Here is a 52227-nt window from a genome sequence, read left to right on the forward strand (position 1 = left end):
TTGGAATAATACTATATTTCTTTTTTAACTCTCATATGAAAAGTGATCATATACGGCAGGCAGAATTGGAAGCAGACATAATTCCTCTAACAGCCCGCAAAGAATGCATGAATGACTGGTCAAGTCATGCTGGCTGAAAGAATAATATTTTTAGACCTTATCAGATGCAGACTGTGTGATGTCTTCGCCGATTGTTGAATTTGACACCAGATATGCCATGATTTCGATGGAGGACGTTGAGAGGACGGCCCTCCGTTAAAGCAAAACAGCTGTGCAAATGTAAAAAAAAGCCTTCTTAGAGAAAGTGCGACCACACTCCTCTCTGCTCTTTAAGGGAACAATTTGCTTTTCTATCTTTCAGTGGGGACACGTTTTGTGGCTTTCAAATCTTGGATAATGCATATCATTTTGCATCAAACTGATTCGGATCATCTGGTGCAGTGACCCAAGATTCTATCTTTGATCGAACTGCGTTAACAGATGGACTCGCCATAGGGACATAATTGCCGGTTCGAGGATCTGGTTTTCTGAAAAAAGTGGGACGGATACAATAAAGAAAGGGTTTTCTTCTAAGAATTGCTCGCAGTCGAAGTAAAGTTTGGTTCATATAAAACCTAATTTTGGCAAAATTAAGTTGGGGGAAAAATTACACCCAAAGTTCTAAATGTTTGGCCAATGTCCAATCAAATTCTAAACACTTGAATTTTGGCAATCAAGTCTTGAATGTTTTGAATGTGATGTAATCGAGTCCCTCCGACGATCGTTTAGGCGAATCTACTCATGTGGTACGCCGAAATCTGACATGGCGTTTTCTAAATATTTTTACCATGTATGGAACTAACATCGCTTTGAAGGTTTAGGGCGATTGGCCCTCGAGGCGGGTAGGCCGGGGCTTGGGAGCCCTCACATGGTGATGGCCCCACAGCTAGCCACCACCGCGCCAGTGCCGACCGACCCTTGTTTGACGACTTGAGGGTGGCAATATCGGCCCAAACCCTCTCTCTCTCTCTCTCTCTCTCTCTCTCTCTCTCTCTCTCTCTCTCTCTCTCTCTCTCTCTCTCTCTCTCTCTCTAGTCTTTTATTTTTTTAAATTTTTTTTTTGGCTTAATTAGCTTTTCTCCATGTTATCGGCTTTTCGTTAATTCTTTTAATAGTTTTTCTGACGCGGCACACATATGCAAGAATTAATTGAAAAGCATCATGCCGAAGTGTGGTGTACCACGTAAGTAAATTTTGCCGAGAGCGCTCATCCGAAGTACTAAATTGCACTCAATAAAAAACGTTCATTAAGACTTGATTCACATCGGGCCAAACTTGCATAATTTTCCCGTAGATGTATTTCTTATACACATCATGTGTACTCCGCATATTGATGTACACAAATTCCATTTGGATTATCATGGTGTCTATCCTAAGTTTAAAAGAATCTTTACACATTCATCGTCGGACAAATGACATGTATTTTTATGGATTATATATTAAGTAAATTAATAAAGAGCTGCACCTAACCAATCTCTTGTCATCAGCCCTAATTTATTTTTTCAATTAAGTAGTGAGTGGAGCAACCGTGTCTTGACGGGGAAGTGTGAACGGGGATGCGTTTTCACATACTCGAAAAGAACCTTTTCAAAACCTCGTGGTGGACAAGGAAACGAGTCATAAAGCGACACCAGAAACCCTAATTTTATCTTCTTGGCTCCCCTTTTCTTCGTTTAATTGGCCACAGAGGTTCCCTCTGCTTTAGCATGGCCCTCTCGCGCGGGGACACGTGGACCAGTCGAATCGAAAAGCAGAATGATTTTTCAGATCTAGGGCTTTGAACTTTTTCCCACGTTGTTCTCACTTGTGTGCATAGAAATGTGTATCACGACTCGTCATCGTCTCAGGTTTCAAAAAAAGCAAATAATGTAGGGAACCCACTTTAATTATTTTTTTTATTGTTGGTCCTTTTTCCTAAGAATATACTCCATATTATTTATAAAAAAGAAATTGGAAAGAGGATAAGGGAAAGGATGGTTCAGGTAAATTACCTAGAAAAGGGGTAATGATGCAAGCAGATGCTGTCAAAATCAAGATGGTGATGTTTTTAAAGCTTAACGAGGAAGGACAGCAGACAGACCAACCGACTAAGATGGTCAGATTGTATTCTAGGGTAATCTCTGACCGGTGTCCCTCTCTTCACAAAAGCTCAAATCAGGGAAACCAATTAACTCCGTTATTGTTCTGTACATCTGTACAATGAATCTGGAAATCATCCCCTGTGCACAGAAAAGCGGAACCCTTTCCCATTGGAAACAGCTACTAAATCTTGTTACCCCGAACGATACTGTGTTAAGGCGTGCGCGCCAGAGTGCTAAGCAAATGAGGTCCCTTATTGGTGGTATGGTGTAATGCAAATCGATAAACATATTCTAATTGGCCTATTATTAATTGATTTAAATTTTTTGAGTAAAGATGGATCCAATAAAGCACATTGACGACTTCAAATTTGGAATTTGGACTTCCTCTCCATGATTTCCTTGGATGAAAGTATCAGATTTCTACGCCACATCTCGAACAAAAAATATTACGTTAGTAATAAGTCCGTCAACTAGAAAAGATATATCCTCACATATCACCAAATATTTTCTCCTTCTTGATATGGTATATCGATACATTCCATGCTGACTTTAAAAGTTTGGTCTTTAAAGTCTTGACTCTTCATAGCCGGCAAACCCTGATGTAACTCTCCATCACATTCGCCTTTAGACCACCTATCTTACTTGTAAAGCGAAAGAGTTCACATAATATTCCTGAAAATACAATTGAGTCCTAATCAAACCTTTTTCATTCAGTCTACTTATCTTCTAAACTTTTTTTTAGAAAGTATAATCGAGTCTTTCCTACCCTTACCGCTATTGGAAATTGCCCTTGTGATGACGATGAACTACTTACATGGCGATTTTAAATTGTACCATTCGATAAAAAATTAGGATGCAATTAAATTTCCCGCGACGTTTAATGTTACTATTCAATCATATCGAAAGGTTTGATAGTCAATTGGTCCATCTCATGAAACCCAAGGAGTAATACATGCCATTTCGTATTATTGGTGTTTATCTGCGTAGACTTCTGTGTTTAGGTATTAATTTCTTTCTTGTTTTGCGATATGATGACACGATATGTTGGTTTTTTTCTAGTGCCGACACAAATTTCCTTAGAAGGGCCACGTTCTTCCTTCATTTCCGATTCCTTCTAACCACACTTCTAATTGGTGGGTTACAAACATAGACATTATTGGTTTTTAATTTTAGTTAAACTTGCAGACGTGCGATGTTCGTAACTTGTAACTTACCAATTAGAGACATGGATGGGAGAAATCTGATCCAGCCAATAATGGAGATAAATACTGCCCTCCTTCCAAAACTATAGCATTCAAACAAAAGCATCATAAATGACAAAAACCGGTCTCAAGAATAGAGAAGCGAAAATTATGACCAAAAAAAAATCTTTAAACGGATTAAAACATCCATATGAGAGAGAATTTAGGTCCTTTCTCCAATGCTTCACGCTAGCTAGGTTGACTTTGTGTTCACAAATAAATGTGGATGATTTCACCGACCTCATGCAATTTATAGGTGAATGTTACCGAATCGGATTTGATTGAACTAAACACGATAGAATAATATAATTTCTCCTTTTTTATGCTTACAAGTTACAATAATATGTTCAGAGCTCTTTGAGCATCAAACTAATACATATTTTAACGCTAATTCCGGTCCCACAAACATTAAATTGAAGGAATGTGAAAGTTTTAGTGATATCTAAGTAGTTGTTCACTTGTTATGACTCAAAAATTAAAATTAGAAGTTAAAAATCCAATATGGGCTAAGTTATATATGCTTGTCGTACGTGGATCTCTAGTCAAAGCCCATTGTTGAGTCAGTTCGTGGGCTTCCATTCAAGGCAAAGTGGACAAGAAGATCACAAGAGCGTCCATGTGAATGTATCGTGTTTTTTTTTTTTGAAATAAGAAAAAAAATGCAACATGTCAACTAGGCTTAAAGTGTACTTTTTCGTGTCAAATTCAGATTGTGAACCTAAGTCAATTCATATTCATCATAGTAAAACATTAAGTTTTTATTAAAGTAAGCTAAAATATGACGAGTTTTAAATTCATATTTTTTCTTACCAAAATTAGGCTTTGTCGAAACTCTACTTTCATAAACGTGCTAGAATAGATCACTATCATTCAGAGAAACACTTTTGTGACCTAAAATACAAAAATTTCCAATTCTGATGTTGTATTATATGCATATCTTTTCGGGGTCCCTTCTATGCGGCCCCATAAGAGAAAAATGAGACTAGATCCTGCCAAATTGATCGTAATCTTCATTTGAAATTCGTTGTTTTCCTCATTAATAGTAATTTACCTGCTACAAGTCATAAGTGTTATGAAGGTTTGGGGGCATGAGGGCTTGTGGCCCTCGCCTAGCCGAACTATAAGGGCTGGGAGAGGGTGTCATGACCCTTGCACAGATCCACAGAGAAACAATAAAAAAGAAAGAAGAAAAGGAAAGGAAAAAAGAAAAAAAATTAGAAAATTTTAAAATAAATAGCGAAAATAGTCAACTTTAGTGATTTCTGATCAAAATTGGCCGGATGAATTATATTGAATAATCATCAAAAGTTTTATTGCTAAATTGGCAAAATTGAAAAGTTTAGAATTGAATTGGCCGTTGTACAAAATTTTAAAGACTTTTTCAACATAGAAGGAAAAAAACATGCCCACTTGTGAGAGTAGGCAAAAAGTGATACTCTCTCTAGAAGTATTGTGACTTTGAGGATAGGTTATGAAGTATTAGATCATGAGGTGCAACAGATATTTTTGAACATTGCATGTTTTTTATTGGATCATCTAAACAAAATCTCCGACTTACATGTGGGATGCCTGTGATTTTTTCTCGGAAAGTGGGATTGAAGTATTGTCTCTTATCTCTCTAATTAATAATTTAAGGAGAGATAAAATTGACTCGGATGAGAGAGTGATGATTAGGCAATCTTCAAGCTGATGTGGCATGGAAAAGTCTAGTTTTGGAAATTATTTTGAGAGAAATCTATTTCGAAAGTGTTTTTTTTTTTGGAGGATTATGTTTTGAAAAACAAGGTCGATTGTGGATCGAAATATAATAATAAATTTTCCTTGAATGTCTTAATAAAGTGTCTAGGAGACATTTTATTACCAAAGTCCTATCACTCCTATATAATCCGACTATTGATACTTTCTTGTCATTGACTCATGTACATTAGGAACATCAGTATTAACCCTCCTTTTCAGTAGATGGGCTTTCACCATCCAAGCTACTAACCAGTTGGCCTCTCCTATGGAGTGGGACTATTTGAAGTTTTTGATGTTGGGCCAGCAGAGCTCTCTGCATTCAGTGATAATCTGGGAGGAAGCATAAACGACAAGCTGTCAGATTCCAACGTGCAGAAGGTCCCGTTCAGTTCGTGGGCTGAAGTAGTTGACCGTCTCCGAGCACGCTGGGGCTTCCGCCGGCGCAAAGCCGTGGTAACCCGTCACCGGTCTCGCAAATCCATCGACGAATTTCCCTGGAAAATCACGGCACACGCACCGCTGTAGCGCCGGCAGTGGACCCATTAAGACGGTGAGTTTTCTGGCTTCGATCCTGGGTGTTTTTCCATTTTGTTCCATCTAATATTTAGCTTCCGTGCATCGCCATCTCCGCTTCGGCAACTGACCTGGGGTCGGGGGCTCTGTTTCCTCAAGACAAAATTGTTGCGGGCTTTCTGCGAAATTTAGTGTAGTCCTAAACGATACTCGTTGGTTTTCTTTTCTGTTTTCTCATTAATAGAAAAAGCAAGTCAAGTCCAAGTCGTGCTCGCTTTCAGTCAAAATCCCTTCGTAGGTTCTGCGCACCTTCTGAATAATGCCGCGGAAATTGCGTGTGCAATTATCGCCGTGGAAGGGTCTTGGACCGTTAGACGGCAAGAACTCATCATTGTTCAAGCACGCGCAGTAGAAAGTGTTGTGTGTTGGTAATCGATCCTCGAAGGCTGAGAATCGGTGGAGATCACAGCAGCGGGTGGATTTTCTTGTTTGAGCACTCCTCAGGTAATCAACGACTCCTTGCTCTTCTCTTCTCTTCTCTGCTTCCTGCTTTGGTTGCTCTATTTTCTTCTGATGGGTTGTATCAAGAGTCTTTATTTTTGTTCAAATGTAGCTCCGAATAGAGTTGAGAGACATTTCTGCAAATACCAGATCTGGGATTTCATATTCCTCTTCTTTTGAGGCTCTGCTCCATCAATCTCTTTTACTGCCCTTGTATTAGTACAATCCTCTCGAGATGAAAAGAAGAGTACCCACTGATCCAGATGATCCGATACATGGGGAGTCTTCCTCATCGACCTCTCCACATGTAGGTGATTGTGAATGCAGAACCAAAAAGCCAAAAGGAAATGACCACGAAGTATTCTTGAGCTTTAGAGGGAAAGACACTCGCAAAGGCTTCAGCGATCATCTCTATACTAGCCTTGTCAATTCAGGGATTCATGTGTTTAGAGATGACAATGAGCTCCATGTTGGTGAGGAGATTGGTCCGGAGCTTCTTTGTAGTATTACGCAGTCTAAAATCGCGATCCCAATTATCTCAGAGAACTACGCTTCTAGTAGATGGTGCCTTCGCGAGCTGGCTCAGATGTTGAAATGCAAGAGAAGCAGAGGGCAGATAGTGTTGCCCATATTTTATAAAGTGGAACCCTCGCAGTTGCGACATCTTACAGGGAGTTTGGGAGATGCTATCAATGCACATAAAGAGAATTTGGATGAAATGGTTGTGAAGAAATGGGAAGAAGCCCTTGAAGAAGTCAGTTCCTTGAAAGGATGGCAATCGGACAAAGTTGATAATGGGTACATTATTCTCCACCAAAACTCTTTTAGTTTCTCAAAACTAGATCTTACTTGAAAAAGAATGTAAATATTGCCATCCTATACTAAAACTCATTGTTATTTGACAGGCATGAAGGAACATTGGTTAAAATTGTTGTCGGAAAAGTTATGAGTGAGTTGAAAAGACTTTTTCAGCTAATTATTCCCGAACGGTTGGTGGGAATTGATGATCGTGTGGAGCAGGTAATGAGCTTGATAGATGCTAAATTCAATGATACAAGGATTATAGGAATTTATGGAATAGGCGGCATCGGTAAGACAACTCTTGCAAAGGTACTGTACAACAAACTCTCCGGTCATTTTGAGTATCTGAGCTTTGTGGCAAATATTCGAGAAACATCTCGGCGCAAGGGTATTGAATGCCTACAAAAGCAGCTCATTTACGATATACTAAGAAGTCCGCACGATGTTTCTAATGTTGACGAGGGAATCGGTGTCATCAAATCTCGATTTACAAGTAAGAAAGTTCTCATTCTCCTTGATGATATTGAGGACAAGGCTCACTTGAATGCTTTGGCTGGAGATGGTAGTTGGTTTAAAGCAGGAAGTATAGTCATCATCACAACTAGAAACAAGAGCATTCTCGATGAGGCTGGTGTAGGCTACATGTACCAACTCAATGAGTTGTCTTTAAATCAATCATTGATTTTATTTAGTAGACATGCATTTCGGAAGGATTCTCCACAGAGTGATTATCAGAGTATCTCTCGTGATGTTGTATCTACTACCGGGGGGCTTCCGTTAGCTCTTGAAGTTATAGGTTCATTCTTATGTGGAAAGACAAAAAAAATATGGAAAGATACATCAAAGAGATTAAAGAAAGCGCCTGATAAGAAAGTCCAAGAGACTTTGAGGATAAGTTATGAAGCATTAGATCATGAGGTGCAACAGATATTTTTGGACATTGCATGTTTTTTTATTGGATCATGTAAACAAAATCCGACCTACATGTGGGATGCTTGTGATTTTTTCCCGGAGAGTGGGATTGAAGTATTGTGTCTTATGTCTCTAATTAAAATTGACAAAGATGGCAAGCTAATGATGCATGATCAACTGAGAGATTTTGGAAGGGAAATTGTTCGTCTAGAAAATCATAAGGAGCCTCAAGGCCGTAGCAGATTATGGATTTATGAGGAAGCCATAGACGTGCTTGACAGCAACAAGGTAAGAGTTTTCTCTACTTGTCTTAGTTAGTGAATGTGAGTCCATCTTCTTCTTCTTTTTTTGTTTGAGATAAAAATTATTGTTAGTCCCGAGTCTCCAAAACTTGCCGCTTCTACCAACAAAAGAGCTCCTTCATTTAATTGCTGTTCTTGCCTGATTCTAAGACACAATTGTGGAGCAATTTCCTGGTTATTGATGAATTTGAGTTCCTAAAATATTTGATTACAACAATGGAAAAATGTAAAAGGATTGATTTCCTTCAGTATCGAATGTAATCTCTCTTCATGTCCAATCTTTTTGGAAGTAAGATCTCATTAATTTATGGGCAAATTGATCAAAAAAATTTGGATTCCTACTATTTCATTGCGACAAAATTAACACACCAATGAAAAGATTTCGTCAAACATTTGTAGAAAAGAGGAGTAAAAATCATTGATATAACATTTGATATATGACCGAATTTTCTTCCATATACAATGAAAAACACTTATTCAAGAAACACATGACAAGAAATGAATGTAAAACACGTCTGTACTTTTTCAGATTACATTCTCGTTTTCATATCAGAAAGTTGAAAGTGAGAAGCCTACACCATTTTAGTGTGGCATCAAATTGAAATTAGTCTAGCTTTTCTTAAATACAGTTTGTTTCATCTCATCATTCAAAACTTACGGTCCACAATGTTTTCTAATTGTAGGGCACTAGTAAGATTGAGGCCCTTCGTCTAGACAAATATGATTGCAGAAGAAGCTACACAGGTGAACAATTTAAAGAACTGACCAATTTGAGGTTCCTTAAAGTGAGCACTGCGAATCTCATTGGAGATTTCGTGAACTTGCTTCCTCAATTAAGATGGCTTCAATGGGAGGATTGTCCCTTGGATTTCACAGCGGCCAACTTTCATCCGAAGAAATTGGTCGTGCTTGATCTCTCATGGAGTGGGATTTTGGAGGACTGGGGAGGATGGGATCCGCTCAAGGTAAGATGTAGAGACGGCATATCTCTTGTGGATAATCACGTGTTGTTGAAGGTCCAATCTCACCAAGTTCTCCTTTTCTTCTTCTTTTTTTTTTTTCTGGAGTGGTTTAATATCCTTCGTTAGATTAGGAATGTTTCTCTAAATATGAGAGGAATTTGTAGGCACCTAAATATACGATAAGCTTCTGTCCTTAATATCTTAATTTAATAATATCCTAACAAACACTCATGCTTGACACTAGACATATTGAAAAAAAACTTGTTTTAACTGTATTAATTAAAATCTATTAGAGATATAATTACAGTATTTGTGCCTATCTTGAGTTTATTTAATCTAAATTGTTTGTGGCTTCTAAGTGAATCTTTCCTGATGTATGTCCTTTTAGCAATTCTTGTTACATATCTATATCAATCTTCTTTCGCGAGAAATGAAAAGTTACAATTATTTAGGTATAGTTTGGTACGATCAAAGAAACACTCTTAACTGTTTTTGACCCGATATACTATTTGAATGGTCATAGACAGAATCAATTGTTTTAGAAACAAAAGTAAACACTAATATTTGAAAATAAGTGCATTGCTTCATAATGGTTTTTGTGAGGGCGAATTATATGTTAGTTTTGTGCGTGTTAGCCAGTTGATATTTATTTGAGCCAAATTGGAAGATATGCCTAATGCAGCAAGAAAATGAAGTTAGCACTTGTATGTATGTCCCTAACATTCTTTTTGCAATAGATATGCTCAAAAATTATTTCTATGTTGGTGATGTAGCCAAACACTACTACTACTTAAGGACTGTGTAAATAGAACAAACGTGACGTAGTGGAGTACCGTAGCAATGATAGCAAGGGAACCGAGCTTTGAAACATGTACATATTGTTTTAAAAAGTCTAAATAAAAGGAGCAGTGCAGCATTGGTTTCTTTTAAGGAATTTTAAAAAGTCCAAAAAAGAACAAGGGGTATCGGAAAAGCAGTTCAATCTCATTTGGGTATCCTCTCTTTTCTTTCAGATGGCAACCGAGCTCAAAGTTCTTAACCTCTTGAATTGTCGATCTTTGAGAAGAACTCCTGATTTGTCTGCTTTCAAAAGCTTGGAGATTCTTTTATTTGAAGGATGTTGGCATCTGGAAGAGATTCATCCTTCTATTGGTGACATCAAGACCCTTGTCTCCTTGAATGTCAGGAGTTGTAATAGACTGGAGGAGCTACCGGCAGGAGTAGGTAGAATGGAAGAATTAAGGGAGCTTCTCTTAGATCATACTGATATACAAGAGATTCCTATTTCAGAAGGTTGTTTGATGAAGTTGGAGACACTTAGTGCCTCGTCTTGTAGACAACTAGCTAAACTTCCAGAATCCATGGGCTCCCTTGTGTCGTTAACTCTATTGGACCTATCTAGGACACGGATTGAAGAATTACCCGAATCGATTGGTTCTTTAAAGGAGCTCAAGACTCTTGATGCCTCTAATTGTGCATCGTTAGCCTGCATACCCAGCTCTATAGGTCACCTAGCATCTCTGCAGCGCTTGTTATTATGGGGATGCCCCTCGTTGAGAGAAATTCCCGATTCGATTGGAAAGTTGGCATCATTGGCCGAACTGCATTTAGCAAGGACAACAATTGTGGAATTACCTGAAAGCATTGGGAATCTGCAAAATTTGAGGATCTTGGACATTCGTCGAACTTACATAACAGAATTGCCTAGTGCTATCGGAATGTTGGCGAAACTCTCAGAGTTGAGAGCTTCAGGATGCAAAAATCTGGATGGACTACCTCGTAATATAGGCAAACTGGTTTCGTTGAACAAGCTTAATTTAGACAAGTCGGGCATTACGGGCTTGCCAGAAAGCATTTCTAAGCTCTCTTCTGTCCAAAACCTGAGTGTTCGATGTTGCCAAAAGCTTCGAGAACTACCAGAACTGCCCTTTGGAATAATAGCTCTACGTATCACTTGCCAGAGCCCGTCGTTGCCAAATCTTTCCCACCTAACCCTTCTCAAGAAACTCACTCTTTTTGATTGCCGTTGGCTTGAATATCTCCCAAAGCTTCCCGTTGGGCTATCAATGCTTTCTATTACACGTTGTGGAAAATTGAAAGCGGTGACAAATCTGTCGAACTTGAAGCACTTATCTGAATTGTATCTTGAGGAGTGCTATGAGCTAACAGAAGTCACCGGTCTGGAAGGTTTACAATCCCTCTATAACTTACGTGTACGGGAATGCCCTAATATATCTAGGCTTGATGATGTTGAATCCTGTGATTCTGCATCCTCAACATGACATTGAGAATCAGACTTTTAGATTAATAATGTTTTTGCAAGTTCTGTATTTGAAGGTTGTGGTTGCTCGCAGGTCATCTATTAACTTGTTTGTTTTGTATACATGGCAAGTTAAACTTCTATCTTTCGTTTGATTCTTATAATGCCAGGCATACTGGTTAATACGTGATGTTGACATGGTGGAAATTACAAGATGTTTTGTCTTGTAATTTCCTTAAGGTGGACGATTGACGTCCTATGCTTATCAATGACGTGAATTTGCCTGCTTTTTCTGATTGCTTGAATTGTTTTTTTTTTTTTTTATCGTTCTGCCATATTTCAACAGTAATTCACTCTATTTCTGTTCTCATGTGATTGCTCAAAATAATTTAACGATTAACTCATGGATTATTAAGGAAGCTTCTGGTGGCAAAGGAGAGAGATCGTACTGCTGGATTTGTGGTACTCTCGATCCCCAGAATTTCCTTGAAGCTAATTTCAGAGGATGCGAATTTGATAGGCGGCAAGTCTGCAAGAGTGAGTTCATAGTTTCGTTGTCATTTTAAGTTCTTTATGAATTGTCAATCTGTCGAGTTTGATCCTAACAAGATTCACACCGTTTATGCTGTCACCACGTGATTTATCTTCTGCTCATAAGTCATTCTAATGTTCGCTACGTCAATGAGGATTTTGTTCTAGTGATGCTCTGTTTCGACTTTCCAGAATGCAAGTTCTGTCTCCTGCTGCTTTCTGATTTTCTTATGATCTTCGTCTTCATGATATAGGAACAATGAATAGAGCCAAATTTCAGAATTACGGAGAACCGTGTATGTATACCAAAGAGACTCATGAACTATTACAAGTTTGAGCAATCTTATCTGTAAGAGTCATGCTGGAATTATGAGAAGAAGCCTTTCTAAGGAGTGTATTCACTTTACGACGAGTAGCAACATCTCACAATCTATCAATACTTCACCTATATGAATTGTCATCTGTCGAGGGGGACACATGTGGAAAGTTATTCAATTTTAAGAATAATCATGGGATAGTTAGTCCATGTGGATGCAAAATGGAAAAAACTTCTAAATTTTACTCATAAAGATTAAACGAACCTTGCACGTTAGTACTCAGTAAAGGGAATTCTCCTAGCCAAAAATAAGGAATTTCTATGTAGGACAATTTTATTGTACATGTGAAGTTTAGTCTATCGAGATTTAATGTGGTCTTCTATGTTATTAAAAATATCAAGACGTGTCTATTCGAACTGTTCGAAACAAACGCGGAAAAATAAATACAGAACACAAGGATTTACGTTGTTCGATCACAAGGTGATTTACGTCCACGGGCGAGGCAAAACAAGATTCCACTATAATAAAAAAGAGTATAGTTTTCAGAAGTCGAAAAACAACTTAACAAAACCTCACGGCTCACGAATCTCTCTTAATCAATGAAAAAACATAGCCGCAGTATAAATAGGGCTCTCCAAAAAATTTCCTCGGGGGCTACGCACCCAAACCCCTCGAGATATTTGTTCGCTTGCTCCAGCTTGGGTGGACCGCCATAGAGATTTGTTCGCTTGCTCCTGATTGGGCTTATCGGCCCAACCCTCCGCTTCACGAACTAAATCTTAATTTTTTCTCCACTTTTGGATCACACAAAAAATATATCGGGTCGGGTGATATACCGGATCGAGTACATAAAATTCGAGACATATTTAACGTGAACTTACTTTTTCAAAACAAAGTGTCCATTAATGTCAACATAGGAGAGTCATCTAGAAAGTCCGCCGCTCAAAATGCAAAGAGGAGTGTCTGGTCCAAGCGTACTATTTCTTAATTGTATGTCTTTTCATGCAATAAGATAAAAAATAACACTAATCGATGGGGCATTTCTGTCTAAAATTCGAGAAAGAAAAGAATTGTAAGTATGCTTATTTAAAAAAGTGAAAAGTGATGCATATTTAAATGCCACTATTTTGAATATATGGATAGAAGCTCTATTTATCTATGTTATTTGAAACGGGGTTTAATATCATGAAAAATCCAAAATTGGCACATCTATGATAAACTAAATTGGCACATCTATGACAAACTTACCCAAAACATTTTTGGATCACCAAAAATCTCAAATTGGTACACCTATGATAAATTTACCCAAAACTAATTTTTGAGTCACTAAAAACTCCAAATTGATATACACATAACACATTTATCCTCCGTTAGTTTCCGTCAAATTTTAATATGAAATTGCTGAACTATATGACACATGGCAATAACTTGGTTAATGTGGCAAGTCCACGTGGAAATCCATAACTTTCTCTCTTTGTTTTTTCAATTAGGCCTAATTTGAAAACAAATGGGGCTCATTCTCTGTCTCCCTCATAGCATGAAAAACCCTAGATTGTCTTTCGACAACTTCGTTGATAGAGCTGGAAGATGATGCGCTTTCTTCGAACCACTTCCACTTGAAGCCATTGGACATCCTAATTTGGGGATTTGGATGAGTTAGTTGTCTCACCCTTCCGAGCCTTGCAAACTTGCTACTCCGGTTCACTCAAGCCGGTCGCGATGATTTGTGCACCTTTGATGCTATACGTATATGCTTAATGAGGCCTCTTGTTTTGAAATGGAACTTTTCTTTACTACGCCAAGAGCTTCTTTGTGTTATGTCAAGATATTTACCTTGCTATCGCACTCATTTCCAAGTCTATGTTCATCACCGTATTAGCTAGCTCGCTAAGTGCTTTCCCACGTCATGGGCACTAAACTAGGCTCACTTTTGTTGCTTGCTCATGCTTATGCTCGCTGCGGCGTTTTCATATGCCTCGATTTGGATTTTTATGATGTGCTCAGCAGGGCCCTCATTAGACTCATTTTGTTCTCTCGCTGATTCATGTTGTTGCCAATGGAATGTCTTGAGCAATTTTGGTGATCAGTGTTCGTTTAACTTGTTGAGAGAACTCTGCCATCCGAATATTTTTGTTGTTCATTGGCAAAGATAGTTGCTTTAGGCTGGGACTGGAGGACTTTCTCATCTTACCTATAAATTAGGAGCAAGTAGAGAGTCTCTCCGTCCAGTTTTGTCAGGCTAAAGCGTTCGCAGTCTTTCGTCTCTTCCCCTTCAGTCTCCTTCCACCTAGCTACTTCCATCTAGGTACACAAATGTTTCACTTCTTTAATCACGAGGATAATAATATTATTACCGTCCAAGTTTTGTGCTGTGATTATTTTAGTTATTCTCAAGTAAGTGGAGTGTGCTTTTATGCATCTTTATCCCCCTCCCTGCCAAGTGATGTTTCTCCTCTTTTTCTCTGTATGTGCTGGCATGTGCATCAGGAGAACATTGGGTTGGTAAAAGAAAAAGTGGGAAATCAAAAGAACTAAAAAAGAAGAAGAAGATAGGTAGTAGTTGAGAGCGGATGTGTGAGCAAGTGGGATGCGAGAAGAACAAAGACAGAGAGACGCGGACGAGAGAACTCGCGAGGAAAGGAGGGGGGAGACTTTGAATGCCCGTCTGCATTTGTCGCGGACGAAGATGAGGCGTGCTTTTACTTTCGTTTTGATTGTTAAATGCTATGTGAAACCTTGGAATCTTATGCTCCAAGCCCAGCATTTCATAATCTTTGACCGAAACAAAGATGCCTCTGCTTTTTTTTTTTCCTTCTATTTTTTTAGGCCGGCGCTATTTCCATTAAATGATTAAATCCACTCCCTTTTATGCTAAAAAGACAAAACTGTCATCGATCTTTGTGTTTAAAGTGATGGCCCCACTCCTTTCTTTTTTCTTTCTATTTTTCCTTTTTCTATTTAGAATAGCTACCGTAATTAAGCATTTTACATGTTTTATTTTTTAGCGTACTAAAAAAAGTGCATTCTCAAATATTCCTATAATGTTTTACATGCACCATGTAAAATTATCTCGCTAATAATAAGGAAAAAAGACAATCTTTGATATAAAATTGAAAAGTCTCTTCTTCATCATTGATCTTATAACAACTTATCTATTTTTTGTTCCTTCACACTTTCTTGGTGAACTTTTTATTTATTTCATTAGTCTAAAATATATATCAAGTCTCTTTATTTACTATATCGAATAATTTTTCTTTTTTCCTTATTATATTGGTGAGATACTTTTATATAGAGCATGTAAGACATTAGAGAAAGCACAATGAGGTATTTTGATATTTTTCGTAAACAGTTCATAGATGATATTAATTTTTATCAATTCAAAACAATGATATTTCACTAATATTTTGAAAAAAGATTCTTACTTTATGTAATGTTTTGATTTAATTAAATTTCATCTACTTAACAGTTTATCAATAAAATTTGATCGACAATGTAGAAAAGAACTATATTTCTTGGAAATTTCTCTTTTCGACAAAACAATTTTTTTATGGAAGTAATATTAACATTAAAAAAACATAGTATTTTTAATATACGTGAAATCTACAATAAACAAAAACTAAACGTATGAAATTCTTAATTATGCTAGGTAGATCCTACATAGATATAGAAACACTTTTAAAAAAAGGAAAGTAAATAAATTTGGTACCATTAATTTAAATTGCAATTGAATGATTAATGACAAATTTGTTTTTTTTGGTGAAAATTGAATGGATTGAGTCATATATGGGTGGAAACAGCTCCGCCCTTTTTTTTTTTAATGTTGGAATACTTTCAAAGTGGGGTAGAACCTATTTGTTCCCTGATCTATGGTTTCCCGGAGCTAACCATTTGATAAATTAGCCAAGATTTTGACTGGATACGAAATTATTGAAATTTTTCTTTTTTAGTCTTACTAAGGTTCAATTTCATCGCTTAGTTTTATTCATGCTTACTAATATCATCTTAGTATTGATTGCTTTGTGCATGGTTTGCTTTAGGATTACTTTTCATAAAGGATTGTCTTTATTTTATTAAGTTATATTTCGTTACCCCATATATGAAGTAGCTCATTCTGGGAGGAGTTAATGTTATTATAATATAACATATCTCATTGCGTGTACCCTTTCATTTTACGTATTAGTTTATGTTGACTATGTTTTAAATTCTTTATGGGCTTGGGTGTTTTTCTCAAGTTATTAGATTAAGAAGAGAGATAGAGTCTAAAATTTTTAAGCAACTTTTGTAACTTTTGAATTTCTATAGTGGATTTTGTTTCTTCTCTTCCCGTGGTTTTCCTATAAGGGTTTTCTTAAATCTATGTATTATTTTATTCTTCTTAGTTTTAATTATAGTTTCCACGTTAGTTATGGCAATCAGAATGCTCAAATACCTTATGCCTTAAGAATTGGTCTGAAATCCGCAAGAGCCAGTCGGAAGCTGGTTGTGAATTGGACGAAAAAGGAAGAGAACCTGTCTTGTCGGATAATAACCGATTCGGCTTGGGAGGATGAATCAGTTTGGTTTGCAGAGGAAGAACTAGCTGGCTATGCATCAGAGGCTGACGTGGTTGATGATGTGGCGCTAACATGGCAATCCGACGTTGCACTGACAAGGCAATCTGATGTGGCAATAATGTGGCAGCTACATGGCGTTGGCGTGGTGGCTGACATGTGCGTTGATTGGATGGCTTGACTTACGATGATGTGTTGATAACATGTGGGTGACGTCAATGATACATCATGTGCAGGAGTAGTTGGTGCGTGGATCCGAGAGGAAGGGCTCGTGGTAGCGGGTGAGAGTGCGTGCCACGGTAGATCGCGATGAAAATTCAGGATCGGTCTCATATGAGGGCGGCGAGTTTAATGATAGTTTGTTTTTCAAAACAAGCAATTGATAGTGTCGGAATTCAAGAGCGGCATGTTGCTACGACCTTGTGTAGAAAGACTCGATGAATCCTTCCTTAGACAACTAAAGCTCTAATACCAAGATAAGAATATGTGAACGAGAGAATTGTGTAATTTACTAATTTATGCATATTTAATAATGAAGAATACATTAGCCTCTCTATAACCTTTACAATATGACTATTTAAGATTACATAATATTATAATATCAATCACAATAAATTAAGTTAAAGAAAAGGACGCACAAACCTAGAGAAGTGGAGAATCATGAAATAGTTATGGAAAAATGGCTTAATTATTTTTCATTATTTCTAACTATATTAATAAAACATAATAACAAATATGAAATAATGATGTCCTTAGGCTGCATAAATATAATTTTGAGTCACATGCAAAATAAGACATTTGAGAGAATTAGATCATCACTATCATCGATATATGATTACAATTTAAACAATAATAATACTAATAAGACTAGATATTCATTTTAACTTAAAAAGAATTTTCTATGTATCACGACAACATCTGCGATCGACCTAACTGTAACTCCTACGCTCGACGGGGAATTTTCGCACCACCTCCCACGTATCTTCCTTGCCTCTTGCACATAACCATGAGCACTTTTGTCGTCATCAAAAAGCCACTCTCTCTCCACTTTTATTCCTTCGTCACAAAGCAAAGCACAAGACCTCACTCATCAATGGAGCGTTCCGCTTGGCCTAAGAACCTCTCCTCAAGCCGCAAGCGCGCGATCAAGGAGCTCCTCCATGCCCAGAAACCCACGAAGAAGCTCAGAGATCTCTTCGACGCTCACTCTCAAGCTGGCAATAACACAGGGCAGTCCTTGTTTTCGGAAGATCTGGTCGGCAACGTCGTCAGGTCGTTCAGCAACACCCTATCCCTGTCGAGGAACGCCCAGTCCGACGAGGTCTTGCAGCTCCCGACCAACGCCTGTGTCATGTCCGAGGTCTCCGAGAAGAGCGAGAGCATCATGACCCCGGTCCCGAGGTACATAAGGGCCAACATTCGTGTTTTTTTACTTCTGACTTTGTCTGAAAAGTAATTTATCTATTTAGGTGGAGTTTCGAGTAAATTTAAAAAACATATGAAGCTTCTTTTTGATAAGAACAATTACATATAAAGGTGAGCACCGCATGCTTGAAAATTACAGTGTGAAGATCTCTTAGAATTTAGGAAAAAGAGAAATGTGAAAAGACAGTTTTCCAGGATAAGAACAATATATGTGCCATAACTTCTATTGCGCTAACTCCATAACTTTTTTTTTTTTCGATTATTTGAATGCCAAATTTTTTTTAAATCGTTTACTTGAGTGCCATTGACAATTTGTGTGACTGGAAAAATAAGCTGACGTGGCTCGCCGAAATAATCCAATTAGCAAAAAGTAAAAGAAACAATCGTCGTTTTGGCCCTATTGGTAAAAAATTATAAAAAAAACTAAAAAAAAAGGGGGAAGAGATTAGTCGCTCGCCAAATCCTCTGTTTTTCTCTCTTCTTCTCCATGGTTGAGCCATGGTTTCTGAACAGAGATTAGTCATTCAAGGAAATGTTGAGGTTAAGAGCTTATAAAGGGGGAAAGACAGTGAACAGAGAGAGGGAGCTGAAAAATTATGAAACCTGAAGAGTCAAAGGTCAAAGAAAATTAATATGGGAGTTGAACTGGAAACAAGATGAGTCGACAAAACTGAGGGAAAAAAGAAAAAACAAGTGATGCTGGTGATTTTCCACCGATGCAGCCAATGTGGCATCTTCATCACCTTATTTTCTTTGCGATTTGCAGGATTCCTGCGAGGACCATGGCGATTCAGGTCCTGGACCCAACAATTTCTTTTGCGATTCCTCTGAATCAAGCACAATTCATTGCATCGCGCTATTACACTCATCATCATCTCAATCTCATTGGAAGCCGATTCAACTGGTCCCCACTTTACTTTGCTATCTCATAAGCTTGAACTCTCCGCTGCTCATCTTATGATCGAGCCTCCCTATTGCTCAAGCTTATTGCAAAACATTCCCCTTTCTAGAATTTAGGTTTCATTTTGAAATGAATTTGCGAAAGAAATGGCCACAGCGAAATTGTTTTTGCCCTTTCTTGCCACGTCAATTGAAGATTATCCTAGTTGGACTAAAATTTCTTTTAAAAAAGTCACATCACAGTAAAAATTTAATTTAAAATGCCACGTAGGACTATTCGCCGGGATATCCACTCAAGTGAACGATTTTTCACCGATTTGGTACTCAAGTAATCAAAAAAAAAAATTATAACACTTAAGAGAGTAACGTAAGAAAGTTATTTCACTCGTATTATCGTTATCCTCGTTTCCGCTTTGCTGTTGATATGATTTTGGGACACAACTCGACAGATCATAATTGGATTATAACCAGCTTGTCTAACTTGCAGAGTATAGAAGTTATATTTTATTTTTTCATTATCTTGTTATTGGACAGAGGATGAAAAACGTTTTATCTGGAATTAAATTATATTTATGGGTCTAAGCAATTCTAACATGAAATGGAAATTACTCATTTTTGCGTAGAAAGACTTTAGAGACACGGACAAGACTCGACTGGAATTTGATCAACCACGGGCACCAATGGAGGACATATAATCAGAAATCACTTCTCAACTTTGAGTTGCCCAGGTACTTCATAAATGATGCATCCGTTTTCATTAATTTCTCATATATATATTTTGTTTGTTTTGTTATAAGTTAAGATATACACATGGATCTTAATAATTTTAACATGAATTGGGAATTACTCATTTTTCCACATAAAGACGTCAGATGTATGGACAGTTGAGACGTCTGATTTGATCGACGACGGGTATCTATGGAGGAAATATGGTCAAAGACCGATTCTCAACTCCAAATTCCCCAGGTACTTCACAAATGATATACATTTTCATAAATATCTCATATATATGCATATATTGAGAAAAATATTGTATAAAGTCTTGCTTGATGTCTAAAACAAATATTATGTGGGCATCTTTACAATAAGTCATGTCTTCAAAATTAATAAGAAAAACATCCATCTATCAACGTGGCTAAATTATTTATGCTTCTCTCACAATGAACAATTAAGCAAATAATGTGTTATTGCTTGTGATTAGTGTTTGGGGGCACTTGCAGGAAGTACTTCAGATGCGTTCACCAAATCGATCAGGGATGTCAAGCAACCAAGCTGGTCCAAAGGACATTGCATGACCCACGCCTTTTCCTGATCACATACCGAGGCCGCCACACTTGCAAGATCATCCTCAAATCCCCCCACTCATCCTGGACTCACCAAGCCCTAGGGACGACTCCACCCCCCTAAGTTTCAACACTAGCCTCGTTGCTGAACAAGACGACGACGACAACAACAACAACCCCATCTTCTTCGACTTTCTATCAGTGAATCAGGAGCAAAAGTTGCCCAGTGAGGATGATCTGAACCCCCGCGGCCACAGCCATGACGACAATAGCAACAACAAGAATCAATCGGGGAGATCTAAGCCCTGTCGTCAGATCAAGGGATGTGATGTTTAGTGTTTAGGGTCTCAACAGTGCTGATATGATTGTGGGGTCTGAGTTTGATGATATGTTGGATTATGAACTTTGATGTTGATTTTGGTGTAGGTAATGAAGAGGTGTTTGCTAGATGAGTTTCCTTGAAATTATTTAATCCTCCGCCGCGATTTGTTAATGAGAAAAAGGAAACATATAATAGCTAGTGTAACAATATTATGCTGTCGGAAATTATTTTGTAATTAGATTTTATATATCATCTAGAGACTCTCACTTTGAGGAACACCAAGTAGACGGGAAAATTGTCCAATCAATCCCAAAACCTATTGTACGGATATCAATTCAGTACTAAACTTTCAAATTTGTCAATTCAGTCATAAACTTTTGTGCGACTTCAGCACTGTTTGCTTTTCGTCGTCCGTGTTGGCAACCACATAAGATTTTTAGAAGTTGCTCATTAACACAATTTTGGCGGAGGATAAATATGTCACACGTGTACAAGTTTGGGGTAAATTTATTACAATGACGCAAGTTTAGGATTTTTTGTGTCACGAAAAATAGTTTGGGGTAAATGTGTCATACAGCTATAAATTTAGAGTTTATAATGTCACAAAAGAAATTATGATAAATGTGTCATGGTAGGCATTGTTTGGAGCTTTTTTGTGACTTTTTACCTAATACTATTAAGACAAGATAAAGAGGTGGGCATTCGCCCTACCTCCCACTTATCTTCCTTGCCTATTGCCCGCGACCATGGGCACTTTTGTCCTCGTCAAAAAGCCACCCCCCCCCCCCCTCTCTCTCTCTCTCTCTCTCTCTCTCGTCACAAAGCAAGCACAAGACCTGTCTCATCGATGGAGCGTTCCGCTTGGCCCAAGAGCCGGGAAAAGTGCCAAAAAAGTCATAAACCTTTTGCATTAGTGTCAATTTAGTCCTAAATCTTTTTTTTATGCCAATTAAGTCCTAAACCTTTTAAATTGGTGCCAATTTAGTCCTAAACCTTTTATTTTTGTGCCAATTTAGTCATTCCGATCAATTTTGATCGGAATTTGCTGACGTGGACGCCTGCCGGCCGGCGGCCGATCACCGGCGCCGACGTGGACAACTTTAATAATATTTTAATATTTTTTTGAATTTTTATTTTTTTTTCCTTTTTTTCACTTTTTTTTTTTTGTCTCTCCCTCCTTCCTATGGCCGGTCGCCGGTCCGGCGACCGGCCAGAGGCCAGAGGCCGGTGAGCTCGACCTCGCCGGCCACTGGCGAGGGCGAGCCTCGCCTTGGTCGGGTGAGGCTCGACCTCGCCAGACCATGGCGAGGCTCGACCTCGCCAGATCCGGCGAGGTCGGGCCTCGCTTGACCATGGCGAGGCTCGAGCCCTCGCCGGAGGCCGCGGCGAGGGCGAGCCTCGCCATGATCTGGCGAAGTCGAGCCTCGCTCGACCAAGGCGAGGCTCGCCCTCGCCGGGCGAGGCAGCCCTCGCCGGGCGAGGCGGCCCTCGCCAGTGGCCGGTGAGGTCGAGCTCGCCGGCCTCACCGGACCAAGGCGAGGCTCGCCCTCGCCGGGCGAGGTCGCCCTCGCCAGTCGACCTCGCCTACCTCGCCCGACCAAGGCGAGGCTCGCCCTCGCCAGTGGCTTGGGAGGTCGAGCTCGCCGGCCTCTAGCCTCTGGCCGGTCGCCGGTAGGAAGGAGGGAGAGACAAAAAAAAAAGGAAAAAAAATTTCAAAAAAATATTAAAATATTATTAAAGTTGTCCACGTCGGCGCCGGTGGTTGGCCGGCAGGCGTCCACGTCGGCAAATTCCGGTCAAAATTGGCCGGAAGGACTAAATTGGCACAAAAACAAAAGATTTAGGACTGAATTAGTACCAATTTAAAAGGTTTAGGACTGAATTGGCACCAAAAAAAGGTTTAGGAGTGAATTGGCACCAAAAAAAGATTTAAGACTAAATTGGCACTAATGCAAAAGGTTTAGGACTTTTTTGGCACTTTTTCCCCCAAGAGCCTCTCCTCAAGCCGCAAGCACGCGATCAAGGAGCTCCTCCATGCCCAGAATCCCACAAAGAAGCTCAGAGATATCTTCGACGCTCACTCTCAAATTGGCAATAACACAGGGCAGCCCTTGTTTGCGGAAGATCTGATCTTCAACGCCCTCAGGTCGTTCAGCAACACCCTATCCCTATCAAGCAGCTCCGAGTCTTACGAGGTCTTACAGGTCCCGATCAACACCCGGTCCCGAGGTAATTAAGGGCCAAAATTCGTGTTCTTTTTTTTTTGCTGACTTTGTCTCAATAGTAATTTATCCATTTAAATGGAGTTTCACGTAATTCAAAAACAGATGAAGTTTCTTTTTGGAAGAACAATTGCATATACGGTGAGCATCGCATGTTTAAAAATGACAATGTGAAGATGTCTTAAAATTTAGGAAAAAGATAAGACATGAAAAGATTGTTTTGCTGTTCATATGATTTTCGGACACAACTTAATAGATCATAATTGGATTATAACGAGCTTGTCTAACTTGCAGAGAATAGAAGTTTTTTTTTTGTTATTTCATATATGTTATTGGGCAGAGGATGGAGGAGGTTATACATGGAGCTAAATTATATATGGACATTTCTAACATGAAATGGAAATTACTCTTTTTTGTGCAGAAAGACTTTAGATACATGGACAAGATTGGACTAGAATTTGATGGACGACGGGCACCAATGGAGGACATATGATCAGAAATCGATTCTCAACTTCAAGTTACGCAGGTACTTCACAAATGATACATCCATTTTCACTAATTTCTCATGTATATTGTATTTGTTTTGTTATTAGTAAAAGTATGCATATGGGTCTTAATAGTTCTAGCTTGAATCAGGAATTATTCATTTTTCTGCAGAAAGACTTCAGATACACGAACAAGACTGGACCATAATTTGATTGACGACGGGCACCAACGGAGGAAATATGGTCAGCAAGCGATTCTCAAATCGGATTACCCGAGGTACTTCACAAATGATATACCTTTTCCATAAATATCTCATATATTGAGAAAAATATTGTATAGAGTAGAGAGAAATCATTTCCTGCTTGATGTCTAAAACAAATATTATGGGGAATCTTTAGAATAAGTCACGTCTTTAAAATTAATAAGAAACACATCCATCTATTAACGTGGCTAAATTATATATGCTTCTCTCCCGATGAACAATTGAGCAAATAATGTGTTATTGCTTGTGATCGAAGCTGAGGTTGGGGGCACTTGCAGGAACAACTTCAGCTGTGCTCACAAGATCGACCAAGGATGTCAAGCCACCAAGCAGGTCCAAAAGATAAAGGATGACCCACCCGTTTACAGTACCATTTACCAAGGCCACCACACTTGCAAGAACCTCATCCTCAAATCCCCCCCGCTCATCTTGGACTCACCAAGCCCTGGGGACTCCTCCATCCTCGTCAGTTTCAACACCAGCCTGACTCCCAAGCAAGACCACAACAACAACAACCCCTTCTCTTCATCAACTTCCTCGTCGGTGAAACACGAGCCGAAGCTGCCCAGCGAGGATGATCTGATCCCCTGCAGTGGCTGTCACGACGGCAACAGCAGCAACAACAATAACCAGTCCACATCATCCGACTACTATGCCGTGTTCGAATCAGCCAGGGAGATCCGGGCCCCGTTGTTGGATCAAGATGACGACGACGATGACACGTAATTTATCTATTTAAAAGGAGTTTCGCGTAATTTATAAAAACATATGACGTTTCTTTCGGCAAGAACAATTATGTATAAGGCGAGCATCACAAGTTTGAAAATGACAGTGTGAAGATCTCCTAGAATTTAGGAAAAAGGGAAGACGATAAAAGATCGTCTCGCTGTTCATATGATATTGCACACGACTTGACAGATGATGATTGGAATAAGAGCTTGTCTAATTTGCAGATAATAGAAGTTATTGTTTTATTATTACATTTATTTTGTTATTGGGCAGAGGATGAAGAGGTTTTACATGGAGCTAAATTATATATATGATCTAAATAGTTCTAACAAGAAATGGGAATTAATCATTTTTGGGCAAAAAGGCTTTAGATACATGGACAAGACTCTACCATAATTTGATCCACGATGGGCACCAATGGAGGAAATATGATCAGAAATTGATTCTCAATTTTGAGTTACCTGAGTACTCCACGAATCATGTGTCCATTTTCATTAATTTTTCATATATATTTTTATTTGTTTGTTCTTAGTTAAGATATAAAAATGGATCTAGATAATTCTAACATGAAGTAGGAATTACTAATTTTTCTGCAGAAAAACTTCAAATACATGGACAAGACTGGACCATAATTTGATCGATCACCGGTACTCATGGAGGAAATACGGTCAGAAATTGACTCTCAACCGCAAATTCCCCAAGTACTTCACAAACGATATATGCATATTCATAAATATTTCATTTATATATATAGAGGAAAAAAGTAGAGAGAAATTATTGCTTGATGTCTAGAACAAATACCATGTGGGATCCGTACAATGACTCTTGGCTTCAAATTAATAAGAAACACATCCATTCTATCAACTCGGCTAAACTATTTATGCTTCTCTCATGATGAACAATTAAGAAAATAATTAGATGGTCGTTGACCCTTGACATGTTATAAATTAAGGAGGTCGTTCTTAAATTTGCTAAATTTTAGCTTCATCTTACCATGATACGAAAAAATTCGTAATCTAATCGAAATAAGCACACCGTTTCTTTTTATCATCTACCATCGTACTAAGTTTTTCTTTTCAGGTTATTTTTTGGATTTGAAGCTTCCTAACCCCCAAATCTACAATTAAGTGATCATTAATGTGTTAAAGCCGTGATTGGGGCCACTTGCAGGTGCTACTTCAGGTGCGCTTTCAGATTCGACCAGAAATGTCTAGCAACCAAACAAGTCCAAAAGATGCTGAATGACCCACCCGTTTACGAGGCCGTATACCGAGGCCACCACACTTGCGGAAACCCCATCCTCGAATCGACCCCAATCATCCTGGATTCACCGAGCCCTAGGGACTCCTCAATCCTCTTCAGTTTCCACGCTAGCCTCATTGCCAAACAAGACAACAACCACCACCCTATCTCTTCTCCTTCAACTTTCTCATAAGTGAATCAGGAGCAAAAGTTGCCCAGTTAGTGAGGATGATGTGAACCCCCACGGCCACAGCCATGACAGACGATAGCAACAACAACAATCAATCCGCATCATCCGATTATTACGCTGTATTCAAATCCGCGGGGGAGATCTAGCCCTGTCGTCAGATCAAGGGGATGTGATGTTTAGCGTCTCATAGCTTTGATATGATTGTGGGGTCCGAGTTTGATGATCTGTTGGATTATGAACTTCAATGTTGATTTTGGTGTAGGTTTCTTCATTATTGTGCGACGTGTTTGCTAGATGAGTTTCCTTAAAACTATTTATTCTCTGCGGCGGTTTGTTTAGGAGAAAAAGGAGCCATGTAATAGTTAGTGTAACAATATTACGTTGTTGAAAAATATTTTGTAATTACGGGATTTTATATATCGTAAAGAGATTCCCTCACTTTGAGGAACATTATTTGACCTATCGTACGGATATCAATTTATTACTAAATTTTATAATTTATCAATTTAGTCCTGAATTTTTGTGTGACGTCAACACTATTTGCTTTTTCGTCTTCCGTGTTGGTAGCCACATAAGATTTTTAGAAGGTGTTTGTTAACACAATTTTGACGGAGGATAAATGTGTCCCACGTGTACAAATATGTAGTAAATTTATCGCAACGACATAAGTTTATGGTTTTTGGTGTCACTGAAAATAGTTTGGGGTAAATGTCTTATATCATTATAAATTTGGAATTTATGATGTTATAAAAAAAATTAGAATAAATGTGTCATGACGGGTATAATTTGAAATTTTTTTGTGACTTTTTTTCCTAAGACTGATAAGACAAGATATTTATTGTTTACTAAAAAAGAATTTGCTATGCATCATGATATCCCCAATTCCCTAAAAAAACCCGAACTTTAGCCTTTGTCCCAATTATATCCCAAACTTTTTTTTGTCTCATAAAAAACCCCAAACTTTTACTTTTGTCCCAAATTTACCCCGTTAACTTTTCGTCCAATTTTTTAATATTATTTTTTTGTCTAATTTTTTTTTCTTTTCTTTTTCCTTTCCTTTTTTTTTTGTTTCACCTTCAACCTCTGGCCGGTCGCCGGTCCGGCGATCGGCCAGAGGCGGGGGCCGGCGAGGCTCGGCCCGCCCGCCGCCTGGCGAGGCTCGGCCCCGCCCAAGCAACGGCGAGGTCGGCCGAGGCCGAACCTCATCGTTCTTCGGGCGAGGCCGAGCCTCGCCCGCCGGCGTGGCCGAGCCCTCGCCAGATCGGGCGAGGCTCGGCCCGCCGATCGGGTGAGGTCGGCCTCGCCCAAGAACGGCCAGGTCGGCCGAGGCCGAACCTCGCCGTTCTTGCGGGCGAGGCCGACCTCGCCAGGTTGCCGGCGGGCCCGAGCCTCGCCGGATCCGGCGAGGGCTCGGGCTCGGCTCGCCAGATCCGGCGAGGGCTCGGGCTCGGCCTCGCCAAAGAACGACGAGGTTCAGGCTGAACCTCGCCGTTGCTGGGCGAGGCCGATCTCACCAGTTGTCGGCGGGGCCGAGCCTCGCCGGCGGCCGGCGGGGCCGACCTCGCCGGCCAGAGGTTAAAGGTGAAATAAAAAAAAAAGAAAAGGAAAGGAAAAAGAAAAAAATTCGAAAAAATAAAAAATAATATTAAAAAATTGGACGAAAAGTTAACGGGGTAGATTTGGGACAAAAGTAAAAGTTTGGGATTTTTTATGAGATAAAAAAAAATGTAGGATATAATCGAGATAAAAGTTAAAGTTTGCGTCTTTTTAGGGAATTGGGTCTGATATCGCCTGCAATTGACCGTGTGGGGATTGACTAGATCCCACAAGACGTGGAACTTTCGCACCACCTCCCAGTCATCTTCCTTGCCTCTTGCAGAGATGACCATGAACACTTTTGTCCTCTCTCTCTCTGTCTCCACTTTCCTCCCTCATCACAGAGCAAAGCACAAGACCTGTCTCGTCGATGGAGCGTTTTGCCTGGCCTGAGTACCTCTCCTCAAGCCGCAAGCACGCGATCCAGGAGCTCCTCCATGGCCAGAACCCCACGAAGAAGCTCAGACATCTCTTGGACGCTCACTCTCAAACTGGCAATGACACGGGGCAGCCCTTGTTTGCGGAAGATCTGATCGTCAACGCCCTCAGGTCGTTCAGCAACACCCTATCCCTATCAAGCAGCTCCGAGTCTTACGAGGTCTTGCAGGTCCCGACCAACGCCTGTGTCAGGTCCGAGGTCTCCGAGGGAAGTGAGAGCATCAACACCCCGGTCCCGAGGTAATTAAGGGCCAAAATTCGTGTTTTTTTTTTTTGCTGACTTTGTCTCAATAGTAATTTATCTATTTAAGTGGAGTTTTGCGTAATTCAAAAATATATGAAGTTTCTTTTTGGGAAGAACAATTACATGTAAGGTGAGCATCACAGGTTTGAAAATGACAGTGTGAAGATCTTTCGGAATTTAGGAAAAAGTAAAGACGTGAAAAGATTGTTTGGCTGTTCATATGATTTTGGGACACCACTTGGACAGTTCATGATTGGATTATAACGAGCTTGTCTAACTTGCAGAGAATAAAAGTTTTTTTTTTTTGTTATTTCATTTATGTTATTGGGCAGAGGATGGAAGAGGTTATACATGGAGCTAAATTATATATGGACATTTCTAACATGAAATGGAAATTACTCATTTTTACGCAGAAAGACTTTAGATACATGGACAAGACTGGACCAGAATTTGATGGACGATGGGCAACAATGGAGGACATGTGATCAGAAATTGATTCTCAACTCCAAGTTACCCCCAGGTACTTCACAAATAATATATCCATTTTCACTAATTTCTCATAAATATTGGATTTGTTTTGTTCTTAGTTACAAGGGAATCTTACTTGTGCTGCAGGGCATCTAGCTGGAAAGAATTGCCGGAATGAGCTATCAGAAACAACAGTTAGTAAAGGGCCTGTTGATCAGGCTACATTACACCATTCACCTGTGGAGCCTGTAAGGCTTACTAGACTGTGCTCTTGTATTGTTAAAGCTGTATTCTTAATGTCATTTTTCCCTCTGGACCTTCTAGTCAGTGAGTGCAACTTAATTGATTTTGTTGTCTTTACATCTGTAGTTTCTTAGAGGTGGTGGGATAGGTTAATTAGTCAGTCAGTTGCAAGATAACCTGTAGTCAGGATTGGCAGATCTCAAATATTGATAGCTGTTGACTTGCTTCCATGTCAGGTTCTAATTCTTGAGGACCCAGAGATTATTCTCATATTTTAGCTTATCATCTGCTCTGAGAGAGTGAGAGTGAGACCCTTTCGTTGTAACCTTTGGAGTATTATGTATGAGTAAGTCTTTAGTCACCATGGGCTATGTACGAAGTTCTTTGTACACGAGACTTTTGTGCCTTTTCCAATGCCTGTTTGATGGTTTCATAATTTTCTGAAAAACCAGAGTGAATACGTTTTCATGTCTGGATTCTTTCATTGGTGAGGATCTTTATGCAGCCTTGGTTGGTTTGAGAGCGAACTGTTGGCCAAGTGATTTTCTTTTCCATTGCTCGGAGGATTCAAGAGCCGTAGTTTCTTATATGTTGTCTTCTACTATGATTTTCAATGGAAATGGCCTTTATTGTGTCTGTTATTTCAGAATTTTGATGTTAGTTTGATTGCATCTGAAAGGGTGCTACTTTTGAAAGTTTTGTTGTTTTTCCCTGAATGGCTGCCAATGCTTTTTGTAATCTTTTATCATTTGTCATGTCTACCTCCTACTTCGTATGAACTTTGAGAAGAGACTTCGGGGAAAAGATGATACCTTGGGTTCAAGCTCTGCAAAGACTCCCAAACCCCCATTGATGCTGTTGGATGCCATCTCAAAAGAAGTTGCTGCCAAGGATATGAACACAATCAATGCTAATTATGAACTTTACAGGGTGCGTCATCTTTGATTAATCACTCTTATAATCATCTGTTTACGATAACTTTTTCGTCAAAGTCTAATCTTCCTCCTCAATATTTATCAGACCAAGAGGATCTCTCGAGATGACTTCATCAAGAGGTTGAGATCAATAGTTGGTGATGAATTGCTGTGGTCCATCATAAGGAGTCTTGAGGGCAAGGTATTAATATTGTTGTCAAACTTGCAATTCATTATTTCTAGGCTGTTAAGTTTTTGCATGTCGACTATAACTTAGTTATCTACTCTGGATTCTAATGGTTTTGCTCCAGTGATTTGTAAGAAATCAGATGGTAAATGGCCTGACTAGTGCTCGTCAGAGCGTACAGGATTGTTGTATCAATAGTTATTCCTGGAAGAGGTCGATTTCTATCTTCTGGAATAGGTGAAAGTGTTCGATATAAGACTGGCGAAGAATTGTGAAAATCAAGATGGGCAGAACGATATGCAAACTGAAATTTTTCTTTTTGCACCATCGATGCTGGCTATTCCTCTCAAAAGAACAGACATGGGGTCTTTGTGATGATATATCCAGATTTAAGACGGAGGGATAGTTTATCCTGCCATCAATATATTCTCTGATATTCTTGTGAAAGCGCTTAACAGCTGTTACTGCATTTTGCAGCTGACTCTTGGATCTCGTCACAATTCAAAGGTGCCTAAGCCGGAGCAAGAGGTTTGAATCTTCTTATTTAATTATGCAATGCTGTTGTCCTTAGTGTCGTGGGGATTGCGACTGCATTTAGATCTTGGCTTCTTTTTCCTGGGTGTTTGAAAGTATCTCTTTTTGGATCCATATGTATATATTCGTAATTCTATGGAATTCTTGCTTGTTGCTGCTCAGCCTAGTAAAGAACTACACTGTTGTTAGTAATTTTTCATGTTGGAAAAGAAACAATCGGCATATTATTTACCTGATATCTTCTCAATGGGGTCAATGACATTTTATGAGAAAGGTAACTTTCAACACTGTTCTCCAAGTCTATAATTACAATTATTTCTCCATGCAGTCCACCCTATAAAGTGACGACTTTCCAATCTCCCATTAGGTTGGTAATGGATCATATTCAATAAGTGATGAGAAGTATCGCTTAATAAATTAATTTTTGTAAAAATGGTGCTAATTGCGTTCACCCCCTTTTTTGTTGCTACAAACACCCCTATTGTTGTTTACTGACCAAAATGCCCTTCATCCGTAAATTCAGTCAATCGTCAACCGTTTACCTTTTCTTTTCTCCGTCGTCTCCTCTCTGAATCACTGTAGCTGCACTTTTCCATTCGATTGGTTTTCATGAAATTTTCCAATTTTTGTATTGATTGCTCACAGCAACACTCAACAGTTAGAGAATTTCCTCTTGTGTCATGCATTCAGTGAAGATTTCATTGAGGGATTTTATTCGATTCCACTTTGAGTTCATCGATATTTCCTAATCTTGGGCAATGCCGGGCACTTGTTGGTGCTTTGCCTTTGATTTACTAATTCTGAAGAATGTCTTGTGATGGTTCTGATGATCAAATTGAGAGAACCTAAAAAAAGTTTACAGAAGGGAAAAAGAAAAGCAAAAAACTACTCATGGTGGTGGAGGTCATCATGTTTGTTGGCCGTGATTATATACGGTTGCTGACAAGTTTACTCCAATATCGGAATGCACTCTTAAAGCGTTGGAGAGAAATTTCTCGAGCAGGAGAAAATGCTTGACAAACCTTTTTTTCTGTTTTTTCTATTGTTACTGAGCATCTCAAAATCAGACAGGATTCTACCAAAAGGAAAATTACCAAAAAAGTCATAAACCTATTGTACGGATGCCAATTCAGTTTTAAATATTTTAATTTAGCCAATTTAGTCCAAAGTAATTTGACAATTTGCCAATTTTGGCTGGAAATGGCTAAGGTAAACGCCAATTGTTTTACATATCACGATCGGTTTTACATATCACAATCGGTGCTCATGTTGACAATTTTTGCAAAATTTTTTAAAATTACATTTTTTTTATATTTTTCTTTGTTTTTTCCCTTCTTCCTTCGGTCACTGGGCATCAACGGTGGTTGGCAACGGTTGAGCCTCACTGAATATGGCAAGGGCGAGCCTCACTTGAGACCAGGCGGGCCTGGCGAGGTCAGCTCACTGGGATACGGCGAGGTTGGCCCTTGCTTGTGGCCAATCACCGGCCATCCTTGAGGCTTGGCGACCAACGGAGGAAGAAGGAAAAAGAAAATAAAAATAAAAATAAAAAAATTGAAAATTGCAAAAATTGTTCACATCGGTTCCAATTGATGTCCATGTCAGCAATTTTGAATTAAATTGGCAGTATCAAAAAGCTTACGACTTGATTGACTAAATTAAAATATTATGATTGAATTGGTATATGTACAAAATGTTATGGACTTTTTTGATAATTTTTCTCTCCATCAAATTTGAGCTGCCCTTTATGACCAAAAAAAAAGAATTTGAGCTGCTCTTGAACCGGGTCATGTGGTCCACGTGTTTGGATTTGGTAGAGGGAGTTTATTTCTTGGGTCCAGTTCTATCCTATTTCTATTTTTTATTTTATTTTACAAGTCACTGTGTGTCTTATGTGCTGTGCTCACATTTTGAAACTCTGCTCCCTTACTCACGCGTCCTCAACCCCAGCCGCAGACTCCCAAATCCCCATGGTTGCCGTTTCCATTATTGTTGGATGCCATCTCAAAAGAAGTTGCTGCCGAGGATATGAACACAATCAATGCTAATTATGAACTTTTCAGGGTGCGTCATCTTTGATTAATCACTCTTATAATCATCTGTTTACTATAACTTTTTCGTCAAAGTCTAATCTTCCTCCTCAATATTTATCAGACCAAGAGGATCTCTCGAGATGACTTCATCAAGAGGTTGAGATCAATAGCTGGTGATGAATTGCTGAGGTCCATCATAAGGAGTCTTGAGGGCAAGGTATTAATATTGTTGTCAAACTTGCAATTCATTATTTCTAGGCTGTTAAGTTTTTGCATGTCGACTATAACTTAGTTATCTACTCTGGATTCTAATGGTTTTGCTCCGAGGATTAGTAAGAAATCAGATGGTAAATGGCCTGACTAGTGCTCGTCAGAGCGTACAGGATTGTTGTATCAATAGTTATTCCTGGAAGAGGTCGATTTCTATCTTCTGGAATAGGTGAAAGTGTTCGATATAAGACTGGCGAAGAATTGTGACAATCAAGATGGGCAGAACGATATGCAAACTGAAATTTTTCTTTTTGCACCATCGATGCTGGCTATTCCTCTCAAAAGAACAGACATGGGGTCTTTGTGATGATATATCCAGATTTAAGAAGGAGGGATAGTTTATCCTGCCATCAATATATATTCTCTGATATTCTTGTGAAAGCGCTTCACAGTTGTTACTGCATTTTGCAGCTGACTCTTGGATCTCGTCACAATTCAAAGGTGCCTAAGCCGGAGCAAGAGGTTTGAATCTTCTTATTTAATTATGCAATGCTGTTGTCCTTAGTGTCGTGGGGATTGTGACTGCATTGATATGTTGGTTTCTTTTTCCTGGGTGTTTGAAAGTATCTCTTTTTGGATCCTTATGTATATATTCGTAATTCTATGGAATTCTTGCTGGTTGCTGCTCAGCCTAGCAAAGAACTACACTGTTGTTAGTAATTTTTCATGTTGGAAAAGAAACAATCGGCATATTATTTACCTGATATCTTCTCAATGGGGTGAATGACATTTTATGAGAAAGGTAACTTTCAACACTGTTCTCCAAGTCCATAATTACAATTATTTCTCCATGCAGTCCACCCTATAAAGTGACGACTTTCCAATCTCCCATTAGGTTGGTAATGGATCATATTCAATAAGTGATGAGAAGTATCGCTTAATAAATTAATTTTTGTAAAAATGGGGCTAATTGCGTTCACCCCCCTTTTTTGTTGCTACAAACACCCGTATTGTTGTTTACTGACCAAAATGCCCTTCATCTGTAAATTCAGTCGATCGTCAACCGTTTACCTTTTCTTTTCTCCGTCGTCTCCTCTCTGAATCACTGTAGCTGCACTTTTCCATTCGATTGGTTTTCATGAAATTTTCCAATTTTTGGATTGATTGCTCACAGCAACACTCAACAGTTAGAGAATTTCCTCTTGTGTCATGCATTCAGTGAAGATTTCATTGAGGGATTTTATTCGATTCCACTTTGAGTTCATCGATATTTCCTAATCTTGGGCAATGCCGGGCACTTGTTGGTGCTTTGCCTTTGATTTACTAATTCTGAAGAATGTCTTGTGATGGTTCTGATGATCAAATTGAGAGAACCTAAAAAAAGTTTACAGAAGGGAAAAAGAAAAGCAAAAAACTACTCATGGTGGTGGAGGTCATCATGTTTGTTGGCCGTGATTATATAAGGTTGCTGACAAGTTTACTCCAATATCGGAATGCACTCATAAAGCGTTGGAGAGAAATTTCTCGAGCAGGAGAAATGCTTGACAAGCCTTTTTTTTTTCTGTTTTTTCTATTGTTACTGAGCATCTCAAAATCAGACAGGAGTCTACCAAAAGGAAAATTACCAAAAAAGTCATAAACCTATTGCACGTATGCCAATTCAGTTTTAAATATTGTAATTTAGCCAATTTAGTCCAAAGTAATTTGACAATTTGCCAATTTTGGTTGGAAATGGCTGAGGTAAACGCCAGTTGTTTTACATGTCACGATCGGTGCTGATGTTGACAATTTTTGCAAATTTTTTTAAAATTACTTTTTTTTTTTTCCCTTCTTCCTTCGGTCATCGGGCCTCAGTGGTGGCTGGCGACGGTTGAGCCTCACTGAATCTGGCAAGGGCTAGCCTCACTTGAGACCTAGTGTACCAGGCGAGGTCAGCTCGTTAGGATACGACGAGGTTGGCCCTCGCTTGTGGCCAATCACCGGCCATCCTTGAGGCTTGGCGACCGACGGAGAAAGAAGGAAAAAGAAAATAAAAATAAAAATAAAAAAATTGAAAATTGCAAAAATTGATCACATCGGTTCCAACCGGTGTCCACGTCAGTAATTTTGAATTAAAATTGGCAGTGTCAAAAGGCTTAGGACTTAATTGACCAAATTAAAATATTAGGATTGAATTGGTATATGTACAATATGTTATGGACTTTTTTGATAATTTTTCTCTCTATCAAATTTGAGCTGTCCTTTATGACAAAAAAAAAAGAATTGAGCTGCTCTTGAATCGGGTCATGTGGTCCACGTGTTTGGATTTGGTAGAGGGAGTTTATTTCTTGGGTCCGGTTCTATCCTATTTCTATTTTTATTTTTATTTTACAAGTCACCGTGTGTGTTATGTGCTGTGCTCACATTTTGAAACTCTGCTCCCTTACTCACGCGTCCTCTACCCGAGCCCCCTAAAAGGTGGGGAATTGAACTTGGTAGAGAGTTTGCATCGTGAGAGTTTGCAAGTGAGGCTGTCTGTGGTCGGGGCGGCGATGCCATGTTGCTCTAAGTGCAACGTCAACGTCGTGAAGCTACAATTTCTTTGTATTGTACCAAAAATCTCTTTCCACTAGTTAATAATTTAGTTGAGTCGACGCTACGTCTCCGTCTTTGTCTTCCGGAGAGGGGAGCCTCGGCTCATAAGTAAAGAAGTCCTCCAAGTCGAAACTCCAAAGCCACCAAAGCCGCTATAAATTAACCCAAGAACCTCTCACCGCAAGCGTCAAGCCGTAGAGCACTACACTTTTGACACTAGAGAGTACCTCATAGCTTATCATATCCGAAGGCATATTGATATTAATCAGAATCAATATGGGCGGGAGCGAGAGCAAAGACAGAGAGGAAAAGGGTGATACCAAGGGAGTCAAGTGGCACTACCGTGGCCACAGGAGTGATCGCCGGTTTGGCGACCTGTGCTGTGGGTGCTGGCCAGTCTGGTGGGCGACTCGTCCAAGTCCAGTGGAAGGAAGATCATGAAAGTTGTTAAAATATGTTTCGAGTTTGAGCCCGTAAATGAAACCCGACTCAAGATAAATTGGATATTTTGTGGATGTCCGAAATTGACCAAAGCAAAATATGGAACTTCCTTTTGGCAAGTTGAAGTCGACGTAGAAAGAATATATATATAAAACAACATTTCAAACATATTGTTTTCTTTTATATCAGTCATTATTCACAATGGTTTAGTTGTGTCACCAACAAAAGTCAATCTTTTCCAAACTAGAATAAGATTCTTAGGCCATCATATACATCTTGGAACCACTATCCCAATAAAAAGATCCATACTTTTTGCTGATAAATTCCCTGATGAAATCAAAGACAAAACACAACTATAAAGCTTCTTAGGAAGCCTAAATTATATTCTTGACTTCTTTCCCAAAATAAATATCCGATGTAAACCTTTACATGATAGATTAAAAAAGAATCCCCCACGTTGGACATCCATCCATACTGAAACAGTCAGACAAATAAAAACGCACACTAAAGAAATTCCTTGTATTCATTTAGCTGACCCATTTACATTCAAAATTGTTGAAACAGATGCTTCTAAAATAGGATACGGAGGAATTCTCAAATAAGTCAAGACTAATAAAGAACAAGTTATTCAGTTTATTTCCAAACACTGGAATCAAACCCAACAAAATTATTCTACTATTAAAAAAGAGATTTTAGCCATTGTACTTTCCATATCAAAATTCCAAGGAGATTTGTTGAATAAAAAATTCCTCTTGCGTATTGATTGCAAATCAGCAAAAGATGTTTTACGAAAAGATGTTTTAAATATAGCATCAAAACAAATCTTTGCTAGGTGGCAAGCCATACTTTCCATATTTGATTTTGATATAGAATTTATAAATGATTCTTCAAATTCATTACCTGATTTTCTTACAAGAGAATTTTTATAGGGGATACAATGCAACCAAAAAACCCCTCCAAAGAGGGAAAAGGCAAAGCCAAAGCTGAAAACCCCAAATACTTAACTCCCATAAAATCATGGTTAGATACAGCTATCTCTGAATCTCCAAAATCCATAAAACCAACTACCATATCCACCCTTGCTAGAATGGCCAAAACACTTCCTAATGACAGTCCCGAGAAAGAAGATATCATGTTCTTACTCAAGAACATGAAGCCAAGACAATCACAACCATCACCATTACCCATACAGGTATATACAGGGACTGCCACATCCTTCCTGGCTCCACAAAAGCCAAAAGGATTTCAAACCATAAAAAAATGTTTCAAGTGAGGTGGTTATTGTGCCACAGGCAACCCTCAAAAATCAAAATTTTTCCCAAAAAACAAATTTCAAAATATAATCATAGTAGAAGATGATTTCTACCATGAAGATCCAATAAATTTTGCAAAAAATATATTTCCTAAGAACTGGCTTTTCAAGCCCCACCATACAAACAAATCCCTTGCTTACTATGAACAGGTATTAGTTGACACAAAATCAGCCAGATTCACCCATTTCCAAAACGATTCAGACGAAATCCTGTATTCCACCATTGCCATAAACATGATAATACACTATTCTGAATGGGAAACAACACCTCATTCCCATTAAAAGTTCAAACCAGAAAACCATTCTACCACATTTGCTCCTTCATATATTTATTGGGACTACCAACAAGCTTGGTGGAACACCTTCTTTAGACAAAATAAAGCCTACAAACACACTTGGGTTGACTTTTTCTCTTAAATATTCCAATCCCATAAACTTCCAAATTGGTTCAACACTTGGTGGAGCAATTTTGGCCCCATAGAAGAAATCATCCATCCAAGAATCAAACCAGGATATACTCTGTTTAAAGAAAAATTTAAATCATCCATATACGAATCCCGATTCCCAATTCTCATGCATTACTTTATAAACTTCAAAGTCTCTTGCGTAATAGCATGGGAATTCGATTATAATGGATCACCAAAAAACCCTCATATACCAATTCTAATCCGGAAATACAAAACAAAATGGTGGGATGGATTCAAATTTGTACATCCCACCACAGAACAGTCAATCCGCAATTGGCTAATAAATAGGACCCCTATCAAAATACAGAGCCCATCCAATTCGTCCTTCTTACAACAAAAGTCTAAGTATACAGCAGCAATGGTAGTTGTACAAGACCAAACACAATTTGTTGCCATGCTAAAGCAGCAATGGTAGCAGTACAAGACCAAATTTACCCTCCATTAGTTTTCATTAAATTTTACTGTCAAATTGCTAAGTTTAATGACACGTGGTAGTTGACAGGTGTACTAGTTTGGGGTTTTACCCTTCTGTTTGTCACAAGTTTACCAATTTGTGATTTTTCGTGATATTAATTCAATTTAACGGACACTAACGGAGGGTAAATTTGTTATAAATGTACCAGTTTGAGGTTTTTAGTGATCAAAAAATTATTTTGGAATAAAATTGTCACTGGTGTACTAGTTTGGCGTTTTTGGTGATCAAAAAATTAGTTCGGAGTAAAATTGTCATAAGTATACCAGTTTGGAATTTTTTATGGTCAAAAAAATAGTTCATGGTAAATTTGTCACAGGTGTACCAGTTTGGGGTTTTTCGTGATATTAACCCTAAATGATACATCTGTTTTCATTAATTTTTCATATATATTTTATTTGTTTTGTTATAAGTTAAGATATACACATGGATCTTAATAATTTTAACATGAATTGGGAATTACTCATTTTTCCACATAAAGACTTTAGATGTATGGACAGTTGAGACGTCTGATTTGATCCACGACGGGTATCTATGGAGGAAATATGGTTAGAGACCGATTCTCGACTCCAAATTCCCCAGGTACTTCATAAATGACAGACCTTTTCATAAATATCTCATAAGTATGCATATATTGGGAAAATACGTATAAAGGAGAGAGAAATCAATTCTTGCTTGATGTCTCAAACAAATATTATGTGGGCATCTTTACTATAAGTCATGTCTTCAAAATTAATAAGAAAAATATCCATCTATCAACACGGCTAAATTATTTATGCTTCTCTCATGATGAACAATTAAGCAAATAATGTGTTATTGCTTGTGATTAAAGCTGTGTTTGGGGAGCACTTGCAGGAAGTACTACAGGTGCGTTCACCAGATCGATCAGGAATGTCAAGCAACCAAGCTGGTCCAAAGGACATCGCATGACCCACGCCTTTTCCTGATCAGATGCTGAGGCCGCCACACTTGCAAGATCATCCTCAAATCCCCCCCACTCATCCTGGACTCACCAAGCCCTAGGGACGACTCCACCCCCTTAAGTTTCAACACTAGCCTCATTGCCGAACAAGACAACGACGACAACAACAACCCCATCTTTTTCGACTTTCTATCAGTGAATGAGGAGCAAAAGTTGCCCAGTGAGGATGATCTGAACCCCCGCAGCCACAGCCACGACGACAATGGCAACAACAACAATCAATCCGCATGAACCGATTACTACGCCATACTCGAATCTGCTGGGGAGATCTAAGCCCTGTCGTCAGATCAAGGGATGTGATGTTTAGTGTTTAGGGTCTCAACAGTGCTGATATGATTGTGGGGTTTGAGTTTGATGATCTGTCGGATTATGAACTTCAATGTTGATTTTGGTGTAGGTTTCTTCGTTAATGTGAGAGGTGTTTGCTAGATGAGTTTCCCTGAAACTATTTAATCCTCTGCCGCGATTTGTTTAGGAGAAAAAGGAAACATATAATAGCTAGTGTAACAATATTACGTTGTCGAAAATTATTTTGTAATTACGGGATTTTATATATCATCTAGAGACTCTCTCACTTTGAGGAACACCAAATATACGGGAAAATTGTCCAATCAATCCCAAAACCTATTGTGCAGATATGAATTCTACACTTTCAAATTTGTCAATTTAGTCATGAACTTTTGTGTGACTTCAGCACTGTTTGCTTTTCGTCGTCTGTGTTGGCAACCACATAAGATTTTTAGAAGTTGCTCATTAACACAATTTTTGCAGAGGATAAATATGTGACACGTGTATAAGTTTGGGGTAAATTTATCACAACGATACAAGTTTAGGATTTTTGGTGTCAGGGAAAATAGTTTAGGGTAAATATGTTATACAGTTACAAATTTAGAGTTTATAATGTCACAAAAGAAATCATGATAAATGTATCATAGTGGGTATTGTTTGGAGGTTTTTTGTGACTTTTTACCTAATACTAATAAGACAAGATAAAGAGGTGGGCATTCGCCCGACCTCCCACTTATCTTCCTTGCCTATAGCCCGCGACCATGGGCACTTTTGTCCTCGTCAAAAAGCCACACAACCCCCCCTCGTCTCTCTCTCTCTCGTCACAAAGCAAGCACAAGACCTGTCTCATCGATGGAGCGTTCCGCTTGGCCCAAGAACCTCTCCTCAAGCCGCAAGCACGCGATCAGGGAGCTCCTCCATGCCCAGAATCCCACAAAGATGCTCAGAGATCTCTTCGACGTTCACTCTCAAACTGGCAATAACACAGGGCAGCCCTTGTTTTCGGAAGATCTGATCGTCAACACCCTCAGGTCATTCAGCAACACCCAATCCCTATCAAGCAGCTCCGAGTCTTACGAGGTCTTACAGGTCCCGATCAACACCCGGTCCCAAAGTAATTAAGGGCCAAAATTCGTGTTCTTTTTTTTTTTTTCCTGACTTTGTCTCAATAGTAATTTGTCCATTTAAATGGAGTTTCGCGTAATTCAAAAACATATGAAGTTTCTTTTTGGAAGAACAATTGCATATAAGGTGAGCATCCCATGTTTAAAAATGACAGTGTGAAGATCTCTTAAAATTTAGGAAAAAGAGAAGACATGAAAAGATTGTTTTGCTGTTCATATGATTTTCGGACACAACCTAACAGATCATAATTGGATTATAACGAGCTTGTCTAACTTGCAGAGAATACAACTTTTTTTTTTTGTTATTTCACTTATGTTATTGGGCAGAGGATGGAAGATTTTATACATGGAGCTAAATTATATATGGACATTTCTAACATGAAATGGAAATTACTCATTTTTGCCCAGAAAGACTTTAGATACATGGACAAGACTGGACCGGAATTTGATGGACGACGGGCACCAATGGAGGACATATGATCAGAAATTGATTCTCAACTTCAAGTTACGCAGGTACTTCACAAATGATATATCCATTTTCACTAATTTCTCATATATATTGTATTTGTTTTGTTATTGGTTAAATTATGCATATGGGTCTTAATAGTTCTAGCTTGAATTGGGAATTATTCATTTTTCTGTAGAAAGACTTCAGATACATGAACAGGACTGGATCATAATTTGATCGACGATGGGCATCAATGGAGGAAATATGGTCAGCAAGCGATTCTCAACTCGGATTACCCGAGGTACTTCCCAAATGATATACCTTTTCCATAAATATCTTATATATATATATATGCATATATTGAGAAAAATGTTGTATAGAGTAGAGAGAAATCATTTCCTGCTTGATGTCTAAAACAAATATTATGGGGAATCTTTAGAATAAGTCACGTCTTTAAAATTAATAAGAAACACATCCATCTATCAACGTGGCTAAATTATATATGCTTCTCTCATGATGAACAATTGAGCAAATAATCTGTTATTGCTTGTGATCGAAGCTGAGGTTGGGGGTACTTGCAGGAACAACTTCAGCTGTGCTCACAAGATCGACCAAGGATGTCAAGCCACCAAGCAGGTCCAAAAGATAAAGGATGACCCACCCGTTTACAGTACCATTTACCAAGGCCACCACACTTGCAAGAACCTCATCCTCAAATCCCCCCCGCTCATCTTGGACTCACCAAGCCCTGGGGACTCCTCCATCCTCGTCAGTTTCAACACCAGCCTCACTCCCAAGCAAGACCACAACAACAACAACCCCTTCTCTTCATCAACTTCCTCGTCGGTGAAACACGAGCCGAAGCTGCCCAGCGAGGATGATCTGATCCCCTGCAGCGGCTGTCACGACGGCAACAGCAGCAACAACAATAACCAGCCCACATCATCCGACTACTATGCCGTGTTCGAATCAGCCAGGGAGATCTGGGCCCCGTTGTTGGATCAAGGTGACGACGACAACGACTACAAGTAATTTATCTATTTAAATGGAGTTTCGCGTAATTTAAAAAACATATGACGTTTCTTTTCGGCAAGAACAATTATATATAAGGCGAGCATCACATGTTTGAAAATGACAGCGTGAAGATCTCATAGAATTTAGGAAAATGGGAAGTCAAGAAAAGATCGTCTCGCTGTTCATATGATATTGCACACGACTGGACAGATGATGATTGGAATAGGAGCTTGTCTAATTTGCAGAGAATAGAAGTTATTGTTTTATTATTTCATTTATTTTGTTATTGGGAAGAGGATGAAGAGGTTTTACATGGAGCTAAATTATATATATGATCTAAATAGTTCTAACAAGAAATGGGAATTACTCATTTTTGTGCAAAAAGGTTTAAGATACATGGACAAGACTGTAACATAATTTGACCCACGATGGGCACCAATAGAGGAAATATGATCAGAAATTGATTCTCAACTTTGAGTTACCTGAGCACTCCACGAATGATATGTCCATTTTCATTAATTTTTCATATATATTTTTATTTGTTTGTTCTTAGTTAAGATATAAAAATGGATCTAAATAATTCTAACATGAAGTGGGAATTACTCATTTTTCCGCAGAAAAACTTCAGATACATGGACAAGACTAGACCATAATTTGATCGACGACGGGTACTCATGGAGGAAATATGGTCAGAAATTGACTCTCAACCGCAAATTCCCTTGGTACTTCACAAACAATATATGCATATTCATAAATATTTCTTTTATATATATAGAGGAAAAAAGTAGAGAGAAATTATTGCTTGATGTCTAGAACAAATATCATGTGGGATCCGTACAATGACTCTTGGCTTCAAATTAATAAGAAACACATCCATTCTATCAACTCGGCTAAACTATTTATGCTTCTCTCATGATGAACAATTAAGAAATTAATTAGATGATCGTTGACCGTTGAAATGTTATAAATTAAGGAGGTCGTTCTTAAATTTGCTAAATTTTAGCTTCATCTTACCATGATACGAAAAAATTCGTAATCTAATCGAAACAAGCACACTGTTTCTTTTTATCATCTACCATCGTATGTAAGTTTTTCTTTTCAGGTTATTTTTTGGATTTGAAGCTTCCTAACCCCCAAATCTACAATTAAGTTATCATTAATGTGTTAAAGCCGTGATTGGGGCCACTTGCAGGTGCTACTTCAGGTGCGCTTTCAGATTCGACCAGAAATGTCTAGCAATCAAACAAGTCCAAAAGATGCTGAATGACCCACCCGTTTACGAGACCATATACCGAGGCCACCACACTTGCGGAAACCCCATCCTCGAATCGACCCCAATCATCCTGGATTCACCAAGCCCTAGGGACTCCTCAATCCTCTTCAGTTTCAACACTAGCCTCATTGCCAAACAAGACAACAACCACCACCCTATCTCTTCTCCTTCAACTTTCTCATAAGTGAATCAGGAGCAAAAGTTGCCCAGTTAGTGAGGATGATGTGAACCCCCACGGCCACAGCCAAGACAGACAATAGCAACAACAGCAATCAATCCGCATCATCCGATTGTTACGCTGTATTCAAAGCGGCGGGGGAGATCTAAGCCCTGTCGTCAGATCAAGGGGATGTGATGTTTAGCGTCTCATAGCTTCGATATGATTGTGGGGTCTGAGTTTGATGATCTGTTGGATTATGAACTTCAATGTTGATTTTGGTGTAGGTTTCTTCATTAATGTGCGACGTGTTTGCTAGATGAGTTTCCTTAGAACTATTTATTCTCTGCGGCATGTTTAGGAGAAAAAGGAGCCATATAATAGCTAGTGTAACAATATTACGTTGTCGAAAAATATTTTATAATTACGGGGTTTTTTTATCATATAGAGATTCCCTCACTTTGAGGAACACCAAATACACGGGGAAATTATCCAACCAGTCTTTAACCTATTGTACGGATATCAATTCATTACTAAACTTTCAAATTTGTCAATTTAGTCCTGAACTTTTGTGCGACGTTAGCACTGTTTGCTTTTCCGTCTTCCGTGTTGGCAGCCACATAAGATTTTTAGAAGGTGTTTGTTAACACAATTTTGACGGAGGATAAATGTGTCCCACGTGTACAAATATGTAGTAAATTTATCGCGACGATATAAGTTTAGGGTATTTGGTGTCACTGAAAATAGTTTGGGGTAAATGTATTATATCGTTATAAGTTTGGAATTTAGGATGTTACAAAAAAAATTAGGATAAATGTGTCATGACGGGTATAATTTGAAATTTTTTTGTGACTTTTTTTCCTAAGACTAATAAGACAAGATATTTATTTTTTACTAAAAAAGAATTTACTATGCATCATGATATCGTCTGCAATCGACCGTGTGGGGATGACTAGATCCCACAAGACATGGAACTTTCGCACCACCTCCCAGTCATCTTCCTTGCCTCTTGCAGAGATGACCATGAACACTTTTGTCCTCTCTCTCTCTGTCTCCACTTTCCTCCCTCATCACAGAGCAAAGCACAAGACCTGTCTCATCGATGGAGCGTTTTGCCTGGCCTGAGTACCTCTCCTCAAGCCGCAAGCACGCGATCCAGGAGCTCCTCCATGGCCAGAACCCCACGAAGAAGCTCAGACATCTCTTCGACGCTCACTCTCAAACTGGCAATGACACGGGGCAGCCCTTGCTTGCGGAAGATCTGATCGTCAACGCCCTCAGGTCGTTTAGCAACACCCTATCCCTATCAAGCAGCTCCGAGTCCTACGAGGTCTTGCAGGTCCCGACCAACGCCTGTGTCAGGTCCGAGGTCTCCGAGGGAAGTGAGAGCATCAACACCCCGGTCCCGAGGTAATTAAGGGCCAAAATTCGTGTTTTTTTGTTTTGCTGACTTTGTCTCAATAGTAATTTATCTATTTAAGTGGAGTTTTGCGTAATTCAAAAATATATGAAGTGTCTTTTTGGGAAGAACAATTACATGTAAGGTGAGCATCACAGGTTTGAAAATGACAGTGTGAAGATCTTTCGGAATTTAGGAAAAAGTGAAGACGTGAAAAGATAGTTTGGCTGTTCATATGATTTTGGGACACCACTTGGACAGTTCATGATTGGATTATAACGAGCTTGTCTAACTTGCAGAGAATAAAAGTTTTTTTTTTTTTGTTATTTCATTTATGTTATTGGGCAGAGGATGGAAGAGGTTATACATGGAGCTAAATTATATATGGACATTTCTAACATGAAATGGAAATTACTCATTTTTTTGCAGAAAGACTTTAGATACATGGACAAGACTGGACCGGAATTTGATGGACGATGGGCACCAATGGAGGACATGTGATCAGAAATCGATTCTCAACTCCAAGTTACCCCCAGGTACTTCACAAATAATATATCCATTTTCACTAATTTCTCATAAATATTGGATTTGTTTTGTTCTTAGTTACAAGGGAATCTTACTTGTGCTGCAGGGCATCTAGCTGGAAAGAATTGCCGGAATGAGCTATCAGAAACAACAGTTAGTAAAGGGCCTGTTGATCAGGCTACATTACACCATTCACCTGTGGAGCCTGTAAGGCTTACTAGACTGTGCTCTTGTATTGTTAAAGCTGTATTCTTAATGTCATTTTTCCCTCTGGACCTTCTAGTCAGTGAGTGCAACTTAATTGATTTTGTTGTCTTTACATCTGTAGTTTCTTAGAGGTGGTGGGATAGGTTAATTAGTCAGTCAGTTGCAAGATAACCTGTAGTCAGGATTGGCAGATCTCAAATATTGATAGCTGTTGACTTGCTTCCATGTCAGGTTCTAATTCTTGAGGACCCAGAGATTATTCTCATATTTTAGCTTATCATCTGCTCTGAGAGAGTGAGAGTGAGACCTTTTTGTTGTAATCTTTGGAGTATTATGTATGAGTAAGTCTTTAGTCACCATGGGCTATGTAGGAAGTTCTTTGTACACGAGACTTTAGTGCCTTTTCCAATGCCTGTTTGATGGTTTCATAATTTTCTGAAAAACCAGAGTGAATGCTTTTTCATGTCTGGATTCTTTCATTAGTGAGGATCTTTATGCAGCCTTGGTTGGTTTGAGAGTGAACCGTTGGCCAATTGATTTTCTTTTCCATTGCTCGGAGGATTCAAGAGCCGTAGTTTCTTATATGTTGTCTTCTACTATGATTTTCAATGGAAATGGCCTTTATTGTGTCTGTTATTTCAGAATTTTGATGTTAGTTTGATTGCATCTGAAAGGGTGCTACTTTTGGAAGTTTTGTTGTTTTTCCCTGAATGGCTGTCAATGCTTTTTGTAATCTTTTATTATTTGTCATGTCTACCTCCTACTTCGTATGAACTTTGAGAGACTTCAGGGAAAAGATGATACCTTGGGTTCAAGCTCTGCAAAGACTCCCAAATCCCCATTGATGCTGTTTCCATTATTGTTGGATGCCATCTCAAAAGAAGTTGCTGCCAAGGATATGAACACAATTAAAGCTAATTATGAACTTTATAGGGTGCGTCATCTTTGATTAATCACTCTTATGATCATCTGTTTACTATAACTTTTTCGTCAAAGTCTAATCTTCCTCCTCAATATTTATCAGACCAAGAGGATCTCTCGAAGTGACTTCATCAAGTGGTTGAGATCAATAGTTGGTGATGAATTGTTGTTGTCAGGCATAAGGAGTCTTCAAGGCAAGTTATTAATATTGTTGTCAAACTTGCAATTCATTATTTCTAGGCAGTTAAGTTTTTTCATGTCGACTGTAACTTAGTCATCTACTCTGGATTCTAATGGTTTTGCTCCAGTGATTAGTAAGAAATCAGATGGTAAATGGCCTGACTAGTGCTCGTCAGAGCTTACAGGATTGTTGTATCAATATTTATTCCTGGAAGAGGTCGATTTCTATCTTCTGGAGTAGGTGAAAGTGTTCGATATAAGACTGGCGAAAATTTGTGAAAATCAAGATGGGCACAACGATATGCAAACTGAAATTTTTCTTTTTGCACCATCGATGCTGGCTATTCCTCTCAAAAGAACAGACATGGGGTCTTTGTGATGATATATCCAGATTTAAGACGGAGGGATAGTTTATCCTGCCATCAATATATATTCTCTGATATTCTTGTGAAAGCGCTTCACAGTTGTTACTGCATTTTGCAGCTGACTCTTGGATCTCGTCACAATTCAAAGGTGCCTAAGCCGGAGCAAGAGGTTTGAATCTTCTTATTTAATTATGCAATGCTGTTGTCCTTAGTGTCGTGGGGATTGTGACTGCATTGATATGTTGGTTTCTTTTTCCTGGGTGTTTGAAAGTATCTCTTTTTGGATCCTTATGTATATATTCGTAATTCTATGGAATTCTTGCTGGTTGCTGCTCAGCCTAGCAAAGAACTACACTGTTGTTAGTAATTTTTCATGTTGGAAAAGAAACAATCGGCATATTATTTACCTGATATCTTCTCAATGGGGTGAATGACATTTTATGAGAAAGGTAACTTTCAACACTGTTCTCCAAGTCCATAATTACAATTATTTCTCCATGCAGTCCACCCTATAAAGTGACGACTTTCCAATCTCCCATTAGGTTGGTAATGGATCATATTCAATAAGTGATGAGAAGTATCGCTTAATAAATTAATTTTTGTAAAAATGGGGCTAATTGCGTTCACCCCCCTTTTTTGTTGCTACAAACACCCCTATTGTTGTTTACTGACCAAAATGCCCTTCATCCGTCAATTCAGTCAATCGTCAACCGTTTACCTTTTCTTTTCTCCGTCGTCTCCTCTCTGAATCGCTGTAGCTGCACTTTTCCATTCGATTAGTTTTCATGAAATTTTCCAATTTTTGTATTGATTGCTCACAGCAACACTCAACAGTTAGAGAATTTCCTCGTGTCATGCATTCAGTGAAGATTTCATTGAGGGATTTTATTCGATTCCACTTTGAGTTCATCGATATTTCCTAATCTTGGGCAATGCCGGGCACTTGTTGGTGCTTTGCCTTTGATTTACTAATTCTGAAGAATGTCTTGTGATGGTTCTGATGATCAAATTGAGAGAACCTAAAAAAAGTTTACAGAAGGGAAAAAGTAAAGCAAAAAACTACTCATGGTGGTGGAGGTCATCATGTTTGTTGGCCGTGATTATATAAGGTTGCTGACAAGTTGACTCCAATATCGGAATGCACTCATAAAGCGTTGGAGAGAAATTTCTCGAGCAGGAGAAATGCTTGACAAGCCTTTTTTTTCTGTTTTTTCTATTGTTATTGAGCATCTCAAAATCAGACATGACTCTACCAAAAGGAAAATTACCAAAAAAGTCATAAACCTATTGCATGTATGCCAATTCAGTTTTAAATATTTTAATTTAGCCAATTTAGTCCAAAGTAATTTGACAATTTGCCAATTTTGATTGGAAATGGCTGAGGTAAACGCCAGTTGTTTTATATGTCACGATCGATGCTGATGTTGACAATTTTTGCAAAATTTTTTAAAATTACTTTTTTTTCTTTTCTTTTTTTTTTCCTTCTTTCTTCGGTCAACGGGCCTCAGCGGTGGCTTGTGACGGTTGAACGTCACTGAATCTGGCAAGGGCAAGCCTCACTTGAGACCTGGCGGGCCTAGCGAGGTCAGCTCGCTAGGATACGGCAAGGTTGGCCCTCGCTTGAGGCTGGGCAACCGATGGAGGAAGAAGGAAAAACAAAATAAAAATAAAAATAAAAAAATTGAAAATTGCAAAAATAGTTCACATCGGTTCTAACTGGTGTCCACGTAAGCAATTTTGAATTAAATTTGGTAGTGTCAAAAGGCTTAGGACTTAATTGACCAAATTAAAATATTATGATTGAATTGGTATACGTACAATATGTTATGGACTTTTTTTATAATTTCTCTCTATCAAATTTGAGCTGCCCTTTATGACCAAAAAAAAAAGAATTGAGCTGCTCTTGAACCGGGTCATGTGGTCCACGTGTTTGGATTTGGTAGAGGGAGTTTATTTCTTGGGTCCAGTTCTATCCTATTTCTATTTTTTATTTTATTTTACAAGCCACTGTGTGTCTTATGTGTTGTCCTCACATTTTGAAACTCTGCTCCCTTACTCACGCGTCCTCCACCCCAGCCCCCTAAAAGGTGGGGAATTGAACTTGGTAGAGAGAGTTTGCATCGTGAGAGTTTGCAAGTGAGGCTGTCTGTGGTCGGGGCGGCGATGCCATGTTGCTGTAAGTGCAACGTCAACGTCGTGAAGCTACAATTTCTTCGTATTGTACCAAAAATCTCTTTCCACTAGTTAATAATTTAGTTGAGTCGACGCAACGTCTCCGTCTTTGTCTTCCGGAGAGGGAAGCCTCGACTCACAAGTAAAGAAGTCCTCAAAGTCGAAACTCCAAAGCCACCAAAGCCGCTATAAATTAACCCAAGAACCTCTCACCGCAAGCGTCAAGCCGTAGAGCACTACACTTTTGACACTAGAGAGTACCTCATAGCTTATCATATCCGAAGGCATGTTGATATTAATCAGAATCAATAAGGGCGGGAGCGAGAGCAAAGACAGAGAGGAAAAGGGTGAGACCAAGGGAGTCAAGTGGCACAGCCATGGCCGCAGGAGAGATCGCCGGTTTGGCGATCTGTGCTGTGGGCGCTGGCGTGGCCAGTCTGATGGGCAACTTGTCCAAGTCCAGTGGAAGGAAGACCATGAAAGCTCCCGGGAGGGACGAGCGCATCTTCCGGGACGAGTTCGCCAAGGACCCTGCTGCCTACTTTCGCGACCTGCGGAAGAAGTCGTCGCTAGCTACCAAGTAAAAGGAGAAATTTGAGTTGTTGCTTGTGGTCCAATGTCTCTCTTTTGGTTTTGCATGGTGTCTTTAGGTATCACCCTTACGGTCCGTGTGTTTATGGGGTATATTTTGTACTCCATTCTCGTGGTTAATGCGAGTATTTATGTTTACATAGTAGTTTTTCATTATAGACAGGAGTCATCGGCTGTACCCTGTAAATCAACCCACAAGCTGTATTGCTTTTCCCCGACGACATTGACCATGAGTTGCAAAGACCTGCAAAGAGTGCCTGTGGAGGCACAGCCATTCCCATCCCCAATACTGCTGCTTGCATTTTGCCGATGCTTTGAAGCGTGGAAGCTGGTCAGTCCAAAAATTCTATTACCAGTTCTACACATTTTCTTGGTGAATTTTTTATTGATTTCATTAGTCTAAAATATATATCAAGTCTCTTTATTTACTATATCAAATAATCTATCTTTTTTCCTTATTATAACTTTTTTCCTTATTATATCACTTCCCTTAGTGGCTTGTTTCAACCAAGACAGTTCAACGTTCGAATTACCAATGCTTCGACGAACGAAAGACATCTGCAAAATACAAACCCAAATCCGATGAGAACAACCACACTCGAAAAATAGGTGAGATTTGGGTTCACTATGATCATCACAAAACTGCAAGCCGGGAAATGAACAACCTGCTCCAAAGCAATATATCCTTCTTTCTGCTTCTAACAATATCAGCTTAAGTCCTCCTAATTTGACATAAAAGACCTGAAATCACAATGCTTGACCTGTTTCCAATGTTTCATGCTAGCTAGGTTGATTTTGAATTCACAAATAATTGTAAATATTTTCACCGACCTCATGCAAAATATAGATGCTAAAATTGAATGTTGCCGATTCATATTCAACTACACTGAACATGACGGAATCATATAATTTCTCTTTTTTCGATGCCGATGAGTTACAAAAATGTGTTTGGAGCTCTTTGACCATCTAACTAATTCCTATTATAGCACTAATTCCGGCCCCACAAACATTAAATTGAAGGAATGTGCAAGTTTAGTGATACCTAAGTAGTTGGTGACTTTCGACCAAAAAAAAAAAAAAAGTAGTCGGTGACTTGTGATGACTAAAAATATCAAAATTAGAAGTTAAAAATAGGACTCGGGCTAAGTTATGTTTGCTTGTCCTAAGTGGATCTGTAGTAAAAAGCCCATCATTGACTCAGTTAATGGGCTTCAATTCAACGCAAAGTGCAGAACAAGATCACAAGAGTGTCCGTGTCAATGTACCAAAATCCCAATTAGGCAATTATCGAATTAATAATTGAGAAAATTCCAAATAAATATCCGAAGTGCTCTCATTTTCTCAAATAAGAGCATGAATCATGTGTCAAATAAGGATCCGAAGTGCCCTCATTTTCTCAAATAAGGGCTTAAAGTAATCATTGTCTCAAATAAGGGTCTGAAGTGGCTATCTTAATCTCAAAAAAAGGGCCTGACCTCAGCGGAGTCAAGGGCATTTTTGCCTTTTATTTTTTGATTTTTTTCCTTTTTCGTTTTTTCCATAAAAATCAACCTCAAAAACAAAAAAAAAGCTAAAGTTTAAAAATAAAAAACAATAAGGGGAGGGCCTCCCCGCCGGTGGCCGCCGTCCCATCGCCGGTGGGGTGGCGGCGATGGCTGGCGAGGTCGCCAGCTCCTCAGCGAGGGCCTACTGGCCCTCGCTAGAGCCAGGAGAGGGTGGCAACCCTCTCCCAGATTTGGGCAAGGGTCGCTAGCCCTCGCCCCGATCTGCGGGAGGGCTGTCGGCCCTCACACAAGTTTGGCAGCCCTCTCCTAGACTTGGGTGAGGGCTGGTGACCCTCGCTATGACCGGGGTGAGGTCCAATGACCCTCGCCTAGATCTGGGAGAGGGTCGCCGCCCTCTCTCAGCTCTAGCGAGGGTCGCCGACCATTGCCACCGCCCCACCAACGGCCACTGGCGGGGAGGGCTGGCTGCGAGCCCTACCAATCCTTCCATGTTTTTTCTTTTTTCTTTTTATTTTTAAAATTTTAAATTTAATTTAACTAAAATTATATTTTAAAATTGTTTTTGGACGAAAATGCCCTTGGTTAGCTAGAAAATTTGGCCGGCTGGGTGAGGCCTTTATTTGAAACTGTTATAGCCACTTCAGATCCTTATTTGAGAAAATAAGGGCACTTCATGTCTTTATTTGAGGCCTAATTCCCTAAAAAACCCCAAACTTTAGGTGTTGTCCCAAATCTACCCTAAACTTTTTTTTGTCTCATAAAAAATCACAAACTTTTATTTTAAACCCAAATCTGCCCTAGGTTGATTTTCTGTCCAAATGTTGACAATTTTTTTCCAACTGGTCATCCACGTGTCTATCTTCTTTTCCCACGTCAGCTTGGGTTGACTGTTTCTTTCTTTCTTTTTTGTTTTTTCATTCTCTTCTCCCTTTCACTTTCCGCCATGGACAACGAGAGCACCATCAAGAACACAGAGAAAGCCCAGGTGCTGCCACACGCCGTTCACCGCCGCAACAGCTTGCGTGCCCGTTGCCACGACTTCCTCGTCACCTCGTCGTTATTGTAAGCCCAGACGCTTCCATTTGCCGAGCCTCCACCCCCTCTATTTGTCGGTGGATAGTTGAATTTGGGATCA

General features: G+C 39.1%; 6 protein-coding genes and 3 long non-coding RNA genes across 13 annotated transcripts; all 9 read left to right on the plus strand.

Moving 5' to 3' along the window:
* The first annotated feature begins 5388 nt into the window (after positions 1-5388).
* Positions 5389-11419, plus strand: LOC115677163 (disease resistance protein RPV1-like). Of its 4 annotated transcripts, none has more exons than XM_030600256.2 (6): positions 5389-5648; positions 5856-6115; positions 6225-6910; positions 7018-8113; positions 8811-9092; positions 10103-11419. In XM_030600256.2, the coding sequence occupies exons 3-6, from the start codon at positions 6348-6350 to the stop codon at positions 11369-11371; spliced, it is 3210 nt and encodes a 1069-aa protein (XP_030456116.1). In that variant the 5' UTR covers positions 5389-5648; positions 5856-6115; positions 6225-6347; the 3' UTR covers positions 11372-11419. The 4 variants fall into 4 exon arrangements, with proteins under 4 accessions (XP_030456116.1, XP_056172564.1, XP_056172565.1 ...); XM_056316589.1 differs by having other exon boundaries at positions 6263-6910; XM_056316590.1 differs by having other exon boundaries at positions 6333-6910.
* Positions 11420-17796: 6377 nt separating this feature from the next.
* Positions 17797-19795, plus strand: LOC115677169 (uncharacterized). The gene is made up of 2 exons (XM_030600264.2): positions 17797-18148; positions 18939-19795. Exons 1-2 carry the CDS (start codon positions 17841-17843, stop codon positions 19102-19104), a joined length of 474 nt encoding a protein of 157 aa, XP_030456124.1. The 5' UTR covers positions 17797-17840; the 3' UTR covers positions 19105-19795.
* A 3565-nt stretch (positions 19796-23360) lies between these two features.
* On the plus strand, positions 23361-24373 carry LOC130139517 (probable WRKY transcription factor 70). Its single transcript, XM_056316666.1, has 3 exons — positions 23361-23425; positions 23557-23661; positions 23926-24373. Exons 1-3 carry the CDS (start codon positions 23361-23363, stop codon positions 24371-24373), a joined length of 618 nt encoding a protein of 205 aa, XP_056172641.1.
* Positions 24374-24969: 596 nt separating this feature from the next.
* On the plus strand, positions 24970-26110 carry LOC130139482 (uncharacterized). Its single transcript, XR_008817654.1, has 2 exons — positions 24970-25077; positions 25547-26110. It is a non-coding gene; the product is annotated as an uncharacterized LOC130139482 (long non-coding RNA).
* A 1548-nt stretch (positions 26111-27658) lies between these two features.
* Positions 27659-30668, plus strand: LOC115677040 (uncharacterized). Of its 2 annotated transcripts, none has more exons than XM_056316592.1 (6): positions 27659-28082; positions 28500-28606; positions 28702-28802; positions 29587-29727; positions 29818-29913; positions 30376-30668. In XM_056316592.1, exons 1-6 carry the CDS (start codon positions 27775-27777, stop codon positions 30430-30432), a joined length of 810 nt encoding a protein of 269 aa, XP_056172567.1. In that variant the 5' UTR covers positions 27659-27774; the 3' UTR covers positions 30433-30668. The 2 variants fall into 2 exon arrangements, with proteins under 2 accessions (XP_056172567.1, XP_056172568.1); XM_056316593.1 differs by having other exon boundaries at positions 28702-28793.
* A 1718-nt stretch (positions 30669-32386) lies between these two features.
* LOC130139481 (uncharacterized) lies at positions 32387-33441 on the plus strand. The gene is made up of 3 exons (XR_008817653.1): positions 32387-32496; positions 32587-32682; positions 33147-33441. It is a non-coding gene; the product is annotated as an uncharacterized LOC130139481 (long non-coding RNA).
* Positions 33442-38405: 4964 nt separating this feature from the next.
* Positions 38406-39303, plus strand: LOC115666349 (uncharacterized). Its single transcript, XR_008817655.1, has 2 exons — positions 38406-38523; positions 38797-39303. It is a non-coding gene; the product is annotated as an uncharacterized LOC115666349 (long non-coding RNA).
* A 760-nt stretch (positions 39304-40063) lies between these two features.
* LOC115666348 (probable WRKY transcription factor 62) lies at positions 40064-43545 on the plus strand. Its single transcript, XM_056316667.1, has 5 exons — positions 40064-40325; positions 41003-41084; positions 41365-41811; positions 42415-42519; positions 42990-43545. Exons 1-5 carry the CDS (start codon positions 40064-40066, stop codon positions 43252-43254), a joined length of 1161 nt encoding a protein of 386 aa, XP_056172642.1. The 3' UTR covers positions 43255-43545.
* A 677-nt stretch (positions 43546-44222) lies between these two features.
* On the plus strand, positions 44223-46625 carry LOC130139518 (uncharacterized). Its single transcript, XM_056316668.1, has 6 exons — positions 44223-44637; positions 45056-45162; positions 45258-45358; positions 46149-46292; positions 46383-46473; positions 46588-46625. The coding sequence occupies exons 1-6, from the start codon at positions 44330-44332 to the stop codon at positions 46623-46625; spliced, it is 789 nt and encodes a 262-aa protein (XP_056172643.1). The 5' UTR covers positions 44223-44329.
* The last annotated feature ends 5602 nt before the right edge of the window (positions 46626-52227 follow it).

The sequence above is a fragment of the Syzygium oleosum genome, unplaced genomic scaffold, assembly GCF_021117445.2.
Source record: "Syzygium oleosum isolate NSW1041296 unplaced genomic scaffold, Sole_v2.1 Sole_v2.12, whole genome shotgun sequence".
NCBI lineage: Eukaryota > Viridiplantae > Streptophyta > Magnoliopsida > Myrtales > Myrtaceae > Syzygium > Syzygium oleosum.

What these genes read in the sequence shown, in the direction of transcription:
- LOC115677163 (XM_030600256.2), top strand. Translation starts at nt 6,348, where the DNA reads ATGAAAAGAAGAGTACCCACTGATCCAGATGATCCGATACATGGGGAG. An exon ending in ACGTGCTTGACAGCAACAAG is followed by an intron (nt 8,114 to 8,810) that starts GTAAGAGTTTTC and finishes TTCTAATTGTAG; the next exon opens with GGCACTAGTAAGATTGAGGC. An exon ending in GAGGATGGGATCCGCTCAAG is followed by an intron (nt 9,093 to 10,102) that starts GTAAGATGTAGA and finishes CTTTTCTTTCAG; the next exon opens with ATGGCAACCGAGCTCAAAGT.
- LOC115677169 (XM_030600264.2), top strand. Translation starts at nt 17,841, where the DNA reads ATGGAGCGTTCCGCTTGGCCTAAGAACCTCTCCTCAAGCCGCAAGCGC. An exon ending in ATCATGACCCCGGTCCCGAG is followed by an intron (nt 18,149 to 18,938) that starts GTACATAAGGGC and finishes TGCGATTTGCAG; the next exon opens with GATTCCTGCGAGGACCATGG.
- LOC130139517 (XM_056316666.1), top strand. Translation starts at nt 23,361, where the DNA reads ATGGACGACGGGCACCAATGGAGGACATATGATCAGAAATCGATTCTC. An exon ending in CTCAACTTCAAGTTACGCAG is followed by an intron (nt 23,426 to 23,556) that starts GTACTTCACAAA and finishes ATTTTTCTGCAG; the next exon opens with AAAGACTTCAGATACACGAA. An exon ending in CTCAAATCGGATTACCCGAG is followed by an intron (nt 23,662 to 23,925) that starts GTACTTCACAAA and finishes GGGCACTTGCAG; the next exon opens with GAACAACTTCAGCTGTGCTC.
- LOC115677040 (XM_056316592.1), top strand. Translation starts at nt 27,775, where the DNA reads ATGGAGCGTTTTGCCTGGCCTGAGTACCTCTCCTCAAGCCGCAAGCAC. An exon ending in ATCAACACCCCGGTCCCGAG is followed by an intron (nt 28,083 to 28,499) that starts GTAATTAAGGGC and finishes ATTTTTACGCAG; the next exon opens with AAAGACTTTAGATACATGGA. An exon ending in CAACTCCAAGTTACCCCCAG is followed by an intron (nt 28,607 to 28,701) that starts GTACTTCACAAA and finishes CTTGTGCTGCAG; the next exon opens with GGCATCTAGCTGGAAAGAAT.
- LOC115666348 (XM_056316667.1), top strand. Translation starts at nt 40,064, where the DNA reads ATGGAGCGTTCCGCTTGGCCCAAGAACCTCTCCTCAAGCCGCAAGCAC. An exon ending in GATCAACACCCGGTCCCAAA is followed by an intron (nt 40,326 to 41,002) that starts GTAATTAAGGGC and finishes ATACATGAACAG; the next exon opens with GACTGGATCATAATTTGATC. An exon ending in CTCAACCGCAAATTCCCTTG is followed by an intron (nt 42,520 to 42,989) that starts GTACTTCACAAA and finishes GGCCACTTGCAG; the next exon opens with GTGCTACTTCAGGTGCGCTT.
- LOC130139518 (XM_056316668.1), top strand. Translation starts at nt 44,330, where the DNA reads ATGGAGCGTTTTGCCTGGCCTGAGTACCTCTCCTCAAGCCGCAAGCAC. An exon ending in ATCAACACCCCGGTCCCGAG is followed by an intron (nt 44,638 to 45,055) that starts GTAATTAAGGGC and finishes ATTTTTTTGCAG; the next exon opens with AAAGACTTTAGATACATGGA. An exon ending in CAACTCCAAGTTACCCCCAG is followed by an intron (nt 45,163 to 45,257) that starts GTACTTCACAAA and finishes CTTGTGCTGCAG; the next exon opens with GGCATCTAGCTGGAAAGAAT.